Here is a 71,578-nt window from a genome sequence, read left to right on the forward strand (position 1 = left end):
ATAAAATGAGTCCGTTTCTAAGTACATTAGGAGGTTTAGCGACACAAAAAACCGATGTTTCAATGTTTCGTTCTCCGATAGAGATTTAGCTGAGTTAGCTTTTGCCGGTTTGGATGCACATATCAAAGAGAGGTTAGAGGGGCAAGAATTTTCAGATGTGAATCAAGTTTTGCAGCAGGCTCTAGCTCAAAAAAGCCGTGCCAAAGAACATCGAAAGGTTCAAAGGTTTAGCGAAAAACAAAAGGTGGATCGTCTGGGTGTTAATGTAGTTGAATATGAGGACGATTCGTCACATGATGATAGCATAGACGTGTGTGTAGCCAAATGGACATGGAAGACCAAATCTAAGCCATTCGTTCGCTCCGCATTGAAGTCGACTCCACAAAAGAATTGACAAGAAGAGATGAAATTCACATTCGATGTCACTAAATGTGATAAGATATTTGATCTCTTGTTACAAGAAAAGCAAATTAGTTTGTCTCCTAATCATGTTATTCCATCACTTGAGGAGATTAAGAAACGTGCATATTGTAAATGGCATAATTCATATTCTCACGCTACTAATGATTGCAATATTTTCCGTCGACAGATTCAATAGGCCATTAATAAAGGACGATTGAAGTTTTCTGAAAATTCTAAGATGAAGCTAGATAATGATCCATTCCCTGTCAACATGATGAACTTTGAAGGGAAGAAGGTCTTGGTTCAGCCGTCTCAAGTCAAATCGACTAAAGGCAAGAGTGTGATCATTAGTGATAATAATGTAAGACCAAAGATGATCAAACCTAAAAGTCCAGAAATTAGCCGTTGAAAAGTGAATGAAGATAAGAACAAAGCTATTAAGAAGCATGAGAAGATAAAACTTACATTTGATACACTTTTAGCTAAGTATGAGTGTGGCAAGGCCAGCCAAAAAAGGGGCAGCCGACCCGATGCTATTAAACGTCAAAGATCACCTCCGAAGCGTGAGTTTGAAGGGAGGAGGAGGCAATGAGAGGATAATATTGCAGCAGCTCCGTTCCCTCCTTTTGGGCTGCCAATGCCTATGAAGTGGGGGTCTCCTCCGATGGTTTGTCCTCCATGTCCATCGTGGGGTTGGTGTGCACCTTGGGCACCACCTTCTATGCCCTGCACTATTTCACCTAGGGTGGACAGCACCACAACCTTCGGTGTTTGGCAGACTATCTCATCCTAGACAAGACCGATTTGATCCCAAAAATCAGTAAAATGATAGGAGGGATCGGAGACATGTTAAGAAGGTCTATCGTGTGAAGAACACGAGTGTTTCTAATGAGAAACCAGATTTGGAACCGAAAGAAAACAGATGGTTATTGATGAAAGCAAAGTGCAAAAGCAATCGACTAATAACATGTCAAGTGGCAGCAACAAACGGGAAGTTGTAGGAGTGGTTGGTACTGATCTTGAGCTTAAGGAGGTGCCACCTACAGCAGTACAACAGCCCATGGCGCCAAATGTTCAAGAAGCCACTTCTAGTTCAAAGCCGATCGCTAGTTCGGACGATTGGAAGGTTGAAAAGGAGAAGTCTTTGCTGCCCGGGACTAAGCCGCAGCCACCGTGATGTCCTAGGGGTCTCTCACATTCCCAAAATAGGAGGCTACAAAGGTTACGAAAGCAAGAGTTGGGAGAAGCACAAGCTGAAAATGTGAGAGATCAAGTATTCAATGAAATCAAACCGATGGTGCCTATTCGGCAAGAATGGAGAGTAAAGCAAGTCATAGAGCCTATTGTGATATCTAGTGATGATGAAGATGATATGCTAGGAGAGTCTCCAATTCATAGAGATGGCATTCCACCGCATGATAATATGGATATCAATATAGTTTTTGTTTTACCTTCGGAGTTTTGGGCTGTGGATGAAGAGGTTGCTTAACTAAATCTTGGTCAGAAGGAAGCTATATTTGAAAATCCCAAAGAATCGAGTCAACATTTGAGACCATTGTATGTCAAGGGGCATATTGATGGAAAGGCCGATTTCGAGAATGCTAGTGGATGGTGGAGCCACCGTGACTCTAATGCCATATTCAGTTTTCAAGAAAGCTAGGAAAAGAAGACAAAGAGCTCGTAAAGACAAACTTGATGTTTAATGGCTTCACCGGCGAGCCTACGGAGGCAAAAGACGTAATTTCCATGGAGCTCACCATTGGGAGCAAGACAGTCCATACGACCTTCTTCGTCGCTGACGTGCAAGGTAATTACAACGTTTTATTAGGTCGTGATTGGATTCATGCAAATCGTTGTGTACCTTCTAGTTTGCACCAAATAAGAACACAAGGGATTATCCCGGAGTTCGGCCACCTCACAAAGAAGTGCCTACATCTCCGTTGAGGAGCTCACAAAGAGCCGAGTCTTTTCCAACCCTATCCTCTTCTAGCGACCACAAAGATCAAGCCAAAATTCGCTTACTCAATTTGAAGTCGATTACAAACTTTCCGTGGCACTCCACAAAGATTGGGTGCTCTACGGGCGACGCCTTGCCGTCTAGAAGCACAAAGCTTCAAGAGTAAAGATCACAGCGAATGCTCGAGGAAGAACTCAATGCTCAAGTGGCTTAATCTCACTCCAAACCCAAACTCACTAAATTTTACAAAACTTAGCACTAGAGATGGTTAGAGGGATTTTAAATGCTCTTAGAATGCTCAAGGAGTCTAGAGTTCACCAGCAACAGCAGTATTTAATGCCAAAGGGTGTGGGAGTATAAATAGCCCTGCCTCAAAAACTAGCCGTTACTGTTCTGTCAGGCCTGACCGGAGTCTCCGGTGAACACCGGAGTATCCGGTCCCAAATCCAAAAACAGCGTCAGAACGGTCACAGAACGTGTCAGAACTAGCCATTACAATTCTGTTAAGTTACCGGAGTCTCCAGTGAACACCGGAGTCTCCGGTCCTGACAGGGCTATCAATTAGACTAAGTCCGGAGACTTGCCGGACCCTCCGGCTTCTCCAGGTACCGGAGTATTCGGTGAACACCGGAGACTCTGGTCCTTTTATCAAAAAGAATAAATGTTAACCGAGACACCCCTGCCGGAGTCTCCCTTGGAGACTCCGGTTAAAATATTTTCTCCTACCGGAGTATCCGGTGAACACCGGAGACTCTGATCTTTTTTTAATAAAAATAAAGGCCTAACCGATCGACCTCTGGCAGAGTCTCCCTTGGATACTCCGGCCTTAAAACTCACTAACTACCGGAGTATCCGGTGAACACCGGAGACTCCAGACTCAGTAAACTTTGCTAAACAACCTGGTGTCCGCGGGTGAGTGTTTCTCTCAACTTATTGGTTCTAAAGGATATCTTGAGCATTGAGACACTAATCAAGCAATCAAATGCAACCCTCTTAATAGAGCGGCTATCCTAGACTCAATTTCAAAAATAAAAGAATTTAAATCCTATTGAGTACTCCTAGTTGCTTTTCCTTTCTTTTCGAAGGACGTCAAACGTCATATGTCTTCTTAATTTAGACTTAGACCTGTTCATGACTTAGATAAACATATTAGATCCTTAATCGTTTTTTCATCAATAAGCCAAAACCCACTTAAGGGGCCTAGATGCACTTTCAAAGTGGGCCTATGCTTTGATTGAATATGATTCAGTTTATGAACCGTTAAGATCTACAAAAAGCCAAATCGTTGCTGATTTTATTGTTGATCATCGTATTGATAGTGATGCATTGATTAGTTTGATTAGTGTGTCCATGGAAATTATACTTTGATGGCTTGGCTTGTAGAGAAGGTCAAGGTGTTGGCATTGTTTTAATTTCTCCTAGAGGTGTTATTTTTGAAACATCGGTTCACTTAGAATACTTTTGTACTAACAATCAAGCCTAGTACGAAGCTCTTTTGTTAGGTTTGTAAATTTTAAAGTCCATAGGCGTGACACATGAAGAAGTGTTTGGTGATTCATTATTAGTGGTGCAGCAAGTTTATAGAGTTTATCAATATTTTGATGGGTCACTAAATAGCTATTTAGATAGATGCTTAGTTATCATAGCAAATTTTGATGATTTCACTATCGTTCACATATCTAGAGAAGAGAATATGAGGGCAAATGATTTAGCACAACAAGCATCTGGTTATCGAGTGAATAGAGGGATGTTCTTTGTGTTAGAAAAACCGTTGTTACTTGTGCTAGTGTTCTTTTGGCCGAAGAACAGGAAGAAGGTTTGGTTTTGCTCAAAAAACCAGATTTACATATGTCTAGTGATGGGAGAAAGCCGATGATCGAATATTTAGAAAATTCTAATTCATCGGTAGATAGAAAAGCTAAGCAACAAGCTTTAAAATATGTGATGTTGGATGGTGAATTATATCACCGAATCATAGATGTGTTGCTTCTAAAATGTCTAGGTTCGGAGCAAAGTAAAATTACTATGTGTAAAGTACATGAAGTATTCGTGATAATCCTATGTAAAAATATTTTTCGGTGCACAAGCTTTACCAAAAAAATAGGGGGGCATGTGTTGATAGCAAAAAAATAGCACAGCCAGATTTTTTTATATACCGGATAATCCGGTAATTAATGTTATGTCATCGCCGGACTATCCGGTGCTTCTAGTTTGATTTCGGCCAGAAGACATACTTTCTAAAAAAAATAGACCTGTGAGGGGCTCATTGAACGCCGGACTATCCGGAAAATAGGATGAAAATTTGGTACAACGAATTATGCTCTCTGTATAAAATAGTCCGGCGAATGATCCAGTGAAAACGCTTTACTATCCGATGTGTATAAGGTCAATTTGCGTCAAAAACTTGCTCTCTGGAAGAAATGGTCCGGTGGAGATTCTGGAGTATCACTGGACTATCCGGTGTATAGAAGGTCAATTTGCGTCGAAAACTTGCTCTCTAGAAGAAATGGTCCGGTGGAGATTCTGGGGTATCATCGGACTATCTGGTGAGAAGAAGAAGGTTTTTAGCCCAAAAAATGTTCTCTGGTGAAAATTGTCCGATGAGGTCTTTGATGATCGTCGGACCATCCAGTGCGTTAAAAAAAAAACTTTGCAAAAATGTTGCTCTCTGCAAATATTGGTCCGGTGAGTATAAATGTGACGTCAGAATATCTAGTGTGCCTAAGACCGAGTCTTAGAGTTTCGGCCGAGTGAACTTGCCGGATGGTTCGATATTCTGGAGTTTGTTCTCACCAGACCATTCGATGTTCAATCCGAAACCGAGTCGAAGTGGATTCGTGGATTTGTTTGGATCTCTTTCACGATTTTGGCCGAACAGAGCGTGTTTAGGGTTGGAATAGAGTCCTACTTTGATTCCCTAGGGTCAAAATCATACATCCCTTATAAATAGTCGAGGGATGGAGACCGATTGCATATCTATCAGTCAATCACATCTATTGCATCTACTTTTCGTTTTGCCTTTACTTTCCTGTAATTTAGGGTTAGTTCTTCGCTACTACTTCGAATCCCTGTGATTCGGGTGGTAGTTCTTTATCGATTTGCTCGTAAATCGTCCGGACGACGATCTCTAAGGTTGCTAGTCGAACCTTTGCTTATAAATAAGTCGCGTGTCGCTGCGAAAAGCGACAAGTATACTTGACAAACCCGTGTTAACGAGATATTACCCAATTCCACGCCAACACCGTGTTTGAATAGTAAATATTTTAATCACATGGTCGAAATCATGCAGTCATAGAAAACAGCTTAATTCCTGCCGAAATCTTTAGATTTTTTTTGAAAAATTATTCTTTTAGAATTCCCGCATTCCAGATGGAGGCGCGCAGGGTGCAGAACACTGAAACCAACAAAGAAAAAGAGGAATCCGAATCAAGTCCTTTCACCATCCTAACCACGATCCCCACAACTGCAGTGTAGGCAGAGGAAGATTCTTTCTGTTCTCGCTTCCTCCCAGACCCACAAGCACACACCTTGCCAGTTGCCCGGCGACCAAGCAAGCACAACATCTCACCTATAGGAAAGGGAAAAATGTAAAAAAAAACCCAAAAGTTACTTAGATTTTGATTTTTCCCCCAAAAGTTGTTTTTAGAAAAAAAACTCCTAAAAGTTTGACTTTATTGCAAAAACCTTCAAAATTTTAAAAATTAAAACAAATCACAAAAAAATCTAAAAAAACTAGAGACAATTCTAAGACCTTATGTGAATTTGTTTTTTCAAAATTAATATCCTTTGCATCATATTTCATGGAGAGGACGTTTGAAAAAAAAAAAAAAATATGCAGCTCATTTATTAAATCATGTTATTTTAACTTTGTCATGTATACCATTATTTTTCCTACACAAATAATTGTTTAAGTAAACTAATAAAAGTGGTTTCACTAATTTTAGGAGTGTTATGGATTAGTTATGAATTAATCTATCTGCAACACATTTACTAAATCCTGCACGTTATAATAACTATTTCAAAATTTCATGTATTTTTAGAAGATAGAGGATCATGTAAGAAGACTAAAAAAATTGGTTTCATGATTTTTTGATTAGTAAATAATTAACTATGCATTTAACTCGAATTAATAAATGAGCTGCACGTTTTTCTTTTCTTTTCAAACTTCCTCTCCATGAAATATGATGCAAAGGATATTATTTTTGAAAATAAATTTCACAAAAGGTCTAATAATTGTCTCTAGTTTTTTTAGAATGTTTTGTGATTTTTTTAATTTTTTTTGAATTTTTGGGGATGTTTTTCAATAAAATCAAATTTTTGGGATTTTTTTTCAATAAAATAACTTTTGGGAGGAAAGTCAAAATCCAAATGACTTTTGAGTAAGTATTTTAATCACATGGTCACAATCATGCAGTCATAGAAAACAGCTTAATTCCTGCCGAATTCTTTAGATTTCTTTTGAAAAATTATTCTTTTAGAATTCCCGCATTCCAGATGGAGGCACGCAGGGTGCAGAACACTGAAACCAACAAAGAAAAAGAGGAATCCAAATCAGGTCCTTTCACCATCCTAACCACAATCCCCACAACTGCAGTATAGGCAGAGGAAGATTCTTTCTGTTCTCCCTTCCTCCCAGACCCACAAGCACACACCTTGTCAGTTGCCCGGCGACCAAGCAAGCACAACAGCTCACCTATCGGGAAAGCCAACCCTCTATCACACGCATGGTTTATCTAGTTTCTTTATCACTTCTATTTAATATTTCATCTATTTACTATAATTTTTTTCACTAATATTTTCAACATAAATCTCACTGTAAATAAATAGTCTTATAGCCTGCATGTCGGCAAAAAGCAACTGGAATTTTCTTCCCTTCCCTCACCTGTCCACCCATCCATTCATCTCCCTCATGCATTCTCGTTTTGTCTGCCTGATCACGACATGGACATGCCAATATGCCGTGCGGTGCCGCCGTCGCTCCTCGACCTCATGAGCCTCTCTCCTTCCCGTGGTGCGGCCTCGACAACACCGCCGTCACCGGCGGAAGAAGGCCGCCGTGCCACGGTGCAGATGGTGCCGAGGGACGTGTCCGACGAGCTCCTCGGCAAGTTCCAGGACACCGGCGAGTTCGGGTTCGAGTACGGCAGGAGCGGCCTCTGGTCGCCTCTGGTGCTGCGGCCCGAGGTCCTTGCCAGCGCTCAGGCTGCCTCAAGCAGAGGCCGAGGGAGGCACGGCCGGAGCTGGAGGAGGAAGGTTGGTACGGTATACTCTGTCTCTGAAGTCTGAAGCATTATGGCACAGATTGCAGACGTTGCTCATCCTGACTCCTGACTTCTGTCCTTGTTTTCCGATGCAGCAGTTGTTCTGCTGCTGGTGAAATGCATTCACGCATCATGGGTGTGTTGAGAAGGTAATGGGGCTCGTGATTTCTTACTGCAGTTTAGGGGGAGTCTGTTCATGTAATTATGGGAGTTTTCTACGTTACTTTAAAAAAAAGGAATGTACTTCGTAATTTTTGCTGAGAAAATAGTAATTTGTACTGTGAAAATGTAAAGATGCCGGTAGGATACTCATGGGCATGTATGTAGTGGTGCGTTCACTGATTTGTAGTTTGCTCAGAGTCCTGATAAGTATGCAAAATACATCAATGTTGCATGCAATGCTGTAGCTATTACTTCTTGAAAGATCCAGCGTTGTCGGCTTCGGCATATATACCTCCTTTCTTTTGGGGGCTCGTTTCAATATACTCTGTTTTCACGTTACTATTTTTCTCTCTGCTGGGCAAATTCAGCTTGTTATTTCTCAGTTGCAACTTGCACAATGGGAGATCATGCTGGCATGCCATCATCTGTGAGAATATTACAGGAAAAAGAGGAACCGCGCAAGCCTCTCTTTTCCAGGACTTGATGATTTATTCGATTTTACTAAATGGTCTATCTAGGTACATTACCTACACTACCGAATCCAGTCAAAAGAAAAGCAATATATATATATATATATAAGTTTTACGGTGCTTGCCTCTCTTTCTAAAATAGGGTACTGACCCACAACTTAATCTTTTAATTGGTACCGATCCACCATTTTATGGTACCGGCCCACAACTTTAGTACCTTTCAATAGGTACGTTTTATATACAGGCATCTGATCTTTTCTATAATAAAACCGTAGCCTAGATATGCATCCAGATGTCATCTTGCAGTTCCATCTGACTTTATTTCTCTCCATGTAATGTACATAAGAGAAAACATAATGCAAACTGCAGAGGACATACATAGTCCCTCTTGGCTAATTTCACATTACATATTGAAAGCGTTTCTTTCGATTTCCAGAAAGGATCTAACCTGCAAAGAAGGCAACAGCAGGATTATATCACAAATCATCAGACACTACAGCTATTGACACTATAAATCATTAGACACTACAGCTATTGCAAGTTTCAGTTTAACTTTGAGATGCTCTGCTAGTTGTTGGGATCGGTCTGAGCTTGGCTTGTGAAACTAAGCATTATAATGTCATATATCTTCCTAGTGGTTATGTTAAGACTTAAGAGTGGAGAATTACCATGTCAGGATATATATGCCAAAGCAGATTGTATTCTTCACTCAACATATTCTTCAGACTTGAGCAGGCGTTGTTTCTAATGCCTCTTTACCCGTGATGCCTTCTTTGAGGTCTTTGAAATACACTTCGTAGTCCTTTTCAGGAGGGGGATTTGAAGGATCAATTACATACGGTTCACTAAATGGAACAGTGCTCTTGACCTGATCACAGGAATTACATCCATTAGCTTTCTCCCGAACATAAATGACATTAAGTTCTGTTCTGCCCTAATAGTCCTGCAAACAAGTTACAGGGTTTTAACCTCAAAAGTCTTCCCCACTGCATTTGGGCTTGCGAGAGCTGCTACACAAATGCGGGCAACTTCTTCCCTTGATATCTTTCCCTGAAATGTAACAGAAATGTATTTTGATCATGGGAAAAAAGTGCTCATTGGGATCTAATGATGACGATGCTTCCTATACATACTGTGATATTGTCCCCCTGGTCGAATATGAGATCGGCTCCAGCTGGTTCCTCAGTTAAGGCACATGGACGCACAATGGTGTAAGGAATACCACTTTCCCGAATCAAATCTTCTCCCTGAAAGGCCAACACAGACGTTATAAAGGGTTTCATGGTAACCAACATGATAGACGTCCTTTCCAACATGTGCAGCATTGTTGCTCGGTCTACATCTTAAGTAGTCACATGCATATGCATATGCAGGGTTTAATAGCAGCTACAAAAACTATGTAGAATTGTGATGTGTCAGGGAAATAAAAAGGCCTTCAACTTTTATAATTAGGATTTTAAGACAGTGAGCATGCCTTCAACTTATAAGTTAAAATGGAGCCAAGCTCTTTGTTCAGGCGGACAGCAGGCGGCTGTTTGCTTAAATCTAGACCTGGTCTTTCAGGTCTTGTAACTCCTGCAGAACTCACATGAACGAACCTGTGTATAAAAAGCTCAAATAGTCCTGATGAGTTCCAAAAAAGAAACTGAAAAATGAAGTGGTTATATTTATTCTGTTGTACTGATGTCATCTAATGGAACTAGTAGATAGACAAACCTTGGAGTGATTGGCTCATGTATGTATGCTCTAATACTTGAAAAAGGAAGCTCGAATGGACCTTCAGTAAATGTTGGGTTGAGTTTTCCGTCATATTCAAACTTGCTAAACATAAGCTACAAAATTATCACATCAATTTTAGATCAATGTTTAGTAAGTCCTCAAATTTTACAAAAAGACAACAGAAAAAGATACCTGTAGTGAAGTGATGTTGCCTGCATCGAAGGGTGGAGCATCAGTCATAGTACGAGCACGGAATACAGGTCTCAGAGAAGAGAAAGGTATTTTAACCTGATCCAGAAATAAGAACATAGCTATAAGTCACTGAAATGAACAATGAAGATATTGACAACATGGTATGACATACACTTTGCCATTCCCTCTTCGTGGTGTCAAAGCTTGCCGTATAGCCAACAGTATCCCATTCAAAGCTAGTCCTTATAATGAGTTTATACCGCCGCCCATCACCTTTAAGTCGTAATTCAATACCGTCATATGCTGACAGGTCCTCTGGCACAGTAAAATTCTGCAATCCGAATAAAATATTATACTGCTGACAATCAAACAGCACTATAAATAGGATTCACTGACAAATAAAGAACCCTGAACGGAGTTATTTCACATAACATAGCACGCAAATAATATTTCTATGTATAGCAGTAGTTTTCTATTCTCAGAATATATGAAAGTAATTACCTTTGTCCTTACACTAGTAAACCCACCATTATTTGAAGTAGAAACAGTACCTAGATGAAGGTGACGCATAGGATAGCTTAGACTGGAGACATTTCAAGCAAATCCAACATCTCATATACAAGGTTTAAAGAAAGAAAATAAAAATACCTTTGAACAATCCAGTTGGTCCACCAGTTTCACTTCCTGTTGGTAGGATTTGGAATGCACTTTCACTAACACCACCCATTACAACGTCATCAAGTGCTCCCCACACAATATTTCCAGATACGTTGCCTACATAATATGAGCATGTTGCACTAAGGAAAGTAAACTCATAAAGAAAAGTAAACAACCACATTGATTTAAGGTATAACCATATCATAGTTACAAAAAAAAAGTGGATTTCCTTCAGCTTTTATACTAAAAGGATTGGCTAGTATTATGTTATGCAATAATAGCTGAATGATCAATTACGCATACGTACATATGGAAATAGGATTACGTGGTCCCAGGCTCATATGTTAGTGACACACTTGGTGGTATCTTTTGTACTAACTGTGACTTTTGTGGCACTATGGAGCCATGGAGGCCCTTGGCGAACATAGTAGTGCCAGACTACATATATGAAAGGGACTATTTTTTATTTGCCACTGCAAATGTCTCTAATCCAGGATATGCCATCGCAAATCAGCAAATGAGTTGAATGGAGATTTTTAATTTGCTCAAGCAATGTAAGGTGTACCTTTGAACCCAAATAGCAGTTTCCCTTCACTCAGTCCAACACTATTCTTTATGGCATTAATCAAGTTTTGCATTCCGATGTACTCAACCATTTCAGGCGAAGGTCCCTTGATCTGATTGGAAAAACATGTAATGTAGTGAACTTGGAGGTTACATAAAGCAAAAGTTACCTTTTTTAGGAGAACCAAGTGCTACTTATTATACATGAGAAGACATTTCGATACGCTACCTCAGGTTCAAAAAATTTTATGCCCTGCATGAATACGAGACTGAAGTGTCACGCCGTTGTAGCCAGATCATAGAATGCATAAAAGTTTCACATCTCATAGAGTATTGGGCATATGACATACTTGTTTGTACTTCTGCCTGTCTGGTGTATCACCTTCCTTTGGCCCTACTATGACAGAAACTGCATTGACTACTTTCTTGATCCCTTTGAAAAGCTTAGGATCGAGTGTATCTTCCTTCGTAACATCTCCTATGATCTGATACCAGTAGTAAGCCAGTAACTCTAAAGATGTAATTTTGGATGACATGATTCTTTGCAGGTGAGTATTTATCGTGATATCAATGACAACATGAACCATAGGCTATGAGATCAGAATATACATTTTATGTCAGCAGATCAATGCATAGTCCTTTATATTCACCTTTAGATAAATGTTAGAAAAAAAGCACTCAAGTTTCTGTTGTCATATCAGACTATACAATTCCATAGTTTCCCTTTATGCCAACTAAGAGGTTTCAAAACATGTAACAGTGCGGTCTATGCCAGGCAATGAAACTGCTGAACAGTATCAAGTAATGCCATTGAGTTGCTAATCCACAGTAGCTGTGACAATTCAAGATTTTGCTTCGTTGCTTTGAGGTAGGAGCAGAAGTGCAGTTAATTAAAATTAAATCCCACAGCACAGCATGAACAAAAAATTCAATTAAAATAAGTGGCCTACCAAGTCTACGTCCGGTCCCAGCATGCTCCTTGCCTTCTCTTCATTTCTAGCCTGAACTCAAAAAAATGGGATAAATGTGTCATAAGGACTAGAGCAGCTGCTCATGTAACAAATGGAAAATGCCAAAACAATATGGTCGATAGAAGAATACCAACACTCGAACAGGTAGCCCCTTCTTCCGAAAGATATCGACCACCCGTCGCCCAACACCACCAGTGGCTCCAGTGACCAGTACCACATTAGATGTTTCCATTTTCTTTGGCACTTCACTAGAAGCAGGGCTAGTGAAACTGCTAATGATAGACTCTACAATCTACAAATCAAAGCAAAAACATCAACACGTCATATCCCAAACTGAAGATAAGTAAAAAACAAACAGAAAATTCAAAAGATAGTGACAAAACCTTGAGAGGATTCGGAGGCCCGTTGAAGAAGAACAAAGTCTTGACAAATCTGCTGACGTCCCAAGGTTGCTGTCCAGCAAAAGCTATTACAGCTCTCTGCGACAACCGTGAGGACGCACGGTTTGATGGGCTGTATGTGATCCGTGGAAACTGTTTTGAACCGAGGAAAAGCACCTTCCGGTTTGTTCTTGCCGAGCATCTAGCAGTGAATCCTCCCTGATGACAAAGAAAAAATGAAATCAAATGATTCACGTTATAAGGATTTCATCACACAGAAATTACCGATTTCAATGTACCAATGCTGGGCACTACCTATTTTCAGTAAATCAGAAGAGGAAAAAATAAATTAAAATATAGGTCCCACCGAGATTTGAACTCGGGTTACTGGATTCAGAGTCCAATGTCCTAACCGCTAGACCATGGGACCATTTTTGCTCCTCTGGCCCCAATCAAATAATAAAAACACAGAAATAATTCTGGAACACTGGTTAGTTCGTAGTCCACCATTCCCTACTCGCTAGACGCTAAACCTATAACGATTTCTCGATCCAACACCTGACAAATTGGTTTCGATATCTTTCGCGAATGGGACTTCGGTTTACACATCACATCGAAGATTCCGCTCGAACTCGACGCAGCTCTCGTGCCGACAGCCGAATCCGTTGCCCTCCGGCTAGCGCAGGAGGGAAAAAAAACTCGACGCTTTCCGCGAGGCGAGAGGGAGGGAGGGCATGAGCGCGCTCACCCGCGGGTTGGAGAGCACCACCGGAGAGGAAGACACGACGCCGCAGCAGCAGGAAGAGGAGGAGGATGAGGAGCTCATCTTCTTGCTTCCCTTTCCCCGGACGCGACGACTCCAGAAGCCGGGCCCCACCCGCTCACCACGCCATCGGCGCCCGGAACCGACGCTGCTTATCGCTCCGCGCGACGACGATGACTGGCGATGCCACTGGAGTGGTGGAAGTGACGGAGAGGGAGGGAGGCGCGGGCCACACAAATTCCTGTGGTCTGGTGCGCGCACGGCACGCCCACGGCTCTCACTACCGGCCTCGTCCAATGGCAACCGTCCAGTGGAGCCTCAAGATTCGTGTTCCGTAGATGTAGTGCCTGTTTGGGTGGGCCTATACCCGGTCCATCCATGTGGTTCGGCCCACCAGAACAGGCCGAAAGTGTTTCGTTGCCAAAAGTTAGGCACAGTCAAAGGCAATGTGAGTAAAATTTGGGATTTTTTTTTTTGGGCAGACCTGGTAGTCCGGCTCTTATTGAAGCTATGTCAAACAACAGTTTATAGTTTTTACTTCTAAAGTGATTCTACTTATCCTTTAAAATGAACTAGATGTTGTAGCTAAAAAATCAACTTCATCTGATTCATTTCATCAGAATCACTTCCTTTCTAAAATCTATTTTAAATAATTATTTTCAGCTATATAATCATTTTTCTCATAGAATCACTTCCCTAGAGAGTGAATTTATATCAGAGAGCTCTAACCGTTCATCATCTGTTGGCAATTCCTGCCACAATGCTTGCAAAAATTAGAAGCGTCCAAATCTATCCCTGCTGCCCGAAGAATTGGACCACTTTTTAAGCCAATTCAAAAAAGTGTGCTTCAAATTTGTGAAATGTGTAATATAATAAGAGATTTTTTTTGCCCATCTACTATGATGTTTTTATATGCTAAATTGTGCTAGGTAAACCTACATATTTCCTTTTTTTTATAAACCTATCATAATGTTCTTATGATAAATGCCAAAAACTTTTATGAATTTAGACTACCATTTTTTTAAGGATGATGTGTATTTAGGATAGGACGGCATCCGTGCTGCTTGGCAGTTCGTACAAGCTGCCCGTCGGTCAAACCGACTAGGTTGCCGACGCTATGTGTCATGTTTTAAGGGTTAACAAGCATCAAACGATTATATTTTCTAAACTATGCATCCCATTTGTGATCCGTTTAAACCATTGTCTTTCTTGTGTTTAATCTACAAAACAAGATACATGTTACCTATATTTTAAAAAATAAAAAATAATAACATACGTGACCCACGTATCATATTCACGGTTTTAGCACTATTTTGATTTTAGCTTGATTACAAACCAAACATCATTTTGTACGCTCAATTTTGTCATTGCCTTGGAATTGGCTATGGCCAATATTTGGTCCGTCTTTATTGGACTATAAATCAAACAGTATCAAGCTAAAAACTGGTAATGCCTATAAAATTTGGCTACTATTTGATTCTAAGTCAATATGTGGTAGGCATAAAAAAAATTTTGGCATGCCCAGTTGGTTCCTTCACGAAGTGCCAGCAAGATTTGGGCGCCGGATTTGCTCGCCCGAGCTGCCCTGGCCAGCCAAATCCATGCAAGGACACGTGGCACATTAATGGTTGGAGCATAACATTCAAACGACCGTATCTCTCAAACTGTGATTCTAATTTATAGTCTGGTTGAATTATCGTATTCCTCGCAATTTAATCAACAAAACATGACCTATATTAGCTATGCTCTGGTGATAAAAAAAATAGTATCATGTATGATCCACGTGCTATAGTCACTACTTAGAGTTATTTAGCAACATTTTTAGGTATTTAGCTTGGTTGCAATCTAAAAAACTATGTTGACCAAAATTTTAACTATGTCTTAATTTTAGTCGTGACTAAATTTTAACTTACCACTCTAGTGACACAAATCAAACATGCCCTTGCAATTAGGACTTGAGATGGGTCGCTCCATGACCGGACACTACCGGGCCTTCTTGGCCGACGACGGCGTGGTACCCTCTCCGCACACGTTTCCCATGACATTTTCCGAGTCGTGTAGCGACTTCGTCTTGGTAAAGACCGTAAGAGTTGGCCTGGATGCACGCACGGGCGCTGGCATTGCCATGGCATGTGACCAAGAGCAGCTTGGTTGCTTACTTTTTTTCGATCAAGCCATACTTGTTGATTGGTTTCCTTGCAAGTTTCAGGTGTTTCAGGTGGTCTGTAGGGAATTACATTGGACATTGGTGGAGTTACCTTGTTTTTCTTTCAAGTTATCTGCTTACGGATTCATCACCATGAAGGGGTCACTATTACATAATCTATTTAGCGAGATAACACTGTATAAACAAATCTACGACACTATCTATATAAAGAGTATTATAGACAGCTCTAAGCTAGAACCGTTTAAGAAAGTGACAACAAATAGTTCTAACAAAGTGAACGCTATAGTATAGACGGTTTCAAACTGCAACCGTCTATATTAGTAGTACATACAGTTTTAGTCTTTTGTATGGACTATTCTAGTTTAGAACGGTTTTAGTTTAGCTTAGGAAACTTAGTGGAGACCGTTATAATGTGGAACTGTCTGTACTAAATATTTGTACAGATGGTTTAAAATCATCTGTATAAATCTGATTTATATATACTCTTTAGTACAAAAGGTTCGAAAAAATATCTCACACGGGATTTTTAATCGTTTATGTAAATTATTTCTCTAGTAGTGAGTAATAATGATATGCTGGTAAATTGGAATGCGATGCTAGGAGATTATCTTTTTCCTGCTAGGCACAAAGATCAACTTAATTAGTAGTAGAATTTCATGGACAAATGGTATGCTTCTAGATGCTTCAACCATTTTTTTTTTACCGTGATGGGATGTTTTGGGACATCCCATTATCATCACAGAGTTATTGTGGTATATCTACTTGGTTGGTTAGGCGTGCTATGATATATTCTTCATTCTTTTTCTGACAAATAGAGACCCATTAGCCTAGTGAATTGTTGTCTTTTGTTTAGCTGCTATAGAATTTCGCCTGACAGCTCAAGTCAATAAGAAAATCCTCCAATCTAATGATGGCAAACATTTTTGGAAGTGAATTCTGTTTGTGGCAATTATTGAGTTGCAGTTGGTATCCGTACAGCTGTTCATTTGGGCTTATTTGGCGTAAATTGTAGAGAAAAAGAAATATTGTATCAACATCAAATAGGAGAAATATAGGAGGGCTATGACAGAGCATACAGGATTCCGTAGATGACCAAATACCTTATGTGAATTATAGAGAATACGTTAAACTGAAACTACCTCTTCTTCTCTTGCTATGCTTTTGGGAAATTGTGAATTAATAAAACTTCATATTGCATTCACACATTAAATATGTTAAGAAACAAATTTACAAAAAAGCACTGCACACAAAATTTGCAAATAAATTGGAAGGAGTCTTGCTTTCCTACTTTCCCTATAACATATCATCTTGCAGACACTGGCACTGGGGATAGAGGGGATGAAGCATAAAAAATATCAATTTTGCTAGTTGCATCATAGCCTGCAGTGTTTTCTGTGTCCATTGCACCTTCCAAGACCTTCACAACCCGCAGGATGGCTGGTCGTTTACTGCAGTCACGCTGCAGGCACCAGACAGCAAGCTTGATTACTCCTATCATTTCTGATCCATGTAATTGGATATCTTCATCCTGATTGCCCACTATATCCAGAACTTGCCCAATCTTGAATTTCCCTTGCAGTGTATTAATTAGATTATTGCTCCCTTCAGGCTGATTGTTGTCCAGATTTTCCCTTCCGCTCACTATTTCCAGCACAACTACACCGAAGCTGTAAATATCAGCCTTCTCAGTAATTGTTGATGACAACCATTCCGGTGCTAGGTAACCTCTTGTTCCTCTGATTTTGGTCATCACATGGCTTTGATCCCTATCAATCAGCTTTGCTAAACCGAAGTCAGAGATCTTTGCGCTGAACTTGTCATCAAGGAGGATATTTCCAGGCTTGATATCAAGGTGAGCGATCTTCTGTCGGCATTCTTCATGAAGATAGGCCAAGCCCTTTGCAATGTCTAGAATAATCTTATATCGAGTTACCCAACTGAGTGAACCACTTTTGATTTTTCTGAAGATCCATTTATCTAGAGACCCATTGCTCATATGCTCATAAACAAGGAGCCTGTGGAATTTGTCAGAGCAGTACCCAATCAATCTGACAAGATTAATATGACGGATGCTACCAATGGTGATGACTTCGGACATGAATTCTTCCTTTCCGTGGCCAATACCAGGCAAGCATTTGACGGCAATTTTAACATTTCCGAGTTTTCCCTCGTACACCGGCCCGAATCCTCCTTGTCCCAGCTTTAAGCTGAAGTGGATCATCCTCTTCCATCCTCTTTGCTATTGTAGGAGAACCGAGTAGGCATCCCATCCCGGCCACTCCTTGAAGTGGATCATCCTCTTCCATCTCTTTGCTATTGTTCTTCTGATAATGAGAATGAGTAGGCAGACGGCTGCAGCCAGAACAGGAACACCGACATGGTAAGCAGTTACAATTATTTTCTTACTTGATGGCGATGGTAACATCTGCACCTTGACATACGCAGATAAATTATATCCAACCATTTCTGGCTGGTAATTCGTGAGCGAGAAAATCTTTAGCAAGAACCATTAGGAACACTTCGATACCGGAAAAAGACCGCCTTGCACGAACAGGTCTTCAAGCATGCCTCCTTGCAACTTTCTTCATTGGTAGTCCGATTGTATGCAAAATTGAAGTATGTGACATTTGGGAGTAGCAGAAGCTTATGATATTGGATCAAGTCACAAGACAGAGGAGTTGTTAGTGAGCAGCCAAGGTTAGGTTGCCGGTCATCCAACTGATGGAAAAGCTCATCACCGGAGTTTCACTTGGACAACTGCATTGTCCCCCTGAACAGATTCCGTACTCTCCACATACTGTAGGGTATGCACATTCATCAGGATACACATGCAAAACATCAGCCAGATCTTTCCATGAAATACCATCCCATCCATAAACTCTTAGGTGCCCATCATTCTCGAGGCTCATGAATTGTGCTGAAGATGGCAGAGGCAGGGAGATATCGAATAACTTGATATCTGTGTTGTTGGAGCTAAGAAAAGCTGAGAAGCTCCCTTGTAAGAAGGAAATGTAAGTCGTGCAATTCTTAGCTTGCTCAGAGGATATGTTCTTCTTTGATTGAACTATTGCATCAGTAATATTAAACCTTTTTCTGATAATAGAATTGTGGATGATCTGCGTCGATGAAAGCATACAGGCCATTATATATCAAGCACAGTGAGATAGAACTGATCTTGAGTACTGTTTGTTACCAAGGAAGTGGAAGTAAGCCTCTTCCCTCGCCACAGTAACTGCCCAATAAGGAGTGTGTCAGTTGGCTGCCCAAATGATTCCCACACGTCGAAGAGAATCAGATTCCCAGTCTCAGCAAGATTCATGCCAACAACAGGGCTGCCTGATGCGTTTGTGGACCAGACCCAGCGAGTCATTGAAGTCTCGGAGTATGAGATTGCCGTCCTTGGTGAACTGCACTGATGCATTCTCCTTCACTGGATGCAACCTGTTGGCTGTCCACACAACCCTTGGCCTGGTGGCATTGAAAGCGGGGTTGCTTGGATCATCAATGGATATAAACAAGACTGCAAAGAGGAAGACATTGCATGGAGCAGTGCAGATGAAGACACAGGCGAAGGATGGACCAAACCCGACAGGGTTCTGCCTGATAAGTATGGCTCTCTGATCATGGAACCGTCGTTGTAGGTTGCACTTTAAGGGATAGTAGCATTGTTGTTGGTCCAAAGAGAAGTAAGGTTGGCAATGGGGCTGGGGTAATCAATGGATCAAGCTTGGGAGAAGGGAATTGATAGCATGGAGAGGAGGAGCAAGCTTTCAACCCCAGGCATGGCTGGTTTGTGAGTTCTTGGACTGGACAAGGAGATCTCTGCAGTTTGTGTGATCTTTTGGTCTGGACAATGCAAGGATGGAAAGGTGACCTCAGAAGGGGGAGAGATACAAGGAGTTTAGAGCTCATCTGGAGGAAAAATTTGGCAAAAACAGGTGCCTGTGTCAGGATAACGAATTGGACTAGTGGAGGAGTGGAGACTTAGTGGTATTCAATTCATGTTGAAGCAAACATAAAGTACACTGGAAACAAATTTCTGATGGCTGCTGGCGTCCGCATTCTGATGATGTAGTTCTTGGAAATGTGCCAATGCCAACACCCCTAGTCCTTGTTGTGCATCCAATAACTGAAGTTTTAGCGGTCAATCATGAAATTTGATATCTGCAAACCAAACTGTCCTGGTTAGATAGTTTAGATTTATCCTGGTTATTGGAAGTTGTCATGTAGAGCACAACCTCCTCCGCTTCCGATTTCTGACCCATCAACCTAATTCACAGCATAGGCAATCTGATTTCCAAAGCTTTGTCCCTCCGGCTAGCTCCACGGCTCAGCTCTCTCATTTCCTGCAACCAAAGTGCATTCGTCGCTAGACGCTGCATCCACGACAGCTTCATGCTCATCCACTCGACTGCGAGACTGCTCAAGAAGATGAAGCAGCCAACGGTTATACTTAAGCTCGACGTCTCTAAGGCATTTGATTCAGTAAACTGGGCCTTCCTATTAGAGATCCTAAGAGCTAAGGGGTTTGGCCCTCGATGGTGTGGATGGTCGAGGCCACACTCAGTTCTTCGTCAACTCGGATTCTTCTAAATTCCATTCCTGGGTCTACCATATTCCACACTAGGGGGCTTCGGTAGGGGGATTCCCTCTCCCCCTTCCTTTTCATCATGGTCATGGACGTTCTTCCACGACTGTTGTCTCTGGCCAGTGAAGCGGCTATCATTGGGCCTGTGGGGAATAGTCCTATCCTTCACCGGTGCTCGCTTTACGTGGATGAAGTTGTCCTATTCTTATCGCCAACACAGCGGGACATTCGAGCACACCTTGCCATCCTTGACTTCTTTGGGGCGGTGTTGGGCCTTAATATGAATTTGGCTAAGTGTGCTACTCTCCCCATTTGCTGCAGCGAAAATGAGATCAACACTATCAGGGAGGAGCTCCCTTGCATATTGGTCTCCTTTCCCACTCAGTATCTAGGAATTCCTCTAACAACAGGACGCCTCCAAAACACAGTTATAGCCGTTGGTGGATAAGATTGCAGCTAAACTGCCTACATGGCAGGCTAGGCTCATCTCCAAACCTGGGAGAGCCACTCTGGTTCGGTCTGTTCTTTCATCGACCCCGCTTCATACGCTGATATCCATTGTAGTGCCTTCCTGGATTATCAAGGAAGTGGACAAGATTAGAAAGAGTTTCTTGTGGTCGACTGGCAATGTAAGGTCGAGTGGCAAATGTGCTCTCTCTTGGCCCCGTGTTTACCAGCCATTATGCTACGGAGGCCTTCGCATCCAAGATCTCAAATTGGCTGGCATCGCCCTTCGCCTTCGTTGGCTTTGGTGGCAGTGAAATGATGCATCTAAACTATGGTCCGTCCTTCCTTTGCATCATGACAATCTGTTCTTGGCCTTGTTCCAATCTTTAACCTATTTCATGGTAGGCAACGATGCTTCCACCTGCTTCTGGTCAGATTTTTGGATCAACGGTCAGTCTATCAAGAACTTGGTGCCTAAGTTGTTCAGTTGTATTGCTCCTTTAACAGCCAAGAAGAGGACGGTCAGAGACGCTTTTGAAAGTGCATCTAGGTCCCCTATGTGGGTTTTGGATAATTGATGACAAATGATTAAGGGACTAATATGTTTATTGAAGTTATGAACATGTTTCAATCTTATTGGAGAAGTTAAACGACATTGGTGTCCCTCAAAAAGAAAAGAGAAGCGACATGTAGTTACTCATTAGGTTTAAATTATTTTTATTCTCGAACTTGAGTTTAGGAATGTTGTACTATCAAGAGGGATGCGTTTAGGCTTATTTGAAGATATCTCAGTGCTCAAACGACTCTTTTAGACCAAATATGAGAGACACAATCACTCCACGAACACCAGGAAGGTCTTAGTGTTTGTTTGCACCCGGAGTGTCCGGGCTAACCTGAACTCTCCGGGTTGCCAGAACCTCCGGGTAAGGCTCTGGCCAGGGGTGCTCGGGTAGAACCTAAGTACTGACTCCAGAGTCTCTGGGTTGTCCCGGATAATCTGAATTCTTGTCAGTGGCCTAGAGTCTACAAGTTAGACTCCGAGTTGAGCTCTCTGTTTGGGCTTGAGTACCTAACCCGGAGTCTCTGGGTTGACCTGGATACTCCAAGATATGGTGAAGGTTCGAACCATCTGGATATGGCTCCAGACAGAGGTCTTTATGGTTCTTTCGAAGGCTAACCCGGATACTCTGGATCAGTACAAAAAGTATTGTAATGACTAGTTTTTTGGGGTTGGATTTAAATACCCCCTTCCCCCCTTCAACCAGTGCTGTTGAACCAACTCGAGACAAAAGACTTCATAGCCTCTTTAGATCCCTCCCACTCCTCTAGTGCATTAATTCTAGCAAGGATTTGTGAGTTTAGGTTGGAAAGTGAGTTTGAGTGCTAGTGAACTTAAATCCATCTTTTTGAGCACTTTAGTTCATCGTCAAGCCGTCGACTCGCATTCGTTACTCATGGAGCTCTGAGCTCCTAAATGGTTAGGCGTTACCCAGAGAGCACCCAAGCTTATAGAGTACCCCAGAAAGTTTGTGAAGGTCATCCTCGCCTCCGCAAATGAAGAGGAAGGTTGAGTAAGCCCCGAGCTCGATCTTTGTTATCGCTCGGTGAGGATAAGGGTTGAGAGACACCCAGCTCTTTGTGAGCACCTCAACGGAGACGTAGAATCGTTGGATCCAAACTTCAGGAAACAAATACTTGTCTTCTTCACTTTCTTGCATACTTTTTTTGTTCTAGTTGATCTTTTAGGTGGTTTGCCCCAATCTACCTGTTTGTGAGTTTATGACCGCAAGTGATTGTTTAAAAGAAGTTCATACATCAATTAGAACTTGTGGTAACTCATATACTCAACTAGATTTGCTTAAAAATTCATAGTTTTTAATTTCCTGTTATTTCCAGACAATCCGGGTTCACCCGGAGTATTCGGGTCCTATACAACCTGGAGTCTCCGAATTGACCTGGAGTATCCGGACTCTATAATCCGCTGTGAAGTTTTAAATTTCAGGAAACGCCTATTCACACCCCCTCTAGGTGACATCACGTACATTCAATTGGTATCAGAGTCTAACCTCCTACAAGGCTTCACCACTTGGAGGATTTGAAGATGTCAGCGCCTGGAGAGAAGAGTCCGAAGAGCCCAATGACTCCAAAGGGTGATCTTTCGACATCGAGTAATGCTAAAGGCAAGGGAGTCACAATCGAGCTCAATTATGATAAATTGAAAGCTTTCAATTCTTATATTTCCATGCCATCCGGGCGTGCGCCATATTTTGATGGCACGCACTATGACACTTGGAGGCACAAAATGAAATTCCATTTAATATCCCTTCCTCTAAGTATTTGGAAGATTATTTGCACAGGTTTTACGTTACTAGATGAAGCCAAAAAGCTCACTCCCAATCAAGAGAAAAATCTACATCACAATGCATAAGCCACAAGTGTGTTGCTTGGTTCTTTGAGCCTCGAGAAGTTTAATAAGGTGGATGGCCTTGAAGAAGCCAAAATGATATGGGACACACTTCACGTCACACAAGAAGGCACCACAAGCGTGAGGGAATCCAAGATAGTGTTGCTTGAAGGCAAATTAGGAAGATTTGTTATGGAGGATGATGAAACCCCCCAGGCCATGTATGACCGTATGATGGTGCTAGTAAACAATATAAGAGGGCTTGGAAGTGAAGAGCTAGATAACTACAAGGTGTTGCGAAGATTGCTAAAATCTTTTGCATCAAGAAACCCCACCTTGGTCACTCTCATTCGAGAAAGAAAAGATTACAAGAGGCTCACACCAAGTGATGTGCTTAGTAGAATACTTGCTCATGAGCTCATGGAGGAGGAAGCAAATGAAGTCAAGAATCTTGCCAAGCATTTTGTAAGAAATTTCAAGAAATTCATGAAGAAGGGTGGCTATAGCAAGTACAAGAGAGATATTCCCAAGAGAGGAACATCCAAGAAAGCATACTATGAGTGCAATGAAGTTGGACACTTCATCGCCGAGTGTCCTAACAAGAAAATTAAGGACAAGGAAAAAAAGAAGATCAAGCCTTTCAAGAAGGACAAATACAAGACCCACAAGAAGAAATATTCGGGTCAAGCCCATATTTGCAAGGAGTGGGACTCCGACTCCGATAATGAAACGGTCGCCACCATCGCCATCCACTCCTCTACACCGACAAAGTCACTCTTTGGCGAGATGAGAGATGACGACGACACTCCTAAGTGTCCATGGAAAAAGGGCTCAAGGTAAAATCACAACTCAAGCTCCTAGATAGTTATAGCGATAGTGGTTATGAAAGTATGCTTAAAGGTCTTAGTAAAAATATCATGTCTAAGATAAAAGAGCTAATAAAAATAATAGAGAGTCAAAAAGAGATTCTCGAGAAGCAAGAGGACTTGCTCATCCTAGAAAAGAAGAGAAACCTTGAACTCGAGAAGTTCCTTGCTAAAGAGAAAGAGAAAGTTGAGAAATTGACCAAAGATATTGATTTGGCCGATATCTCAATTGCTAGACTTGATGATAGAAATGTCACACTTCAAGAGAATTTCAAATGTTTAAATGAATCTCATAAAGCTCTTGAAGTGCAATTTAATATCCTCAAGAATAGCACTCCCACATCTAATGATACAACCTCACTCTCCATTGCTTCTACTAGTAATGGTTGTACTCGTTACTACAGTGTTGATATAAATGCTTATGCTACTAATGTTTAATCTTTGCAAGCATTACAAAAGAAAAATGGGAGGCTAAATACCTTGGTTAAGTATGGATACATCAAGATATACGAATCCAAAGATGCACTATACAAGACCATTGAGGCTAAGGACAATAGGCAAAAGAGAGGGCTTGGATTTGATATGCATACGAGCAAGCCAAGTGAGCATGTGGTGATTAATGGCAAGGAGTGCCTCAAGTTCATCAAGGGAGGCAAGCAAAATGGTCTCACCACACAAGCCAAACGACCCCAATGCCAAATACCTCAATCTACTTTTTATGCATCTTATGTTTTGAAGAGGAACCACCATGGTAAAGTGGTTACTCTATATGTTGGCAGCCGCATAAAGGATTGAGTTGTCAAAAGGAGTGTGTGGGTGCCAAAAGTGATTGTGACTAACATGAAAGGATCCAAGAAAATTTGGGTACCTAAAATAAAAGCTTAATTTGTTTTGTAGGCATACTCCTCCGGTGGATCAAATTGGGTTATTGATAGCAGATGCACAAATCATATGACCGAAGAAAAGAGTATGCTCTCATTATTTGAAGAAAATAAAGGATCTGATGAGAATATTGTTTGTGGTGATGACGGGAAAGAAAATGTAGTTGGTTTAGGTAAAATTGTCATCTCTAATGATCATTCTATCTCAAATATTTTATTGGTCAAATCTCTTAGTTATAATCTGTTGTCCGTATCACAACTTTGTGAGATGGGCTACAATTATCTTTTTACTAATGAGGGTGTGACTGTCTTTAAAAGGGAAGACTCCTTAATAGTTTTCACCGGTCGGTTGAAGGGCAAGCTTTATCTTGTTGATTTTTCAACGGATGAAGTGAGGTCTAAGACTTGCTCGATTGCTAAGTCTAGCATGGGTTGGCTATGGCACCGCCAATTAGCCTATGTTGGCATGAGTAATTTATCTAACCTTGTAAAAGGGAACACATCCTAAGACTAACAAAAGTTTCTTTTGAGAAAGATAAGATTTGTAGTGCATGTCAAGCGCGTAAGTAAGTTGGAGCTCCTCATCCCGCCAAGAATGTGATGACAATCACAAGGCCTTTGGAGCCCTTTCACATAGATTTATTTGGATCAATCGCCTACATAAGCATTAACGGTAACAAATATGGTTTGGTTATTGTTGATAACTATTCTCGTTTTACTTGGGTATTCTTTTTGCATGATAAGAGTGAAACACAAGTCATATTCAAGAAATTTGTTAGAAGAGCTCAAACTTAATTTGATGTGAAGATTAAAAGGGTGAGAAGCGACAATGGAAGCGAATTCAAGAATACTTAAGTTGAAGAGTTTCTTGATGAAGAAGGGATCAAGTACGAGTTCTCGGCACCCTACTCCCCTCAACAAAATAGGATTATCGAGAGGAAGAATATGACTCTCTTAGAGTCGACAAGGACCATGCTTGATGAGTATAAGATTTCAGATCAATTTTGGGCGGAGGCCATTAATACCGCATGCCATGCCATCAACCGGTTGTATCTCCACAAGATCTTAAAGAATACCGCTTATGAGCTTCTAACCGGTAACAAGCCTAATGTTTCATACTTTAAAATTTTTGGTAGCAAATGCTTTATTCTAAATAAGAAGGTAAAAAGTTCTAAGTTTGCTCCTAAAGTAGATAAAGGTTTCTTGCTTGGTTATGGATCAAATGTCTACGCCTACCGTGTTTTCAACAAAACCATCGGTTGTGTTGACATCACGCGGGACGTGACATTTGATGAATCTAATGGCTCCCAAGTAGAGAAAGTTGATCCTAATATTTTAGGTGATGAAGAAATTCCAACTGAGGCAGTCAAGAAGATGACAATAGGTGAAATCAAGCCTCAAGAGCCCCAAGAACAACAAGTGGTAAATAACGATCAAGTTCATCCATCTTCATCAACTCAAGTTGAGCTACCTACATCAAGTCAAGATCAAGACCAAGCTCATGATGACTTCAACAAATTGTTTGATGATGATGAAGTGGATGGCATTTAACCCCAATCCCAAGTGCCACATCCAAGAGTCCATCAAAGTACAAAGAGATCACCCGGTTGACAACATCCTCATTGTTATACAAAAGAGGGTAACCACTCGCTCTAGAACTGCAAATTTTTATGAATATTACTCTTTTGTTTCCTCCTTGGAACCGTTGAAGGTGAAAGATGCACTTGGTGATCCGGATTCGGTAATGGCCATGCAAAAAGAGCTCAACAACTTCAAGAGAAATGAAGTTTGGTCATTGGTGGAAAGGCCAAATCAAAACGTGATTGGCATCAAATGGGTCTTCAGGAACAAACAAGATGAGAACGGGATCGTTACGAGAAACAAGGCAAGGTTGGTTACTCAAGGCTTCATGCAAATAGAAGGTTTGGATTTTGGTGAGACTTATGCTCCCGTAGCTAGTCTTGAACCAATTCATATATTACTTGCCTATGATACTCACCGTTATTTCAAGTTGTATCAAATGAACGTGAAGAGCGCTTTTCTCAATGGACCAATCTCCGTATTGGTATTTGTGGAGCAATCACCGGATTTGAAGATCCCAAGTTTCCCAACCATGTATACAAACTCTATAAGGTGCTCTATGGGTATGAATGTCTTAGAGATTTTTTTATCAAGAAAGGTTTTTAAATAAGCAAAGCTGATTCTACTCTTTTTACTAAAAATATTGATAATGATTTATTTGTTTGTAAAATATATGTCGATGATATTATATTTGGTTCTACTAATAAAATGTTTTGTTAAGAGTTTAGGATGATCATAACAAAGAGATTTGAAATGTCAACGATGGACGAATTAAAAAAATTTCTAGGATTTCAAATCAAGCAACTCAAAAAAGGAACATTCATATATCAAACTAAGTATATCAAAGACATCCTCAAGAAGTTTGATATAGAGAATGCAAAGCCAATCAAGACTCCAATGCAAGCTAATGGACACCTCGACCTAAATGAAGATGACAAGGCCGTGGATCAAAAGGTATATCGCTCCATGATTGATTCTTTGCTTTACTTTTGTGCATCTAGGCCCGATATTATGCTTAGTATGTGAATATGTGCAAGATTTCAAGCCGCTCCAAAAGAGTACCATTTAGTGGCCGTTAAGAGGATTCTTAGATATTTGGTTCATACTTCATACCTTTGCTTATGGTATCCTAAAGGTTCATCCTTTGAACTTATCGGCTATTCGGATTCCGATTATACCGGTTGCAAAGTGGATGGGAAGAGTACGTCTGGGACTTACCAATTATTGGGTAAGTCCTTGGTGTCTTGGTTCTCAAAGAAACAAAATTATGTAGCTCTATCCACCTCCGAAATCGAGTATGTTGCTGCGGGCGCTTGTTGCGCACAACTACTTTGGATGAGGCAAACCTTGAGAGACTATGGCTGCAACATGATCAAAGTCCCACTTTTGTGTGACAATGAGAGTGCCGTTAAAATAGCCAACAATCTCGTACAACACTCAAGAACCAAACATATAGACATCCGTCACCATTTCTTGAGAGACCACTCATCCAGAGGGGATATCGATATTCACCATGTGAGAACCGAAAAATAACTAGCCGATATCCTCACCAAGCCACTAGACGAGCAAATGATTTGCGAGTTGAGAAGTGAGCTAAATATCCTAGATTCTCACAATGTGGCTTGATATATTGCATGCAATTGATTTTTTTAGCTTTGTAGCTTTGATAAGGTTAGCAAAATTTTCTTTTGAGTGCTATTTTTAAAATATTTAATTCTTTGATCTTATGATTATAATTTGCTACTTGTGATCATAGCTATGTATTGTTATTTGTTGGCTGCTCACAAGTGGTTAAAATATCTTATATGTCCAACAATACATCTCCCAAATATCTTCATTGAACCTCATCTCCAAAATCTGTTTCAGTCTTTCTCCAGAACCCAGAGAGTCCGGCCTAGCCCGGAATATCCGGATTATGGAGGCCCTCAGCCTCTGCTGGTTCTGTCGAGTTGACAGAACCTGGAGTCTTCGGGTCCACCTAGATACTTCGAATTCTATCACTGAACCCGGAGTGTCTGAGTTCCCCTCTGGGAGAGCTTCTCATTTTGGATTTCAAATCCAACCCAGAGTCTCTAGGTCCACCCGGAGTCTTCGGATTACCAGTCTATAACCTCCACCTGAGAGGATACCTATTCATTCCATCTTTCAAACTCCTCTCTCTTCCTTCCACCATGGTGATCCTCCCCTCCGACGATCTCAAGCTTCAACCTTGGGATTCCCAAGTTCTTCACCTAGAGACTTCCTCCGGTGGTCGGATTCTCCGGCTTACCCTTCGAATCATCTTTGAGCGTCTCGTTTAACCTAAAGGTACATCTCAAGTTTGATCCACCCGATCTCTCAATGCCATGCCTTAGAGTCAAATCCCTTTGGTAAAGATGCTCTATTTCCTTCCTAGATTCCCATATCTTAAGAGCTTGCAGATGCATTAGACGCATCCTTCATACCCTTTGTTTTTGCCCCAGGGTCGGGCAACCCGGAGTCTCCGTGTTGTCCAGAAGCTGCCTATCCAGTTTTTGTTCTTCAATTCAAATTCTTGAGCAAATCTTCTCATATCTCAAGCATATATTTCATGTGTATCTTAGGACTTCTTGAGATGGGGGGAGATCGTTTTGTTGGTCAAGCATTTCATCGAACAACAAAAGTCAGGCATGATTCACTTGCACAAAGTGATGCTTCTCCGCAGCAAACTGAGGGTAGTGATAGTAGCAACGACAGTGGCAGTAGTGGTGGACATGTTCACATTCGCAAGGCTGTTCGGAAGGTGTTGGTCTCATTAGGAGGTATTCACATTGATGAGCTAGCACCAATCACATATGTGCCTCGTGGTAGAACAAAGATGTAAGCAATGAGAGGGACAGGAAAAGGAAAGGTTGTGGCCTTCGGTTCAAGGGCTCAAAGGCAAGATGATATTAAAGAGGAACAAGAGGAAAATCCTGTTTTGGCACCTTTGAAGCTTCATAGGCCCTACAAGACACATATAGCAAACTAGATGCCTAGAGCGGTAGTTAATTACATGAAGAAATCAGGCAAGTGCAAGATAGATAGATATGGAGATCCTTTCATACATGAGAAGAATATGTCAGATCATCGTTTTTGGAATGATTTCCAAACTGATTTTTATGAGATGGTGATCCTCAAAAAGAAGAAGTCGGTCACCCCAATGCAGTGGATAGATTGGGATTACATGACAAATAAGGATGATCCTACTTTCAATGAAGTAACTTCAGCTTGTGAGGACAAGAGGGTCAAAAACATCATGAGTCTAAAGTGTGATTGGAGTGTTGAAGTCATAGCGTAGTTCTATGCCACTCTTTACTATGACCATGATGAAAACCAAACCATGTTTTGGATGATCGAAGGAGAGAAATACAAGATCTCATATCGGACTTTTGCTCGCTTGTTTGGATTTGATGTCCGTGACACGAGCAAGACAAAGATTCATGTTGAAGAACAACACTCCGCCGAAGATATGGATTTTATTATGAAAATCATGGTGAAGTGACATATGGCTCAACTAAAGGCATGAGGCCTTTTTACAAGTGTCTCAATTCCTTGTTCCGTCTCACTTTAAATCCTAAAAGTGCAATGCCACTACGGTTCAAGGTATATCAAGAAATTTACTTGCTAGGATGTCCAATGAAGGTGATCTGTTTAGTGTGGTGGACCTTTTTTTAGAGGAAATCCACATTACATCCTACACACCTAGCAAGAGTTGTGCCTATGCGCCATACATCATATACATGATTGAAAAGGTCACAAAGAAAAACTTCTCCAAAGAAGTGGAGCATGAGCCATATAGGATGAGGCTAGTGAGCTCCAAGTCAACTTCATCCATTCCACCGTCACCTCCTTTGGCTCCTCCAAGGTCAGCTCCTAGTGAAGCACAAAGAGCGGCACCAAGACGAACATCTTCCTCACGTGGCTCTCCATCTTTTATCAAGAATGCACTCAAGGCCATAATCAATGCCTGCACCCATAATGTCATGAAGATAAAGGAGCACAAAGACAAGACTAATATAAGGTTGAGGAAGATTGAGGAGAGGCAAAAGACTATTTATGATAATTTGAGGATTGAGCCTCCTTGCTCTCCAATCGCCTCCGAAGAAGAAGTAAGTGAACTCAAAGCCTTTGAAAACCTGTGGGCTTGGTATGATGAGGCCCAGGCCGCTGCAGGAGGTGCTGAAACTTCACATGCTCAAGGAGAAGCAGAAGAGACTGAAAAAGAGGAAGAAGACTAGGAAGGTGCTAAGGAAAGCTCTCCTAAAGATGATGATGGTAGCGGTAATGGAGATGGAGATGGAGATGGAGATGGAGACTATGAAGAAGGCAATGAGTAGATCTTCGTCTTTGCTTCTCTTTCTTTTTGGTGCTTGATGCCAAAGGGGAAGATAAATCCTTGAGTTAGCTCAACTGTCTGTTCTGCTCCAACTCGGAGTGTTCGGGTTGACCTAGAGTGTCCGGGTTCTGAGCATGTTTTGTCTTCAGTTCAAAACTCTTAATCTTTATCAGTTCTGTTGGACATGTAAGACTTTTGTAATAATGTGTGACGAACTATGTGTGTGCTTGTCGTTGAACTTTAAATTTGTAAGACTCTATTTATGTTAGTGTGATGCTTATGACTTTCTATGGTGGAATGTTTATTTCTCTCTTTCCTTATGTGATATATCATGTCATACGCATCACGTATTGTCATATTCACTCACACTTATAGCACCTCACGGATGCTAACATATAGGAGGAGCTCTTGCAAAATTAATTTAAATATGTGCATTTGATCTCAAAATTCAAAATCTAATCAATGCACATATTTAGGGGGAGCTCACATATATCTTAGAATTCAAACATATTTAATTCAATTATCCTTTGTAAGCTTTAATCGTGTTGTCATCAATCACCAAAAAGGGGGGGATTGAAAGTGCATCTAGACCCCCTATGTGGGTTTTGGATAACTGATAACAAATGATTAAGTGACTAATGTGTTTATTGAAGTTATGAACATGTTTCAGTCACATTGGAGAAGTTAAGCGATGTTGGCGTCCCTCAAAAAGAAAAGAGAAGCGGCATGTATTTACTCATTAGGTTTAAATTGTTTCTATTCTCAAACTTGAGTTTAGGAATGTCGTATTATTAAGAGGGATGCGTTTAGGTTGACTTGAAGATTTCTCAGTGCTCAAATGACTCTTTTAGATCAAATATGGGAGACACAATTAGCACACGGACACCGAGAAGGTCTTAGTGTTTGATTGCACCCGGAGTGTCCAAGCTGACCCGGAGTCTCCGGGTTGCCAGAACCTCCAGGTAAGGCTCCGGCCAGGGGTGCTCGCATAGAACCTAAGTACTGACTCCGGAGTCTCCAGGTTGTCTCGGATACTCCGGATTCTAGTCAGTGGCATGGAGTCACCAGGTTAGACTCCGAGTCAAGCTCTCTGTTTAGGCTTGAGTGCCTAACCCGGAGTTCCAGGTTGACACAGATACTCCGGGATATGGTGAAGGTCCAAACCCTCCGGATAGGGCTCTGGACAGAGAGGTCTCAGTGACATTTTCGAAGGCCAACCCGGATACTCCCAGTAAACACGATACTCTGGGTCAGTAAAAAGTACTGTAACGGCTAGTTTTGTGGGGCTGGATTTAAATACCCCCTTCCCCCCTTCATCCACTGCTGCTAAACCAACTCGAGACAAAAGACTTCATAACCTCTTTAGATCCCTCCCACTCCTTTAGTGCATTAATTCTAGCAAAGATTTGAGAGTTTAGGTTACAAAGTGAGATTGAGTGATAGTGAGCTTAAATCCATCTTTTGAGCACTTGAGTTCATTGTCAAGCCGTCGACTCGCATTCGTTACTCTTAGAGCTCCGAGCTCCTGCACGGTTAGGCGTCACCCGGAGAGCACCCAAACTTGTGGAGTGCCTCGAGAAGTTTGTGAAGGTCATCCTCACCTCCGCAAAGGAAGAGGAAGGTTGAGTAAGCCCCGAGCTCAATCGTTATGGTCGCTCAGTGAGGATGAGGGTTGAGAGAGACCTAGCTCTTTGTGAGCACATCAACGGAGATGTAGGATCACTGGATTCAAACTTCGGGAAACAAATACTTGTCTTCTTCACTTTCTTGCATACTTCCTTATTCTAGTTGATCTTTTAGGTGGTTTGCCCCAATTTACTTGTTTGTGAGTTTTTGACCGCATATGTTTGTTGAAAAGAAGCTCATACACCAATTGAAACATGTGGTAGCTCATAGATTCAACTGGATTTGCTTAAAAATTTATAGTTTTTGATTTCCTGTTATTTTCAGACTATCCGGGTTCACCCGGAGTATCCGGATCCTGTACAACCCGAAGTCTCCGGATTGACCCAGAGTATGCAGACGCTGTAATCCGCTTTGAAGTTTTAAATTTCAGGAAACTACCCCCCCCCCTCAAGGCGACATCACGTACATTCAGCTTTGCACAATAGGCGATGGGTTAGAGATATCACTAGGCCATTGTCCCCTTCTGCACTGGTTCAATACCTGCTACTTTGGAGCCGGCTTGAATCTGTCAACCTGACCAACAACAAGGACCAAATCCTATGGAGATGGGCTTCCTCTGGAAGGTACTCTTAGAAGTCGGCATATCTTGCCATGTTACAACGTTCCATTCCTTTTGCAGGTGCTAACCTTGTGTGAAAGACGTGGGGACCGTACAAAATCAAGTTCTTTGGATGGCTATGTCTGCATGACCGGCTTTGGACGGCCGCTCGTAGGCTGCGCCATGGACTCCAATCCGAAGATTCCTGCGCACTCTACTCACAGCTCCCAGAAACTACATAACACCTATTTATCCATTGCACCTTGGCTTGGGAAGCTTGGAGCCGGATTCTGGGAGTTCAACCCCTAGCGGTGCTGACCTCGCTAGAAGAATGGTGGCTGCAAGTGCGAGACCGTGTGGGTTCTGAGTTACGCAAAAGGCTTGACTTGCTGATCCTTATATATGTTGGAGAATTTGGCTTTCACGTAACGACATCATTTTCTACAATTATTGTGTCCCTTCCAACACCGTGCTTGCGCTCATCAGGGATGACATGATTCGTTGGAGTCAAGTCAGGGCAAAGAACCTATAAGTTACGATAGAGTGTCTGCATAGCTACGGTTCGATCGTCTGATTGTGTCAATCGTGCGTTGTCTGATTGCTTACAGTCTATGTAATCGTCTCTTATTTTCTCTAGACAGGTTTTGGCCGCTTCTGTGGTCCTTCAAGAGTGTTGTATTTGAACCTTATTTTGCTATCTTCTTAATAGAAAATATATAGTTCTCCGGCGTATTTGAGGAAAAAACACCCTCTCAATGAACTGAAGAAGTAATGTCGAGCACTCATTCAAGTTCGACTTCCTCACCGACATAAGTAGCCGCATCAATTTTGACCCATGCTTGTCATCAGTGTTGGCGTATTTTATAATCTGGTATATTAACCTAGTATCTGTATATTTTGACAAGAAACTGGGGCAGCAAATATCAACCAACGCAATGTTGTTTGGTGATTTCGTCATTGTACCCCTGGTTATCTATACCCAATCTGGGTGTTTCCTTAATTGAGACTTAATCGATTTTTTTGTGACAAACTTGGTGGAGCATTCGATTACTTCTGATGGAAAAAGGAAGTCCTTTCAGCGAACTTTGACCTGAAAATTCATATTGCCGGAGTCATGACTGGATTGCTTAGATCATTGGAAAGAAGCATAAAAACTAGTTCAACCTAGGAGGAACTAGTTGGCTTTAAAAATAGATGCCCAAATTCGAGTTGAAGAGTGCCAGATATTAGGTGGTGAGGGTGTTACAACCACACCTGATTAGAAAGAAATATAATTGTCTTTATATATTCATGAGAACAAGTGAAAAATGCAACCCAATTACCTTCTTATGTTCATGAGAGCAAGTGAAAAGTGAAACCCAATTACCTTTTTATATTCATGAGAACAGTGAAAATGCAACCCTCTCAACTATAATCTTTGTTTTTGCACTGTGGCTGAATGTTTTCTAGATCACACTGCCAAGAAAGTTGTGGCACCGAGGAAGACAAAGACAAAGACCAGACCAGCTTTCTGGTATGAACATAATTGTAAACATGTATGACCAAATAGTTTTCAAGAGAACACCAGCTTTTCAGTGTGAATTGAGTATTGAGTTATCTCGGTGGTACGTAAAGCCGTTCAAGTGCTTGTGCCCTGATATCTAAGTATTTAAACATGTATATTGCATGAAAAATACCAGTCTTTTTCCTACCAGGAGCTAAATTCTGCTCCATATTAACCATGGACGGGTGTCTTATTTCGGTGTCTCAGGTCTCAACCTCGGAATTTTTTTTAATATTACATTTTTTACGGATATTATAGAAATAATATCAAAAATGAGAAAATTGTAAAAATAATACCTATTCGTCCAACGGTTTGGCGAAAACATGTTTTCGTCCTACCGTACGGCGAAAATACTATTTTCGCCAGATTGTATGGCGAAAATAGATGACGTAGCACCGGCGGCAGGTTAGGCGTGCCCGGCTGCAGCATCGAAGCAATTTTTGCCAAACCGTTTGGAGAAAATTAATTGTCGCCAAACCGTAGGGCGAAAAATAAATTTTGCCAAACCGTTGAACGAAAAAACCGTGTGAGGTTAGTGGGCTATATCTCCTGGCTCAGGAGCTCAGTGTGAACCATATCTCCTGTGTCCGAATGGCCGAAATTGTTTCTTCCATCGAAAAAAATATATCATATTTTTATTTTGCAATTGAACTTATTTCTGATATAGAATGGAAAGATGTAAAATAAATCGTAGAATCGCATGTCTGACAATGAGACGTAGCATAGAATTAGCATGGGAGGCTACAATAGTAGTTGAAAGCATAAGTAGCATAGAACCCAGTACAGAGATTACATACGCTGGTGAACATTACATGTGATATGGGGTTTTTCATCGTAGCGCCGATAGACCCTAACCATAAAGAGCTATCGATAACAAACATTGGCATATACGGTATGCCTAAAGAGCAACCTAATAGCGTGTCGCTGCTAAACCAAACATGTCTTAGGAAATAGAAATAGGTTGGGGTACAATATATGCTCTCTACTGAGTGTACCTAGAATATTTTCCCTTTCTTAGGACATCAGGCCCCCTGCCTTAGCGCGACGGGCCATCTTCCGCTTCCTTTCTTTCTCTGCTTCGCGTGCTTGAGCCACGACGCTCCTTCGCGGCATTCCTGATGCGCTCCTCCTCTTGCCGCTTCATCCATAGTTCCTTCTGATGTCGCTCCATGTCCATCCACCACTTCTGGTCCTCATTTTGCTCCATGTCGAGCCATTGCCTGAAGTCACAGATAGGTGGAGGAGACTGGACAAAAGAAACAAGAGGAGATATTAGTAAGAGAGTGCATGAAATCGTATGGAAAGGCCCACATGAGTAATCTATGTCACTATACCGGTGGCTCAGTCCCATGCATTACTTGTCCTCCATGTGAACATCTCCCACGTCGACTACCGGTGGATGGTCCCGCTCCAGCATCATCGTGGTTAGAGTGTGGGCAATCCTTTGCCTTGTGATCATACTCATCACACTCACTGCACCTCCTCACAGGGCCGCCAACTTCAGCTTCATCCATATCGTTACGAATACGCCTAGTATGCGGCCAACCACCTTTTTCATGGGGATGTCTAAGCAACATCATAGGGGGCAGACATATCGGCATATCTCTATCGTAAATTGTAAAGTCACCATACATACTGAATCCACGGAACTCTCCAGTCCAAGTCAGCACCACATTTTCTTTCAAGTAAAATTGTGACACATATACTGAGCTTCCCACACCCACTTGTGATGTGCGCTTGCCCGATCTTCCGAAAGTAATATGATAAGTCGATTGATGGAGTTTTGACATTGATGATCCTAAGGCTCGGACCAGAATAGATTGAGAACCCTCGCAACCACTACACCACTACTCCGTGGTTATCAACCGTGCCAAGACGTTGTTAACTTCACCAAGAAGGATTTTCTTGCAAGCGAATCGAGAACACAAGCAAGAACAGGTAGATGCAATATGAATATTGCTAATTACCAATAAAGTACTCAAGTTATGATTCAACAAACTGATAAACGGCGAAACTATCTAAAATAGAATAATCTAAGCTAAACCCGAGCCAAAACTATGACGGCTACTGTATATTTATAGGGGGACGTGAGGTCGACCTAGGGTTGTGCAGCTGTGGAAAGAGGCGTACACAACCTGGACTCTGACCCCAACACGATTACAAGACCCAACTAGGTCCAAAATGGTGGTGCAGCATTTTATTTCTTTGATTTTGACTAAACTATAAGGAATATTTGGCGAGCTCATATCCATTGGAAAGTGCTCATTGTAGGCTTTCCAAAATGTCTAAGATCGCATAAAACGGACTTCGTATGAGAGAATTATGCCTATTTTACTGACGTACTGTCATGAGACTCGATCACGACTTTGACCACGACCACAACTAGAGCTTAGCCTCAAGTCCGAGTAGACGTGGCCTTCGAGGGGTGACGTCTGGGTAAGGTTGTGGTGCTTCTCCCATGTTCCTAAGCAATAAAATATCACAATAATTTAGTAGTAATCCATCCAAGGAAGCATGAACAACGAGAAACGAGTTCACCTAGTGATCTAATTGTTGTGCACATGCTCTTGTAATTGGACCTTGTATGATTTGAGGAATATTAATAATATTGATCATATCTGAAGGAGTCATGGGCTTATCATCCTCCCCCTCATGAATTGGAGTCGTCCTCGACTCAAGCTCTTCTTCTTCTCCTAATTAGGGCTTCAAATCTGAAATGTTAAATGTGGGACTAACCCCTAAGATCTACAGATAGGTCTGATTGGTACGCATTGTCATTGTTTTTCTCAATTATCTTAAATGGTCCATCAGCTCTAGACATCAACGTTGATTTTCTTATTCTGGAAAACTATCCTTCCTCAAATGCAACCAAACTAAATCACCCGGATCAAATTTTATTTCCTTCCTACCTTTACCTCCAGCAATCATATATTTTTCAGTCATGCTCTCTATATTCTTTTTAGTTGTTTCATGCAACTTAAGAATAAATTCAACATGTTTCTTAACATCTAAATTAAGTCTTTCAAAAGTAGGCAAAGGTAGTAAATAAATAGGAGCATGGGGAATAAATCCATACACTACCTAGAAAAGACTTACCTTGGTGGTGCAGTGTACCGACCTATTGTAAGCAAATTCAATATGCAGTAAATACTCTTCTCACATCCTCAAATTTTTCTATAGAACAGCCCGTAACATGGTCGATAATATATGGTTGACAACCTCTGTTTGACTGTCGGTCTGGGTATGACACGTAGTAGAAAATAATAGTTTCGTCCCCAGTTTATTCCAAAGTGATCTCCAAAAGTGACTCAAAAACTTTGTGTCACGATCCGAGACGGTAGTATTAGGCACTCTATGTAGTTGAACGATTTCCCTGAAAAACAAATCAGCTATGTTTGTAGCATCATCGCTCTTATGATAAAATATAAAATGTGCCATTTTAGAAAATATATCCACAACTATAAATATACTATCCCTCTCCCTAATTATCCTAGGTAGTCCTAAAATAAAATCCATAGAAATATCCTCCCATGGTGCACTAGGAACAGGAAGAGATATATAAAGACCATGTGGATTTAAGCGAGACTTAGCTTTGTTGCAAGTGGTACAACGTAAAACGTAGCGTTCGACGTCACGTCTCATCTTTGGTCAAAAGAAGTGGGCGACCAGCACATCTTCAGTCTTTTTTGCTCAAAAATGTGCCATCAATCCTCCTCCATTCGCCTCCTGTATCAACAAAAGATGAACAGAGCTAGCTAAAATACATAGCTTGTTAGCACGATAGAGCTATCCTTCATTCAGCATATATTTATTTCATACTTTTTCTTCTTTACAATGTTCAAGCACTTCTTTAAAGTCTAAATCAGCAACATATAAGTCCTTAATAGTCTCTAAACCAAAATTCTTATGATCAAGTTGAGATAACATAGTATAACACCTAGAAAACACATTAGCAATCACATTGTCATTTCCTTTCTTATGCTTTATGACATCTAGAAAAGACTCAATAAATTCGACCCACTTAGCATGTCGTATTCAATTTAGCTTGACTCTTAATATGTTTCTGCGATTTATGATCAGAATGTATAACAAATTCTTTGGGCCATAGATAATATTGCTAAGTTTCAAGAACATGAACTAAAGCATACAATTCTTTATCATAGATAGAATAATTCAGACTTGGCCCACTTGATTTCTCGCTAAAATATGCAACAGATTTACCTTCTTGAATTAACACACCTCCAATTTCAATCCCGCTAGCATCACACTCTAGCTCAAAGGTCTTACCAAAATCAAGGAGTTGGAGTAAAGTAGCATAGGTAAGTTTCTCTTTCAACAACTTGAATTATTTTTCTTGTGCAGGTCCACATTTGAAAACCACTCCTTCGTTCGTCAATTCATTCAATGGTGCAGCAATAGTGCTGAAATCCCGCACAAAGTGTCGATAGAAACCCGCAAGACCATGAAAGCTTTTCACTTCAGTAACAATCTCAGGGGTTGGCCAGCTCTTTATAGCTTCAATTTTTGCTTCATCCACTTCTATTCCCTGTGGAGTAACAACATAGTCAAGAAAAGAGACTCGATCCGTGCAAAAGATGCACTTTTTGAAGTTACCGAACAAACGTGCATCTCTCAAAGCATTAAAAACAGCACGTAGATGATCAAAGTGTGACTCATATGAATTGCTATAAATCAAGATATCATCAAATTATACCACCACAAACCTTCCAATGAAAACATGTAAAACTTCGTTCATCAATCGTATGAAAGTACTAGGTACATTAGTTAACCCAAAAGGTATTACTAAGAACTCATACAAGCCAAACTTAGTTTTAAAAGCAGTTTTCCATTCATCTCTAAGTTTCATCCTAATTTGGTGGTATCCACTTCGCAAGTCAAATTTAGTGAAAATTATAGAACCATTCAACTCATGAAGCATATCATCTAACCTAGGGATAGGGTGACGATATATTATAGTAATAATATTGATTGCTCTACAATCAACACACATACGCCAACTACCGTCTTTCTTAGAAACCAAAATAACAGGAACAACATAAGAACTAAAGCTTTCTCATACATACCCATGATCTAATAGATCTTGGACTTGTCGTTGAATTTCCTTAATCTCTTGCGGATTGGTCCTATATGCAGCACGGTTTGGCAAAATTGCTCCCAGAATCAAATCAATTTGATGCTCAATCCTTCGAATAGGTGATAATCCCGGAGTACCTCAGCTAGAAATACATCCACAAACTCCTGCGAAAGGCTAGCAACAGCATGAGGCAAAGAGCTAGATATATTCTCTAGTGAAACTAAGGCCGCTTTGCATATCAAAGTATAGCATGGCAGCTCATTAGCATAAATTTCAGCAATGTTAGATTTAGTAGCAAGCATAACACACCCTTTCAGTCTAATTCCATCGGACTTAGAAACTGTTGTTTGTTTCTCCTTTTTGGTGGAAAAACTTTTTCCGCTACTTGCTGATTTTCAGATTCATTCTCAAATTCTTTTCTCTTATTTTCAGCTACTCTTGTTCACATTTCACAATTTTAGCATGGGTTAAAGGTAGAAAAGTTATTTTCTTTTCTTTATGCATAAGGGTGTACTTATTACTTCTATCATGATGTGTTGTATCAGTATCAAGCTCCCATAGTCATCCTAGCAAAAAGAGAGTATGCTTGCATGGGAACTACATCGAAATCAGCATAATCATGGTATGAACCAATAGAAATATGCACCCTAGCTATTTGCATTACCTTCACCTTACCACTGTTGTTGAACCATTGAATATGATAAGGGTGAGGATGATTCTTATCGACAAGGAAAGCTTCTTGATCATATCTGAACTTACCAAGTTATTCCAGCTTCCTCCATCAATAATAACTCGAACACGATAATCCTTGACTATGAAGAACATCTGAAACAAATTGTGTCGTTGTAGCTGTTCCACTTACTCCATTTGAGTGCATAACACTCGCTGCATAATGAGGATCCAATAATCCTCCGTGGCAGTGGCATCGAACACTTCCTCATGGTCGATATCCGTCTCACGTCCATCCTTGCACCTGCATGGTTAGCTGCAAGAGTATATTCATCCTCAACATCACTAGCACTTACATATCTACCGTCTTCTGTTACAATGTACGCTCTCTGACTTGGGCAATCCTTCATAACGTGGCTCATACCCTTGCATCAGTGGCATACAATCCCGGTTGATCGGCATGTAGAAGCAACCGAAGAAGAGTTCTTGGCTGGACCCTACACACTTACGGATTTGCTTACCTTGGGAGCATGTGATGGTGTCGAAGGTACTGCTGAGCGTGCCCTACTCGAGAAGGGGGCAGCAGACCATGTAGCTTAACGTGGGGCTATTTTGACTTGTTCCGGTGTTGATTTCGAAGTAGTCGTGCTTCCAAAATTGGTCCTTGGCCTTTGTTGTCATCCCTGCAATTCTTTTTCTGCCAAACACGCAAGTTGGAATAATCTAGGAACACTATTGTCGTATTCTTTGTAATCAACTATGTCCTGAATTTCACACCTTAACACTCCATAAAAGTGTGACATTACAGCCTCTTTATCCTCAATAATATCACAACGCAACATATTAATTTGTAGCTCCTGATAATATTCTTCTACAGATCTATCACCTTGGTTTAAACGCTGCAATTTCTTATGCAAATCACATTTAAAAGAGGGTGGAACAAATATGTTACGCATAGTAACCTTTAAAGCATTTCATGTAGTAGGCGCTAACCCATCGATGCAAACTCTATTCCATCAGATGATTGTAAAATCTTTAAATTCACTAGTGGCTTGCCTAACTCTATGCACTTCAGGAACCAAATGAGCATCGAACTTCTGTTCGATCATCATCTCCCAATCTAAATACTTTTCAATATCATAAGCACCCACAAAAGATGGTATAGTAAATATAACCTTAGCAAATGGATCATCATTAACATGTGGGTTATGTTGCTGAAAATTATTACCTCCCATACCTTGACGGTTGAAGTTCAATCGATTCCGTTATCGTGCATCAAAAGCATCTTATTCTTGCCTTAAAATTTCATCATCTGCGATAGACTCCTCTTGCTCATGGACTGCGCCGTAAGGATCCACACGCCCATGGCTTGGTGGCTGATTAACCACTCGATTAAAGCGTGTATTGAGCAAGAAAATAGTATTATTAAGTCATTGCAATGTAGTGTTTGTCTCTGCAAGCTTCTTATCGATGTCGCCATTAATAGCTTGTCGATGATTATTCAACACCATTGTGAGTTCTTCCCTCAAAACACACTCCTGTGCATCTGATGTTTCTCCTGCCATGGTTAGTAGAAGATAGAAAACAATGAAAGATAAATTATCCCTATCGACTACTAGATGGTAGAGGTGAAGTCATACACTCTCAAGCATCTTACCACGCTCTTGCAAGTGTTCTTACCAATCACCGTATTTAGCACAACTGGTGGCTGGTTCGTGATACCTTATCGGATGCGAGTGAGATAGTTGTAAGAGAAGATACTGTTCTAACCGAGAGAAGGTGTAGCTTGGACATGCAATATTTAGTAGCAAGGAATAGCAATTAATGAAATCAGATTAGCAAAGTTGAATAAAAGTCCACATTACTCATCACAGTTGCTGGTCCGAACACGTTCCTAGAGCTAGCTCAAGCAAGCCGAAAACTATATCAGACACAAGCACAATGAACAAAATTCGCAATGCAAATTGATTCTCTCTCTTTCCTTCTCTGATTTTTTTACTCCTCTTTTTTTTTGCACTCTTTGCTTCTTGCTTGCTTTTCTTTTCTCTCTTTTTCTTTTTTTTTACGAATATGATAGAAACTCAAAACTCTTCTACTACCTTTTCTAAGAACAGTGAGGTACGTGGGTCACAAACTTTTTTTGAGAGCATGGGTATAAAGGTAATAAAAAGAAGGTGGGCGCCTCCGACTAAGTGGTCGTGGTGACTAGATGGTCGGACCCCGAGTGGGTGGTTGGAGTGACTGGTCGGAACCCGAATGGGTGGTCGGATTGACTGGTCGGACCCCAAGTGGGTGGTCGGAGTGACTGGTCGGAACCCTAGTGGGTGGTCAGATCCCGAGCGGGGACACAAACTCGGCTTTAGCAGACTAGAGCAAGCCGAGTTACTCGATGAATAAATTAGCAAAGACTCGACACTAGAAACTAGAACACAATGACTCGACCAACAACAAAGACACCAATAATAGACTCAAACTCAACAACACGAAAACTGAAAACAAAATTGCAAAAGGCTCAAAGTGGTTTGGACAGAAGAAGAACTAAAATATAAACCTTTTTGTGGGGTAATTTTCTGGACTCTAGGTAATGGAACTCGTCGAAATAAAAAGGGGTAGTTAAGATTACCTAACAGGTAACCGAGGTCTTGATACCACTTGATGTGCGCTTGTCCGATCTTCTGAAAGTAATATGATAAGTCAATTGATGGAGTTTCGACGTTGATGATCCTAAGGCTCCGACCAGAACAGATCAAAAACCCTTGCAACCACTACACCACTACTCTGTGGTTATCAACTGTGCCAAGATATGGTTGACCTCTCTAAGAAGGCTTTTCTTTCAAGCGAATCGAGGACACAAGCAAGAACAGGTAGATGCAATCTGAATATTGTTAATTACCAATGAAGTACTCGAGTTGGGGTTCAACAAACCGATAAATGATAAAACTATCTAAAACAGAATAATCTAAGTTAAACCTGAGCCTAAACTATGACGGCTACTGTATATTTATAGGGGGGCGTGAGGAGGTCGACCTAGGGTTGTGCAGCCGTGGAAAGAGTTATACACAACCTGGACTCCGACCCCGACATGATTACAAGACCCAACTAGGTCAAAATGGTGGTGCAACATCTTATTTCTTTGACTTTGACTAAATTATAAGGAATATTTGGTCAAGCTCATATCCATTTGAAAGGGCTCGTCGTAGGCTTTCCAGAATGTCCAAGATCGTCTAAAACGGACTTCATATGAGAGAATTATGCCCGTTTTACTGACGTATTGTCCTGAGACTCGACCACGACCACGACCACGACTAGAGCTCAGCCTCGAGTCCGAGTAGACTTGGCCTTCAACGGTTGACGTTTGGGTAAGGTTGTGGTGTTTCTCCCACGTTCCTAAGCAATAAAATATCACAAGAATTTAGTAGTAATCCATCCAAGGAAGCATAAACAGCGAGAAACGAGTTCACCTCGTGGTCTAATTGTCATACACGTACTCTTATAATTGGACATTGTATGATTTAAGAAATATTAATAGTATTGATCGTATATGAATGAGCTATGGGCTCATCAACTTGTGATAATGCAGCTAGCAAATGAGAACATAGGACATGTAAAAGCTTCGGTTTATTGCATGAGCATTCGCACCATCCATTGAAAATTTACCCTACGTTCACCTCATGAGTGACAATTCTGGTATCGCTCCCCGCTCCTCCTTCTGATCTCATGGTTATCTCGAAGCGGTGCTCATTGACGCCCATGCTACGAACCATACGTTGTATTTCCTTCGTGTTCTTCTTTTGCAGGTACTCCATCATCCGTTGAGCATACGGTGTACACATTGTTGTACAATGTATCACAGCAGCAGCATGCCTCTTCTGGTAGTAACCAATAATGTCATACAACATTCCCTGAACAATTGCAACAATAGGGAGTCCACGTAGCATGCCGATCATGTATGATGCAAACGTTAGGTCGATCATGGACAACCCCAACCTTAAGATGCCTAAAAAATCAAAGCCAGCACAACCTGCTCTCACCCTCCACAAATACAAATGCCAAAGGAAGTATCTAGTTATTTGCATCAACACCAATTGCAATGAGAATCTGGCATTTGTACTTTCCAGTCAAGAATGTACCATCCACGCAAAGCAAAGGACGACAATGCTAGAAGGACTGAATTCACTGACCTAAAGAAAAAAAAGCACGCTTGAAAATCCTAGGCTAGTTTTCATCAAGTTCAGTCTCCTTGAAAGCAGTGTATGTGCTAGGGTTCCTGACCTTCAGAATTTTAAGCACACGGGCTAGGTTGCAATAAGAAGCCTATATGTACCCCATCGCTTCTCCAAGGCTTTCTGCTTTGTACGCTAAGCTTTTTGATAAGTAATCTCATATTTGAACTGTCATAATATCGATCATTGGATGAACAAGCATTCCATGTCCCACTTCTGAATAATCTCAATGAACAATTCATTTGCAATTAGTGTAGCAGTGAGGTTGCAGTACTTTCGACCAATATTTTTCAGCATATAATTGTGATGAACCACTCTTGAGGCTACCCAGTAGGTCGAATACTTTGGGTTGTATACATGAACATAAAAGCTGCATCCAGGAGTTCTACACTTGACACTGTACTTTCCTGGGCTTAAGACAACAAAAAATACCTCTCTGTGTGATGTCACTGCCCAACGTGCCACTGCAGCCTTCATTTTAGACCGATTGGAGAACACCGATTTAGGTGAACCATACTAGAACTATATTTCCAAGGGGAGTCATGGTTCTCCATAACTTGCATCCTCACTTTGTTAGGAAAGTTTCACTCTTCTGGGATGACAATATTAGAGCATCCATCGTCTGCATCATCCTCATCATCACCATCATCTTTATCTACATTTACAGATTCCAATAAAGCTTATTCCTCATAAATTGCGTTACGGTCTATATTCTCAAGCTCAACGATGATTTCTTCAATTTCATCCCCTGTATCAGCCTGACCCTCCTCAACCTCTATCGCCCGCCTATGCACAACAGCATTTGCATCGGTCGTCTGCCTTTGTTCAACTTCCCCCATTGACACTGCATGCTCGCGTGTATCCTCTTCTTCTACTAGTGTTACTGCACTGCTACTATCATCCACTTCTCTTGGACATGGTTGCCCCAGGATATTGAACTCAGGCCTACACCGCCTGCACCACTCTAACCATTTCAACCACTTATCTGTCCGATACACTGGCTTTAACGCCCAACAAAATGGATTTAACGTACGAGTCTACATGCATTGCATCGTAACAGAATAAATCTGAGGGTCAAGCTGAAAGTATTGGGTGAACCATATTTTCATCTCCTTCATCCCTGTACCCTCAGGGTTTGGATGCTCAAGATGGAAAATGGAAAATTGCTCAAATCAATACCTGATGGACCGTTACGAATTTGACTATTTCCATAGAATAATCTAAGATTATAGAATTTGATATAACTATCATCTAAAAAATATATCAATTAGAAATGAAATTAAATTACATTCATACAATCCGACTAACTTAAAATTGACTAATGTAATGGCCATGCCGACCCACCGTTTCTTATCCTACAATTAAAAGTATTATAGTCTTTGTTGCCTAAAATCTAATCGATATTACTGTCCTAAATCTACATCGGGGATATCATTATTAAATAAACATATTACTAGCACCAACAAATTGAATATATTTAATTCTCAAGAACTTATTAATTAATACCATTTGATATTAAAATTTTAATATAAATACTTCGGTGTTGCATTGCTTGTTGGATCCTCTCTTTGTTTTATTGTTTTCTGTTGCAAACCACTAGTCCTAAGTTCAAAATAACTATAGTACCAAGATCTAATATTTACACGCACATATATTTTATTTTCTTCATATAATACTAAAAATAATCTAATACAAAGATTTATAACTAAAATCAACATTTACAAAGGAAAAACTATTTTTCTAATCCCTAATTTAATCTAAATACATGAAGTGATAAGCATCCATCTAAAACACAAATATAAAGAAAAAATATTTACCTTAATGTTATTCTTCCTCCTCCCTTTCCCCTTCCTCTTCCTCCTCCCCTTCCTCTTCCTCCTCTTTTTCCTCCTTCTCCTTCCTCCTACTTCTTCTCCTTCCTCCCTTCTTCCTCCTCCATTTCTCTTTTCTCTTCTCTCTTCTCCTCTCTTCTGCTCGTGCTCCCTCTCTGCTCATGACTTGAGGCAGCGAAATACGATGGACGTAGCCGTGCGAGCGTAGAGGTGAGGGGATAGGGGATCCGGATTTTTTGGCGACAATTTTCGTCAAACTGTTTGGCGAAAATTGCCTCGAAATTGCCACCGGGCACCCCAAACCTTCCACCGGTGCCACGTCACCAGTTTTCGTCATACGGTTTAGCGAAAATAATGTTTTCGCCAAATCATTGGACGGACAGGTATTAATTTTGGAATCCCCTCATTTTTGGTATTATTTGCGCAATATCCATAAAAAATAATATTAAAAACTTCTCTCAACCTCAGTTGCCGCCCTGGGCGATTACGACACATTGAAAGGTATTTATGGGCCCACATGTCAGTGACCTGAACTCATGGGAACCACAAAATCAATGCTGGAACAATTCTGATTCTCCTCTGATACGTATCTTGTAGTTACCTGATCAAGCTGCTCCAGCACATCACATCAGCTTCATAAGGATATCACACACCCAATTTCTTCAGTCGAACGCAAGTCCAGCTGACAACTCAACAAAAACGATCACCTGGAAACCGTGGTCGCATGGCATCGGCATCCAGATGTGGACAAGTCGGACGAGCTTCCAGACTTAGCCTGGCTGAATTCTGACGCATCGAGGAATCGTGTGGTGTGAAAGCGAGCTGCGGCGGTGGAGAATGGACGGCCGTTCTCAATTTTCAGGCGGAAAGTTGCAGAGGATACACGTTTTCGTTTATAGATGAAAACGAACTAGTTGGCATTGACAAAACGTGAGCATCATGTAAAGGCCTACATGAATCTTCTTAGGTAAAAGTAAAATTAAAACAAGAGAATAGTTGCAACACTTTTTTTTTCTGATTAAAAAGATTCGCTTGTGATTCACCCATCCCTGAATCCTGGAAAGATTCTCTGAACTTGCTAAATAGTTTTTAGTTTTCTAAAATCATACTGTCCAGCTTTCTCTGAACTCAGGTTGGCATTTGCGTCCAAAATATCTCGAATCATAAGGTACGCAACTTAACCTAGAAATGCCATGCTGAAAAAAAAATACTTGCTTCGAAACCCCAGTTCATTCTTTTTAACGTTTCCAAGTGAAAAACATCAAGAATCTTTTTGTAGGGACTAGAACAAAGTACTCAAGGAGATGATAGATGATTCGGGCTAATCAGGATGTTTTCTCCAAAATAAGTCTGCAATCTTTGCGTTATGATTCGATTCACCTGTCCGGTTGTTGCAACATGCAAACAGACAAGTGTCTCAGATGGATGTAGGCAAAGCTCCATCAGGGAGCACAATATTCCACACGGTTTCTGATGAAGAACACTCACAGCTGCAGAATGGAAGACTGTGGGCCATGTGAAATAAACAGTCCTGATGCCAATCGTAATATGTGATTTGCAAGAATTACAACCATCAGATGCCTTCTTCTCATTTTGCTTACCTGCAGCAGTAGTTTTGTTGTTGGAGGTGCCTCACTTCTGTAGGTCCTGGCAAGCACTCTCCGTCGAGACTGTTTTTGTTACTCCCTCAGATAGATATCTTTACAAGTAGCATTACAGGGAAGGCTCATTTCCAAGTTTGGCTGATGGCAGCAAATGGAATCGTCAGATCTTCAAGGGATAAAATCACCTGTATTGATGCTCAGCTCCTCTTCAATAGATCAACTCTTTTTCGAGCTCAAGTCTTCTCCGCAGTTTAGTAGAGATTGTCTTGCACACATATTTACAGCACTTTTGCAGAATATTCAGATATTACCTTTCTGGAGGAGATTCTGATTCTGGTCAGAGCTCGATTCTTTAGCAGAAAGGTTGTCTTCAGTCGAAAAAATATCTTCAAGGATCAAGACATTCTGCCTTTTAGGGGATGTTCTTCAAACTGGCACTTATTCAGTTATTCCCTCTCCTATGCTAGAAATAGCACCAATTCTTTTTTTATTTATCAAAAGCAAGACAAGTAGATGTTCAAGTTGCATTCGCAATAATTCAGCCTCTGTGTTCTATTACAATCCATTGGTGCAATGATATATCATTCCCTGGCAATGATGCCTCAGAGTAAACTACTAATTATGGTTTACAGCAAGTAGCATACATATTTGGAGTTTTTGAAATTGAAACAAAATAAATAGATAATTTCCAAGGTTGTCAAGGAAACATCAAGCTGGAAGTCTACTAGTAAATCTATATATCTTCACAGTTATTCACAATCACATACACACAGGTACATCTGACATATTGAAAGTATTGATTCCTTTGGATTAAATTTGTATACCTCCATTTGAGCATGAAATGAAAGAATCTGAGGACAAAACTCACCAAATGTAACAATTATGTGGGATCCGAAATGGAAACCTTTTCCACCTAGGGCACAGGCACTGAAATTGACATGGGGTTTGACAACTCCCCACTGCTGAAGCTCGCAGCACGCCTCAATGTGTTGTTCCCTACCAATGAATGATCAACCACTGCCAAGGAACTCCCTAGTACCATTGCTGATGGAATTTGGCTCCTCTGACACATCTTGACAATCAAGCTCGCTTTCTTCCTGGCGCGCTTTGTTCCAGTGAGCGTGATGTTCTGTATTACCGTGTTCAACCCCGGTATTCTTGCCACTCTCTGTACCAACATTGACCCACCTCGACGGCATATCTCATACAAAGCTGACACTGCGTTCTCCTTGCCCTTTGGAGTTCCCCGCCTCATCAATCCAACAAGGCTAGTGATCACAGTTTCAGAGCTTCCAACAAGATGCACGATGGAAGGCTGCTTCATCAGCAGAGCCAGAGCTCCAGCAGCTTCCTCGGACACAGTGTCGTTCCTCAGTGACTCGATTAAACCTAAAATTGCAGATGACTCGAGCATCCGACCTGAGCTTTCTGGATGTGTTGAGAGGTTGAAAAGCGCCATCACTGCATCTTTCCTCCCCCTTGGCGTCCCTTTGGTCAGCATACAAGCCAGCTCCTCCACAGCCCCTGGCTCATTCATGATCATCTTCTTGTAATCATGGACCACAGATAAACTGAAGAGTGTTGCTGCAGCATTCTCCTTGGCCTCTGTTGTCCATCCATTCTTCAACACACTGACAATAAGCCATAAGCAACCCTCTTGTTCCATAATCCGTGTCTTGTTTGGCTCATAGATCGATAGATTGAGCAGCGCTGTCACAGCATTCTCCTGTGCCATCCAATCCGATGACAACAGCAACCTGCAGAGCAATGGGATAGCACCCAATTCAGCGATGAATGCCCGGTTTTGCTTCCCAGTCTTCGCCAGCAACCGAATTTCCCTAGCAGCAACCGCCTTTGTGTTATCCGACCCCTCCGCCAGCATCCTGACCAAAATCCTTGCTGTTGCCTTGTTCGCCTCAATTGCTGCCTTGCTGCTGCATGACATGGCGACACAATCCATCATCCCCTCGTTGCTCTCCTGCGAATCAAATTGGAAGCCATGCACCGCACACCACAGTGAAATCAAGCTGCAGAGCGCACGATTTGGCACAAGCCGGTTGTCAGCAAGGGCCTGCCCGGAGTTGGGGCAGGTTGAATGCCCCTCCTCGATCCACTGTATGATCGACGGCCGGTCATACGTCTGCCCGGTGGACACCACGACGGGGTCGCGCATCAAATCTAATGAAATCGGGCACGAGAACTCCTTGGGCACCGAGAAGGAGCTGTCGTCGCTGCTGCTCCACGAGAGCAGCCGCTGCCTGTTGCCCGCTGACTGCCAAACACGCGGCGCCTTTGTGTTGCCGGGGTCGAACAGGGAGAAGAGGCAGTACCGGAGTAAGGCGACGACGCCACCGATGAGGGGAAGGTCGGTGTCCTCTTCTTGGCTCAAGATTTGCTCCTCCAGATACTCGATTTCGGCGCGGCAAGAAGCAGCGTCGGAGATGCCGATGTGGGCGAGGAGGGATTGGAGATTGGAGGGGTCAGGCGGCTGGCCGAGCTCGAACTGGCGGGGGGCAGCGAGGAGGCGGTCGCGGAGAGCGGCCTCGGCGGGGTCGTGGTACTGGCCTGGCGCGCGACGGCGGCAGCGGGCGCGGAGGAGGTCGAGGTGCTCGGCCGCGTCCCGCGAGAGTAGGAGCGAGGCGGCGGGGAGCACGTCGAGGACGACGGCGAGCTCAGCGTCGAGGTCGTGGAAGGAAGACGCGAGGTGGGCCCCCCGGAGCAGCGCCCACGCGCGGCCAGCGGAGGCAACGTAGGACACGAGCAGGTCAGCGCGGAAGAGCACGACGTAGAGCTCGCGGAAGCAGAGGTTGGCGGCGTCGGAAAAGCCGCCCCCCGGTGCGTCGGCGAGGAGCGAGTCGAGGAGGGAGGAGAGCAGCGCGAGCCTCCGCATGAGCGCGTCGAGGTTCCGGCGCTGCGACGGCGGGCGCGGGGCGCCCAGTAGGGACGACGCGAGCGACGCGAGCGCCCCGAGCAGGGGCGCGCCGGCGAGCCCCGTGGGGGCGAAGAACGCGCCGGCCAGCGGCGGCCTCCGCCGCCGCGGTGGCGGGCGTCGGAGCAGGAACTCGACCGGCGACGAGGCCGACGCCGGCGCGGCCATGGCCAAGGACCAAGAACCGCACAGCCCCCTCCTCCCTGGCTCGGGAAAATCCCTCCTTTTACCTTTGACCGACCGCGCCTACCGGCTAACGAGGCGAGGCGATCAAACGGGCGATTAGGTTGGGGCGTTAGGTTAGGTGGAGACGGCGACGACGCGGAAATGGTCGCGCTCGCGCAGAAGCAGGCGCAACCGCGCGCCCGCCGGCTGGGGCTGGGCTTGACGTGGGAGGAAGCCGCCGCGAGAGGGGCGGAGAAGAAGAGGAGGGGAGGAAGGGGAAGGAGGCAGGCGGAGGCGGAGGAGGTGCCGAGGTGGTGGAGGTGGCCGACCACGGCCTCGTCTTCTAGAGAGGGAGGTGGGGCCCATCGCTTCGGCGTTCATTGGGATCCACGGTTTTTTTATTAATTTTACTTTATTTATTTATTTTTTTATTTTGGTTGCTGCCTGTTCCGCCTGCCTCCGGTTGTGGGCGTGACGCCACGCCTACTCGCGTGGGGTCGAGTGTTTCCGAAGGCTGATCAACTGACGGGATGGGCCCACAGTGCAGTAGCGTGGGATCACCGGTGTAACGTGTAACGTGTAACGGGTTGCCTTTGGTTGGGGATAAGATTTGATTGGATATAATTATCTATATTTTATTAGATGAATTGATTTAATTTTTTATTTGATAAAATTGATAGAATTGTTTAATATTTTATTTAGGTGGATGTATATAACTTTGATGAGTTAACCAAGCTTTTGTACGACAAGTTTGTTATATATGTTATTTTTATTAAATATAATTATCTGAGATCTTATTTTATTAATTTAATTATAATAAATATAATGGTATAATAGAATTACAAATCAGATAAACGTTTTATGAGATAATATCATTCAAATATGTTGTTGGATCATCATTAAAGATCCCAACGCTCCTGATCCCGTCAGTCCACACTTGCAGACAAACGGGTCCTCAGATGCTTTGCGGATCATCAAGCTCTGGAATCCTCTGGAGCTCTAGCCTTCCAGAGCCCCAGTCTCTGGAGCCCCTACCCTTCGGAGTCTGGGCAAGCTTTCCAAAGCCACGGGGATGAGCGGTCGGACCTTAAAGAAAGATCAACTAGGGAGGGTCTATTAATTATCCTCCACCTGCAAGAAAGTGAACTACATTTAATACGACGCAAGTGGAGGCCATCCTAACATCTCCGACGCAAGTAGATGTCGTCCTAATATCTTGACAATGTGACACCGCAATAGGCGACCAGCTGTGCATCACACCTCAGCCACTTGCTTCACTGTGTTGTCGTAATAAAGAATATCTTTCGATTAAGAGTAAGTACATCTCACCTAGATCCATACTATGTGATTCGATCGGGTCTGGACCCATACGACATGGCGATATTTGTATCACCATCTTTGTAGAGGCATACTTCTACATTTCATATCCTTTTGGTACTATAAATATAGATATGGTGTTTCTCACTTTCCACTTCTTCTACAAGCTTGAGCATCTTCTATGAGTGAGCTCTCGCCACACTTATTCGTGTAAGATATCTTCTTATGTTAACATATGCTAACATAAAAAGTATATTTACTCTAATCAACCATAATAGCCCACATCAGCTGAGATAAAATTCATCCAAAATATGGATAGCTCCGTCCATCAATTTTTTTTTACAGAAAGACTCATTCAGCATCTCAGAGAAATATTCTCTCAAACTAGTTATCTTATACATATTACCCTCCAACTAAAGATCCTCAAAAATTAGATGGTTAGAGATATCCCACGAACTAAATACACCCTTAGTTTTTTATTTATTTAGATTTTTAAGGAAAATTAAAAAACTCACCTGTATGTCGGGATTTTTTCATAGACTCACGTGCAAATCATTTGTTACATTCTCGCACCCCTAACTGTGTTGAGTGTCTACGTGGTGGTTGCATAGATCTCTTACGTGGTGACTGGCTCGACCATGTCTTCTCACAGACTGTAATAAAACAACTTGCAGGTAGGTTTATGAAAGCCCTTACTTGCAGGTGATTTTGCAAATTTTCGTATGTTTTACCATATTTTCTTTTAGGATGCTATCTCATCCGATTGTTTTAGAAGCTCCAACATTTTGTATCCACCGGATTTCTTGGTGATTCGTACTCAAGGTGATGTAGATTGTAAGAATAATTCATGTACTTCAGACCATTCAAAATCTGAATTTTCGTTTATACTTACAGGTTATAATTTGTATTGGAGTTACGGTCATTTTTATGTAATTTTCAAGTACTGCTGTGGTAAAAGAAATATCGGATGTTGGAGCCCTAAGAAAACCCGAATTTTGACTACTAACAAGTCAGATAAAACTTGATTGGTCGGTGTAAATTTCGTGGTTAGAAAATTGGGGTGTTGTGTTGCCTCGCCCTAAAACTCTTTTTCTTGCAGGTGTAGTAGTATTCCACTTGAACAGGGGTGAATGCGTGAAATCACATGTGCTTTCAAAATTCAGAGTTAGGACCTCGGTAGCCTAGGTGTAGGCATTCAAAAAGATTGGAATCATAGGGAGGCGTGCCTTGATTTGGGACTTGCAAAATTCGTACCGCAGGCCACAGTAAACCAAAGTCAACGCCTCAGTCTGCCACGCAGGGCAGAGCAGCAGGCCTAAAACGACCTGCGATGCGAGGTGTTCTACCTCACCAAACTTATGTTGTTCTACAGTACTTAGAGCATTTGTAACATACTCTTCGAATTATAAATATAGATCTTTTAAATTTATACATAAGGATTAAAAAAGTAGATTGAATGATCTTATTATCCTTTATTTATTCTGCATTGAAAAAGATAACTCATTCATTTGTGAGAGTGATAGGATTTATTAAACAAGAGTAAGAAAGGGAACAAAAGAAAAAAAGTGCATAGGAGTTTGAGAATGATTTATATTTAGAGAATAGTTGAGGAGGCTAAAATGACTTACATTTGCAATCAGAGAGAGTATAAGACAAATTTTACTCTCTTTATCTCCATTTAACTATAAAAAAAAATTCTTCCCTCTATTTATTTATGTACACTTCAATAAATTATAAAATCTCACTCTCTCTATCACATTTCATTATCGGGACCCACATATCAGCCTCTCTCCTCTCTTTCTTTTCCTTCCCTGCGTATATGGATTTCTCCCTCTCCTATTTCATTGCATCCCTAACCGATGAGGTGTCAGAGTGCGGCAGGAGATAAGAAGCAGGAGACAGCAACAAGAGTCAGGCCAGCGACAGCAAGGCTCCACAGCTCCTCTATCCCAATGAGCAACATGGTGAGCCTCCCTAGATCCTTCAGATGCTTATGTGCATTGTTGCTCCCTTTCTCTCTGTCATCGCCTAAGTTTGCCGGTCTGCTAGATCATGGTCCTCCCGTTCAACTATGAGGGTGAGAACTTTGGACGCGAGCGCACATGGAAGTAGATAGTTAGGGGATAACATGACAAGAGAGACATGCTAGATTTGACGTGCGAGAGGCTAGGGATGGACACGTTAAAATGAAGGGCAACTATGGAAGAGTTGTTGGAGATAAATTTTTGGTATTTTGGCGTTCGGGTGGGCTAGCGAGTGTGATGAAGGAGTTATTCGAGATGCTCTTAATGACGCAAGTTTTATTTTGTTTTTCATTAGGCCAGCCTTTTTTAATAAAAATAAGCTAAAGATTTAGTTTCATCTAATTAAATACAAAATAAACTAAATAATAACCTACAACAATCTATCAAGAAGCACTAGTACAATTTCCGCTGAAGTGAGAACATTGCGAAGATGAGGAGGTAAGTTCTTTTTTTTTTCTATCTCGGTTAAAGTTCCAAAGGTTATTTTCTATGAGACCGCGTTTATAGTCCCACCTTAAACAAATAAGGAGAGAAAAAAGTAACCCGTGTTGAGTTTTGGTCTCCCCGCCCTCATTTGTACCCTCTCCTTGATTCTTTCTCTTCTTAATCTAGACGTTAAACTCACCGGCATCAGCAGCTAATCTCGTAGTTGTTTCGTTGTACACTTTGTTAGCCTTACACATAAAACTCCACATATAACACTCTAATACAACTTGTTAAGTCTTGGCATGGGTGTTAGTTGATATGATTGTAAGTACTATTTATCTAGCATCAAAACTCATATTTGTTCATTATGCATCTTACTAAAATGAATTTTTTTTAATGATAGAAGATGTATCTATCGATAACGAGACACTTATGTTAATTTTACCAATCTCTAATACTCGTATCTTCGATTTTTAATAGATGTTAAATATAAGCATGTTGTACAGATTTAAAAAACGGTGCGTGCTACGATTTTCCACCGGCCTATGTACTTTTGATTGGAGCCTCGTGGACGCCAGACTTTCGTTTGCGTGAATTTATCACCGTTGACCGTGTTTGGATTCGATTTGGTTCCTTGCTGCTCCTGATTTGTTCTGCACTTCATTGCTTGCCATCTTTGGCCACCGAAACCTGAGTTCTGCCCACATGTACAAGTGGCTCAAGGTTGCTCAAACTTGAATTTTAAAGTGATGGAAGCCTGGAAGGTTAGGCATACACGACAAACGCATAAAACTGAGATGCTGAGAGCAAAATCCAAACACGGGGCAAGAGAGAGAAGAAAAAAACAGAAAAGTGCAAATGAAAACTCACCAACAAAATGTTGCACAGATGCATTGGATTCGAGGCAAACCGCTGCTGTCCGGTTCCAAGTGGGTGCCAATTGCCACAGCTCTGTTCTGAAAATCTGAACTGCTTTCCCCAAAAGAAACAGGCAGGGAGCAATCAGCAAAAGAGGTAGGGTTTGGATTCCATCCCAGGCATCGCACCCGGATTCAGACCGCGGCTCTGCGTTATCTAGCTGTGGCACAACAGTTTGTCCCCCGGGTCGGGACGCACCATCGGATGCCGAGCGGTGGTTCGGTCGGCCACATCACCGTCTCCGGCTCAAATAAGAATTCCAAAAACGCGTGGCACCAGTTGATTCTGGTGACATCTCTTCCCCCTATTATCTTTCTATATAATAAAAACTTTAAAATTTAAATTATTTATTTACTTTGCTACCTACCATAATCTTTGAATCTCCTCTCGTTATCGCTACAGATATATAATTCGTTTCACTAATCAAAATAAATTAATTAATTAAGAAAAATATTAACGAATAATCTTCATATTTTTTCAGATCTTATCTGAATCAAACTACGATATTACTTTTGATATATTCGTTCAGCGACACTCTTATACTTTAAATTTATGTTTGATATTGTCATGTTCAATACTGACACTCAGCTACTTTGTGATGAAAAAGAAGAAGTATTTTTTTTTTCTCCCGATCCTGTTGCAATCGAGTTTCCTATGAGAATTCAATTCATACGTTCCAGACGTGTTCTAAGTTTCTACGTAAAATCCGTCAGCGAGCCACGGATCAAAAGCCTCTAGAGCAGGCTCGGCCGGGAAGCGGTTCGCATCTGAGCCGTCGTTTTCTCTGACGGGTCATCGGATTACGTTATTGTGGTGTGTAACAGCTCTGTTACGTGGCTTGATTAATCGCGATTACATGACTGATAAGGTGCAGGTACGCCCGGGGATCGTTGTAAGCTACTTGTTCATGTCAGGAACTATTCAAAGCTCAGACGTCAAGTAGAAAGTAGCTCGTTAACGCGACGCGCGCGGAGGAGCGGAGGGGTATTCGGCGGCGGCGAGCAGCGGTAGCTTCGTTTAAATGCTTGAGGGGATTTTAGAAAGAAAAAAAGTTAGATGCTGGATGAGAGGATCTTAAATTTTTTAGAACACAGCTATTTCATTTGAGACGTGAGAATTAAGGTGAGCTCCAGGTTTTAAAATGCAATCCTTTCATCCCTTCTATTAAATAAATATTTAAAATAATTTAATCTTAAATACATAAATAGTATTATTCTATCCGAACTCGTTCTCCAACTAGTCGTCGTTGCCCTTCCAAAGGCTTCTGAAATACTCGAGGGAGGAGGATGTACGGTCCGATCTCGATCCATCACACATAGACGTCGTCGTCTTAGGTTTATTTAGCAGAGTTTTCAGAGTAGCTTTCTGACTAGAATTAGTAGGAGCTCTGTCAAATAGCTATTTTCAGCTTTTAGTTTTCTGAGTGTAATCCGTGGGAGTAATTATCTAAAACGAATTAGAAGCTAGGGAGATGAGCTTCCTCTGATTTATTTTCCGTATATAATCATTTTTCTATATAATTTATTCTAAAAAATCACTAGAGAATTACTTTCGGTCACAGAATTACTTTAAAAAATTATTATCTATAAAAAATTTAAATCAGAGAGAGTTTTACCAAACAAAACCTTACTCAGCTGAGCTCTGCCACCGCCCGATCGTGATCCTGTAGTCGTCGATTTCTGGGTGACGTGGACACCCTTGTAGCAGCCGAACACGCCCGCGTTTAATATAGTAAGATTGCTTTACTTCTTTTACGGAGTGATAGATTAGTACCTAACTTTGATTTCTTGAAGGAATTTAGTATGACACGTACTGCTCAAAACTTTGTGTTGCATATGTATGCGCGTGGTTTTAATTTTTTAAAGCTAAGCCACGCAAGATGTGAGTCGATGCCTCGACGTGACGTGCCATTGAGCTGTTCCATACATGGTCCATTATGCAGCGGCACATGAGAAGATTGGTTCCCAGGGTCTGACTCTGACGGCGACGAACATCGATCGTATCAGACGTCTGCCCGAGTGTACTCTGAAATTCAACATTTTCTTAATTACGGGCAGAAAATCCACATGAAATTTATAAGAATTTTGTTAACGATCAGTTCAAATGCCTGCAAGAACAGAAAAATATGGGAGCGGCTACTTCACAGGGAAAGAAAATTTTATGAGATTTGATCTCATAGAAAAACCTCTTATGTATATCATATATTTCCTCTTTACTCTTAGTTACACGTATCAGCCGTTAGATCAGAAAATAACGGTATAGATCAGAGTCTCGTAGAGATTTTTCGGTGAAGGTTCTTATAAAATTTCCTTTCCTTCAGCTGTTAGATCAGAAAAGGACAGTATAAATCAGTCTTTCTGGTAAAGATTCTTATAAAATTTTCTTTTCTTAAGAGACGCCTGAACAAAATATAATCAATCAATCTAGGCCGAATAAGATGTGCTATTTCATAAAAAAAAAGAGATGGTGCTACACTTTGCTCGTTTCTTTAGCGTATCATCACCGCCTCTTCTCCTCGGTCTCCGACGCTCCCGCCACCAACATGACCTTCCTCTAAGCCGAGCGCCACACAACCTCCAAACCCTAACATCTCGTCGACGGCGGCCATATGAACTCTTTCACGATTTCAATCGACTGATGCTGAGACATTCTGAAAAATATTATCGTACTCCAAACAAAGCCTTAAATCTCATCTTGAACTCAGTAATTTCAAAAAGAAGAGTAGCAAATTAGCAATCCACGGACAGACACCGTGTGCACGTAAGCATGCATGCATGTCTTGCTCCTCCGGACGCCGGAGCAGAATCGATGGATGCATGAGATCTGGAAGAGGGAGGTCGTTCCTCACGAAATCTTTTTTCCTCAAGCTGCTTGCGTGCCATCAGATTCTTCCATTCGGCCGGACGGTTCCTGCTTTCTACCATATCTCGTACAGGGTCCGTGCCCTCGGCCCCTCGCTGAATTCAGAGGTTTCCTGATGCGCCAGCATGATGACGTTCGATGAGCAAGATGATGAATGAATATATATAATCTCAATATGGTGACGATCGTACGTGTAAGCTAGACTCTACTTGAGTGGATGTTCACTCTACCAACCTCCCGAGCATCTCCGCATAATTTCCATCTAGATTAGAACGATTTTGGTCAAACTTTCCAGCTGAAATGAAATGTAGGTCGTGGGAGACCGATTGGAGTTTAGAACATCGGATTTTCGTATGGGTCAAGCAAACCTCCAATTTTGAAGTTACGACTAAATTTCGAGCAGAATCTTTCGATAATACCAGAAATTCCAGCTTTCAATTCAAAAGCGAGTGAATATTTAATTAAGACCCTAATAGACTTTTATCGAAATCGTAGGTTTCAATGTCCAAGTAGCCTAACATCGTCACATCGGGGCGACAATCCGAGGTGATTGGCAATTAGTGGTGGTCGTCCTCAGAGAACTTTCAACGTTTAAAGTTGGAATTTCCAGCTGGCCAATAGATTTTCAAAATTCAAAACTTTGAGCTTGATTTGTGGATACTTTCAATTGGTTTTCTTTAATACCAATCAGATTTGTAAATAAAGATCAGAACCTCCAACTTCTTAATGAGCTGATTACGGAATTTCGGTGTAATGCGTGAACAGAAAAGTCGGCTGCTAAGCACATGGTACCCGCTCGGTCAAGATCCAGCCGGTATCCACAAAATAGCCAAAAGCTAAATTGCGATTATTTTATCATCCAACTTCGCAATCAAGCCCACCTAGATTGACAGAGAATTAGTACAAAGTGCACACGAATTCAAGAACGGCAAACCAAGCGACCGGACGCCAAGGACCAACCAAAGTGAGCACAACCTACTAACGACCCATAAAAGTCAGTATTACTGGACATCCTGTCAATTTCTTTTTTGCCAAATCAGACATCTTGAATCTGAGTCAGATTTTGACATCCGTATTAGATTTTGGGTTATATTTCGTGTGTTCAAATTTTCTTTATCGAATCAGATATCTCGAAACGAGTCAGATTTCAATACCCATGTCGGATTCTAAATTGTATTTCGTATGTTTAAATTTTCTTTGCTAAATCGGTCACTTGAATCTGAATCGTCTAATGCTGACCAAAATTCGTCCAAAAAGGCAGAAATCCATGAGTTGTAACCTGTAATAAACGACCAAGCCAAAGTAGTAGTCGTTCAGTCAGTCGTCACTACCACACCACATTCCTGCATCCTGCTTTCCGGCTCCTTCCAGTTTCCTACGCGCACGAAGAACGGCGCTGCCCATTCTTCCAGTTTCCTACGCGCCATGTGTGGTGTGAAATGTGCAGCCGCCGCCCAGGCCAACATCTCGGCCTGGGCTGGCACATGCTGCTGAGATGCACGCCACTGCCACCGACCTGCTTGACTTCAGCTCAAGTGAAAGAGATCAGCGAGGCTCCATTTGCTAGTCGTACGTCCAAACGGCAGCGCGTGGATCTTGGTTTTCCATCCGACTGACAGCACGCAGAATATGAGCTGTGAGGGTCTATTTTCAATCCGGCTTTCTAATTGCCTACGAGTAAAGGTTAATATGATTAGCACTTTTGAAGGTTAAGCCCTAGACCTTCTCTTAATGAAATACGTGCATTACACGTTGTTGAAAAAAAAAAAGTTAAGCCGCAGATTCACAGTAACAGTCCTCGCAAAAAAAAAAAGATGCATAGTAACAGGTGACAATCGATTCACCAGTCTTTCGGGAACACACCACTGTTCATCATCTTATTCTTCAGTGAACACCAGAGGTCCAAACCACATCTTGAGAAAAGGAAGGAAAGGAAAAATCAGCAATCCTATCAATGTCTGCGACGCCTTTGCAGCTTGCTATAGTGACAGCTCCTCCGGCACTTAAGAAAAAAAAAAGTGGGCGCCGGCGACCACAAGACGTGCATGCCGAACATTTGGATGAGCTCTATCCATCCCGTTCCATGCCGCTCCAGTTCATGCCATGCCCAGGACCACCGATTTGGGAAGTTTCCAATCCAAACCCCATGAGCGGCGTCCAGCTACATGAGGGCATCTCCTATAGTATATCTAACTGCTATCTATAAGAAGCCTGTATGTCATCTATAGATACCAACCTCTCCAATAAATTAATTATAGCATTATCTCCAAAAGTAATATAGGCCAACATGTCAGAGTTTGGTAGAGTGCATGCATGCATGAATCAGACTGGCTACTAGTTAGTAGTTAATTTTTTCTATCTCTGTTGATTACCACATAAGCAAAAGCTACAGTAGCTACTAGCTGATTTGGTACTATTGAAGACACTCTGGTTGCTACCAATTGCCATAGATTAGTCTACGAAACAGCCTACACGGCTACACATAGGCCATGTCGCGACCAGCTCATCAAGCTCTTTTGGACCCCAACCCTTGAGGCCTTGACTGCTATAGTGACATCGGAATTCTCTAAAAGGAGCTAGATCACTTTGTCACGCGGAGACCGGCGCCTAGTATTCCATGGAAGAATGTACTTGAATAGAGACCAGACACGATCTTTAACCTCTCTTCCGGCGTCAGATCTTGGAGCCACATGGTTCCAGCTTTCGCAGAACCGGACCAGACCAAGATCAATGAGACTTCACTTTCAGGGACAGCAAGGGCACAGCAAGAAGTAGACGTGCAGCACCTGTGACTTGACATGGGTTCATCTGTCACGAGCCATGACTTCCTACCAGGGCCTGACACGCCCTGCGAGTCTCGCGCTCAAGCTACCCAAAGGCATGCATGGATGGATACATCTAACAGCTGATCAAAATTCAGAACTACTAGGCTACAATTCATGTTGCTTTCTGCGAAAATTACATCTGCCTTCCTCAAACCGGATGCCAATCGACATAGGTTCCCCCCATCCAACTAGAATGGTCTATTTCGTACTTACAAATTACATCTAGTGTTTCCACTCAAATCTACATGAATATGGTAGAATTAGAGGAAAAATTAAGAAAATATGGACAAGTTTACCTCAACAATCCGATTCCGATGAGAAATCACGGTTAAAACCAACAAAAATACGGATTTGAGAGGGAGGGAGAGGAGAAGCTGTCCTGTGAGTAGCTCGGTTGGAAAAAGACTGGAGAATAGAGGAGGACGGACCCGTACAGGGTTTTATGTGTCAGTGGGTTCGCGCTAGCGCTCGTGGCGCGGGATACAAAAGATCCACGCTGGAGTTCTTGATGCGAAGCATGAGGCACGTTGGATCCCCGTCAGCATCGCTTCTCGCAGCATAGGACGCTGGCACTAATATCCGCACCATTCCTATTGGCGCGGATATGGCTAACATCCACGCTAGAGGCTCTGGCGCGAAGCCAGGGGATCAAAACTGAAAATAGTTTTACTACGGGTACATTTTCCAAAATAGTTTGCAAAAAGGGTCAAAACGGGCAAGAAGTTGGCGTGCAGGATCTGTGATTTGACATGGGTTCATCTGTCACGAGCCATGACTTCCTAACAGGGCCTGACACGCCCTGCGAGTCTCGAGTTCAAGCAACCCAAAGGCATGCATGGATGGATACATCTAACAGCTGATCAAAATTCAAAACTACTAGGCTACAATTCATGTTGCTTTCTGCGAAAATTACACCTGGCTTCCTCAAACCGGATGCCAATCGACATAGGTTCTCCCTATCCAACTAGGATGACTACTTGCCACATCTTATGGAGCCACCATAAGATTTGCACTTGGAGGTTGATGTTACAACATCGGGGGTAGAAAGATATCAGTACCTGTAGCCGCCATCAGCGGCGCTTTTGCTTCTGGCGTAGTGATCGTACTTCGGATCACTGTAATCCACGGGCTTCGCCTCAGCAGACTTCAGCTCGGGGTGACCGGTCCCGTAGGCAACCTCCCCGCTCTTCTCCCGGTGGCGGTGGCGGAGCCGATCCTTTGGGGCCTTGGCGCTAACCGGAGCGGATTCGGACGTGCCATAGAACTCCGCGTACTCCTGCCGCTTGGAGGACCTGTGCTTGCTCGACAGGGTCGAGTCCCTAAATTTCGATGACTTGATGCTCTTCTGGGCCTTTGGCGCCGTCTCGTTTACAGTGTTAGGAGCGTGGAGTGTCTCGGGCCTCATCGGGGTGCTGCTGAGCTTCCGGGCTATCGGGGCCTCCTCTCTGTCCTCAGGCATCACGAGCCTGTCTCTGTGCGGAGTGAGGTCCGTTTTCCTCTTCCCATGTCGCAGGCGTTGTGGGACAACGTTGAGAAGTAGCTTCCCCACTCCTTCGATGGCAAGTTTCAAGAGATCAGCAACAAGTGTCCCAAAGGATGGCCATCCAGCTCCGGGTTCCTCTTTCAGGCTCTCCACAACCAAAGGTGGCTTTCCAACAGTGCTGCTCTCCTGTTGCTCATCTTCAGGTGCCTCGATCTGGATTGGCATCAACAGACATTATTACTACGTAAGCAGCAATTCAATTTCAGATTTGAGAGATCAAAGATTAGAGACATTCTGTTTCAGTCCATCATAATTGGACAAGAACATGGATGCTATCTAATAGTGTCTCGGAATACTTTTGAAGCGAAACTTCAATGAGATTACAACTACGCATCTCAAGTGGAAAGATCTCTGTAAAGGGACAACTTAAAGCCAACATACACAAACAACTACCTTTTCGGAACTTGAAGATCCAAACCCGTGTTGCAACACAGAGAAGAGATATCCGGCCACAACAGCACCAATGACCAATATGATATCTGTGAAAATAAAAAAAACAATATCAATGATCAAGTACAGAACTACATTTTGCAAACAGCAGATCAAGTACATCAGCAAGTGAACTACTAGCCATCAATATTGGCAAGTTTGCCACATATAATATCTTCAAACTAATCACGAATCCAACAATTCTGATAATCACAGTTACAATAAGGGAGTGGTGCAAAAGGTCAATTATTCAACCAGTCACATATATGGTACTCACCGATAAAAAAAAAACCTTGACCCAAAGGGAGAGATATCCCAAAGGCATTATATTAAGGTCGAGAAAAGGCCTCGAAAGCCAGCTACAACTCGCACGCTATCGCTGAGTGATCGCGCCATGACTACGGGGAACACACAACGATGGGCCTTTTTTTTTACGAGAATCAGGATTTGAGCCCTGGTTGGTAGCCTCACACCTGGAGGTCTTACCACCATACTATTCACACATTCTATTAGGGACACAGATCTATTAGGGACTGACTCAGTCTCAGAACATGTAAGAGACGGGATATGTTAGATTCAAAGTTGCAGTTCCCTAATAATTTTACTATCAAAATCACAGCACAGCATGAACACCTACGACCACTTTGATACTTTTTAAAACAGATGCGGATGGAAAAAATGGTTTCACATGTTCTTCTAAAAGAGTGATAAGTAATCATCTCATCATCTCGTCTATGCTGTTCTAGAAGGGTGAGAAAGTGATAATTTCACGCATGCTATTCTAAAAGGCTGAGAAAGTGATAATCTCATCCATGTTCTTCTTAAAGGGTGACAAAGTGACCATCAGTTTGGCATTGGAAAGACAGCTTTATCCATGTTCTTCTTAAAGGGTGACAAAGTGACCATCAGTTCATCCATGTTCATCCAGGCAGGCATTGGAAAGATAGTTTTATTCTTCATCATATTTTCAAGAAAAAGACATAAAAAGCAAAATGGGACCAATACAACAGTAGTACCATTCTTCTCCCACACACACTATGACACATGGGCCACCAGAAATTTCATTTTACCTTCTTGTTTTCAAGAATATATCACGAGGGGCAAAATGATCTTTTATGTCCCACTTGAAGGCCGACAAAATGGTGGCGACAGCATACAAGGAATAGTGAGTTTTGATAGGGGGGGGGGGGGGAATCAAAGATTGGAGTTATTTGGCAGAATATAAAGAGGTTTCTCTGGCTTGGCGAGTTATTATCTGATTATACATATGACATTCAGCAGATTTACTTAGATGTCATCGTAGAATCATCTAGCATCTCTTCAACCTTCTGATTTAGCTCCCGTCTTGCACCCTTTTCTATAAACAAAAATCATAGTCTTTTGTGGTGCTCACATATGGAGGTCTGAATGTCTGACCAATCTATTGGTGCCAAGAAAGGATAAACAAGGGTCCTTCAAAAAAATTTGGTCCTAAAAGGTAAACATCTGAATTTAGAGTACCAGAGGGTTTCAGTATTCTGCTGTGTTAGCCCATATATATGATAGTATCATGGATACATGTCTTTTAACACAGCACCACCAAACAGTGTACACACAACACTAACATATTTTAACTTCTACTCTTATCCAGCTAACCATCTCAGCATGAACCTTTCTTATAGGACCTCAATAACATGACAAGTCAGATAATTACCTTTTCTTATCAGAAACATCTATATATAGTGAGATGACAAATAGAAACAAGTGACAAAGAGAATGAACCTGAAGATAGAAGTGTAGAATCCGGGTACGTGCAATCTTCTTGTGGAAGGGAAATTTTCCTAAGGGCAGCATTTCCACGGTCAATAACCAGAAGAGAGCACATTTTCTTCACATACACCACATCGAAATCAGTAGAGAACTTTGCATCTTCACTGGGGCCATCCCTATACCCTGGGATATTTGATTTTCCACCCGCAATGGTGGTCACTCCTGCACAGAAATTTCATTCACCAATTGTTAACACAACTAACACATGAATCACATAAATATTTAATTATTGATCACCTGATTCCCCTATCCTTCGAATTGCCAAGTTTGCTGTATCAGCAACATAGACATTTCCCATATCATCCACAGCAATGCCTGTGGGGCGCTTGAATCGGGCATCACTTGGTTTACCATCTATATGACCGGAATGCCCCTGGAAAGAACCAGCAACAAGTCTTCCCCTGCTATCTGCAGAGCCCCTATTATTAGTCCACACTACTGGACTTAAGTTTACAACATGTAGATGATATATCTTTAAGTACAGATGCATGTTTCAGCTCTATTTGTTTTCTTTTTCTCTCCCCATGGCATTTCTTCACAAATGCATACTCTTAGTTGACTGGAGACCTGAACTGCACTTATTACTGTACAAATAGATTAGAAATTTAGAATCCAATTGCTCCATGAGGTGCATTGAGTCTTACAAAAAGAGTGATGGTACATTAGTACCAAAGGCTGCTTCACGATGCTACTTAGGAAGAAAGATCACAATATATTTGCATACATGGGTATTACTACTGGTCTAACAAATCTGCATGAAAAGATGTGTTTGCTAGTTTGTTTTAAACTGCCTTATTGGCCACTATCAGTGGCAACATATCACACAACTCCAACAAAAAGGTGCAGTTTAGTACCCAGGAAAATAGAAAGAACCAAGCAAGCACCAAAGTAAGGTTAGCAGGAAGAGAACATACACTCAGACAGCGGTGGAGTTATTCGCACAATGTTGCTATGTGCCGAGTCTACTGCTAGGAGCTCTCCGCCTTCAGCAGGTGACACCCTGATGGTGTGCGGTGTAACACCAAGCTTGTCACCCTCAACAAGCGTCTCCACAAAGTATCCACTCTCAAATTGCAGCGCTACACCCACATGCCCATCTGCCAAAACAGTTAAACACCATGACCAAGAAATAAAACAAGAATATATATGCCACCAATTTCTGTAACGTGCACTCACTAAATTGGGCTGCAAATGAGCAAAAACACAAATCAGTTCGACTCTGCTGGACCTGGACTAGGTTAAGATCATTACAGAAACGAGAGAACTAAGATTCAAGAACTGGAACAGGTCCGGAAAGTAATTTTGTGTTTAGCAATTAGTTCACACATATTGAAACAGCTGAACTCAAGCCAAATAAAACTCAATTGTAAACAGTCAGAAATATTTATTATATCAGGTGTTTTATTACTTTGTGAATGTAAACCTACCGTTGAGCCCATGTGTTTTATTTTTATATCAGGTGTTTTACTATTTCAACTTAATTGGTTCCTGTTTAAGCTGCGCCTCAGCTGTGCCAGACACAAAATTCACGAGTGTTGCGTCACTGTTGAGCTTGAGGTATGTTGCTCATTTTCACCAGCAGCTTAAGCTTTCGAGTGAACGGGTTGGTGCATGAAAGTGAAATATCACACCCTTAAATGCGCCTAAATAGAAAAAGGCCTGTTCAGTCTAAGCAAAGAAAATCCATTAGTGCAAGAGACGATTTACTTTTTCTCCAGTCTCTTCCATCCCTTCCGCTTCATATTTGTTCCCCATTCATCGTTTGTTCTCCGGGACACTATCTTACTGCTACGCGCCGTACAACGGGAGCCGCAGCAAGCAATCAATCGGATCGCAGCATTGCTATCCTCGTGCAAAATCTCACTAATCTCCAGTAAACAAACCCCATAAGGATAGCAGCCTGGCGGCAACTAAACGAGGGAGCGCTGACTCACCGCCGTACTGGGAGTGCGGGGACTGCTTGGGCGCGTGCGGCGATGCGCCCCGGGGCCATTTGACCACCGACGACAGCTGCTTCACGATGCTACCTGCAACCACCCAAGCCCAACACGAGGTGACAACCCTGTAACAAGAATAGGAAGAGCGAGATCGAGCCCTGCCGCGTCCCAGGAAGCGGGAAGGCCACCTGTGCTGGGCGAGGCGAACGCGGCCGCCTCGGATTGGAAGGCGCCGGCGGCGAGGAGGAGGAGGAGGAGGAGGAGCGGGGATCTCAGTCCCATGGGGTGAAATGCTGGCGTCTGGTGGCCGGCCTCGATTCGGCTCTTGGTGCGTAGTGGAGTGATAGGAAGGCGCGGCGCGTGCGACGGGGAGTGGGGACGCCGGGCTTGCCTCCGTGTGCTGCGGGACGAAAGGAAACAGTGGGTTAATGCAGTGGTTGCATATTTTTACTAGCGGTGCATTCCTCCTCTAGTTAAAGTGCGTCCGCCTGACACTTTTCCAACAGAGGAACTGTTGCACGGTGCGGTGGTACTGACACAACCACGCTCGCACGTCGTGGATGTAGATGAACTACGCGAGTGGCTGGGCATTGTCTCCTACAGAATCAATGCTTGGGACATGTTATATGGTTTTGCTCGTGCAGAAAACCCTTGGCGCATCGGGTCTCCGACTGTAATGTTCGTTCAGGATTTCATGCCATGGTTCTGTTTTGAAAGTTCGTAGAAGCTGATACCCTGTGTAATTCAATTGTACAGTGTTTTTGGTTAATTATTCCAAAGTACACATACTCAAAATGTGAGCAATATTGAGTTGTACAAGCAATGGATGTCTGACATATGGACCCTGGGTCGAGGAATGCTACCGGCGCATTTTTCACTTTGGCTTCCTAATACATGTATTTATTGAAAAGAAAATAGTCTGGTATGATATTTATTTTCCCTTAGATTTAATAGACTAAGTTTGTACAAAATTATAATGCTCAACACCTCATAAGTTAAATATCGAGACGCTCAAGGTAGTATAGCCTGTGTAGGTTGGCAAAATTGATGGAAACATAACCAGGATCATGAAGAAAATGCTTATGTCAGTAATGGCTTGAGGAAACATAAAAGGGACCATAGCTGGTTTTATCCATGTCCCACTGGTGCAAGTTCTGGTATGCAAGTGTTATCCCATTTAACATTTACAACAAGCATAATGGGGAGCCTCCCTCATAGGTGTGTGGTATTGTAAGATGGCTATAGTCTTGTTGCTCTTTTATACGGCCGATAGTTCCGACGACAGTTGGACTCAAGTTTTCACCACTTTGTGGCTTCATGGCGATAGATCATTATCTTCTTTAGGCCGCAATAAGGACCTCTTCTATCAACATAGTTTCTAGCACTTCTCTGGAGAGATTATGTATTAGTGACAGGTGAGATTCGTCACTGATGAGATTATTAGTGATAGGTTATAACTGTGATCTGTCAGTATAGTTTAGTTATTAGCGACGGGTCGGTTACAACCTGTCACTATTGACTGAACATTAGTGACAGATTGTAATTTCACTCGTCACTAATGATTGATGAATATTTTTCCTATTTTTTAGACACGAAAAAAGTTTAAAAAATATTTTTTTCACCCGAACTATCTAAATGCAGGCACATCTCATATGCTTCACAAGCCACGCTTTTTCACATTATTTTCAAGTTTGCGTTCTATAGGAATCGAACCCGAGATCTCCTCCTCACGTGTGTAACCACCTTACCACCTTTGCTATCACGTAGTTGCGATAGAAACCAGATATTTTATCATTTTAACCTTGTTTGCTGAAGGTCATTAGTGACACGTCATAACCATGACCCGTCACTAATGACTAATTTTTTCAAATTTTGTTGATGGTTATAATTTGATAGGTGACTCGGTAAAACGGGCATAACTTTTACATACATACTCTGATTTCGACCTTTTTTGACTCTACGGATATCTAAAAAAAATTACATCCGTTTCTCTCCCACTTTATCAGGTTCAGAGAATTTTTCGAGACAAAAAATAACTTATAAGATTGAGTGGATCATTACTGACAGGTCAAGTTGTAACCCGTCACTAATGACTGGCCGATGATGACCCGTTACTGATGACCTTATCATTAGTGACGGATCACAACTTGACCCGTCACTAATTACTAATCTAGAACGACCCGTCACTGATGACCTAGCCTTTAGTGACGGGTCACAACTTGACCCGTCACCATTATCATCATTGACGGATCATATTACAACCTGTCACTAATGACTACTCATTACTGACGGGTCTATATCTGGTCCTGATCAAAAGGGACATTAGTGACGCATCATTATTGGACCCGTCACTAATAGGACATTAGTGACGCGTGTTGAGCAGCCGTCACTAATGTGGTGTCTCCTTTGCTAGTTTCTTACGTAGTGGTTAGCTATTGTCCTGCATCTGCTATGCAGTCCCCCACGCTAGATACTTGATGGCCAAGTAATGGTACATGACGTACTTCCGTGGAGGGGACTACGATATCGGATTTGTTGGCCGTGGAGTAGATTGCGGTATAGGAATTTATGGCCATGGAACTATTATGAAGTACATATCACAAGTTGCGTCCGATTGAAACTAAATACATGTCAATTTATTCAAATTTAAAAACTACGCTAATCATCAAATTTATTTAAGAGTTGTTACTACACTCTACTTTATGGTTTTTTTCTTCTGCGCATTAGTCATTTCAAACCCTAGAGGCTAAACCAGTTGTAGTTACATGTTACATATACCCGAGTGTACCCTACAAACCGGATTGTTCAAAGAACAACGATGTCGTCTAGAGATGGTGAATAGGTATTTTTACAAAAAAAATCACCCTCTTTTACCGTCGTTCTAAACTTGCAGCGGAAAATAAACCAACGTATTTTTCACAAGTGAAAATTCTAAATATGCTAGGCTCAACTAGAGCACAATCACCCTAAATAAGTGTAAAAGTTACAACCCTAGGGTGACAAAGATTATTCAAAACTAACAAAAGATACACAAGAAAACTCTAGTTGAAAATCCTGAAAATACTATTCATCAGATACTCCGGGTTGACCCAGATACTCCGGGTTTAGATATGATTATACAGAATCCGGACCTTCCGGGTTAAATCTGGAACTTCCGGGTTCAGTAGAGAATGAACTCAAAACTGAAATTAAAGTATGCCTAAAGAGTTCTAGCTCAAACCAAATGAAGTCGTGTGTAACAAGTGGTGATTTCAAGTAGATCTATGGAGAACTTACAACCAATTTTACATGAGCAAGTAGATCGAGCAATATACATAAATATTGAGTAAGAACTCAAGAACAAGGATGTAAGAGAGGAGACACAAGATTTGTTTTCCGAAGTTCGGACATCTCCTCTAGAGGTTCGGTTACACTTGAGTCGGGTCTCTCTCAACCCTTTTTCTCTCCAAGTTTGGTCACGCTTGAGCTTGGGTTTTCACTCTTGGTTTCTTTTCTTTCGGAGGCAAAATCGAAGCCTTCACAAACTTTCCGCGACACACCACAACCTTAGGTGCCTAGCCGCCTAGGAGCTCAAAGCTCCAAGAGTAACAAATGCAACGATGAACTTATTGCCGATGAACCCGAGTGCTCAAGATGGGAGATACGCTCACTTGCACTCAAACTTGCAATCTCTCAACTCAGCTCACTTTTCTTCTCAAACCACACACTAGATTGGAGTGAGAGGGAGTTCTTTTGGCTCTATAAGGTTTTTCTTTCGTGCCCAAGCAGCATCAAAAAAGGGTGGGGGTGAGGGGTTATTTATACCCTTCCCCCCAAAACTACCTGTTACACATCTTTTTTACTGACCTGGAGTATCCGAGTTGGCTCTTGAACGCGTAACTGAGAGCCCTGGCTAGAGTACAACTCGGAGGGTTTGAACAACTACCGAAACCCGGAGTCTCTAGGTTAATCTAGAGTATCCAGGTAAAAACACTTAGGCCCTAACAGACCATCTAACTCGGAGCTAAACCCGAAGACTCCAGCCAACCCGGAGTATTCGGGTTAGTCCGGAGTGTCCGAGTTCAGTACAGCTGACCCTTTGAAAACGGTGATAACTTTTGATCCTGAAGTCCGATTTCGACGATTTTGGACTCTACGGAAAGCTATTCAAAGGGATACACATTTCAACTGAATTCATGATCCCAAACATATAGGATCAAACTAGAAACACTCCGAAACCTAATTTGAACACTTTCACACTTTTCGCACCGGATTCCTAAAATGAACTCTCACTTTGGGTTGATTAGAAACTCCTGAGCACTGAGACATGACAAATAGCTCACGTTGCATCCATCTTAATAGTGTGGTATATATATACTCAAATTCAAATGTAAAACTCGTTTGAACCAATTTGAACCTTTGAATACCTTCAAGTACCGCTTATTTCTTTCAAATCT

General features: G+C 41.9%; 4 protein-coding genes, 1 non-coding gene and 1 pseudogene across 10 annotated transcripts; 1 reads left to right on the forward strand and 5 right to left on the reverse strand.

Annotated features, from left to right (window-relative positions):
- Window positions 1–6,951: 6,951 nt before the first annotated feature.
- Window positions 6,952–8,121, forward strand: LOC133922361 (uncharacterized). 5 transcript variants are annotated; one of them, XM_062367661.1, is made up of 2 exons: window positions 6,952–7,621; window positions 7,716–8,121. In XM_062367661.1, exons 1-2 carry the CDS (start codon window positions 7,301–7,303, stop codon window positions 7,734–7,736), a joined length of 342 nt encoding a protein of 113 aa, XP_062223645.1. In that variant the 5' UTR covers window positions 6,952–7,300; the 3' UTR covers window positions 7,737–8,121. The 5 variants fall into 5 exon arrangements, with proteins under 5 accessions (XP_062223645.1, XP_062223646.1, XP_062223644.1 ...); XM_062367662.1 differs by having other exon boundaries at window positions 7,719–8,121; XM_062367660.1 differs by having other exon boundaries at window positions 6,952–7,616; window positions 7,719–8,121.
- A 426-nt stretch (window positions 8,122–8,547) lies between these two features.
- Window positions 8,548–13,795, reverse strand: LOC133922360 (protein HIGH CHLOROPHYLL FLUORESCENCE PHENOTYPE 173, chloroplastic-like). 2 transcript variants are annotated; one of them, XM_062367658.1, is made up of 17 exons: window positions 13,484–13,795; window positions 12,739–12,954; window positions 12,486–12,647; window positions 12,335–12,385; window positions 11,735–11,869; window positions 11,614–11,637; window positions 11,386–11,497; window positions 10,812–10,937; window positions 10,665–10,714; window positions 10,336–10,494; window positions 10,164–10,259; window positions 9,969–10,084; window positions 9,727–9,850; window positions 9,386–9,499; window positions 9,222–9,302; window positions 8,921–9,120; window positions 8,548–8,695 (listed from the first exon to the last, which is right to left on the reverse strand). In XM_062367658.1, the coding sequence occupies exons 1-16, from the start codon at window positions 13,559–13,561 to the stop codon at window positions 8,974–8,976; spliced, it is 1,791 nt and encodes a 596-aa protein (XP_062223642.1). In that variant the 5' UTR covers window positions 13,562–13,795; the 3' UTR covers window positions 8,548–8,695; window positions 8,921–8,973. The 2 variants fall into 2 exon arrangements, with proteins under 2 accessions (XP_062223642.1, XP_062223641.1); XM_062367657.1 differs by having other exon boundaries at window positions 8,548–8,700.
- On the reverse strand, window positions 13,094–13,165 carry TRNAQ-CUG (transfer RNA glutamine (anticodon CUG)). Its single transcript has one exon. It is a non-coding gene; the product is annotated as a tRNA-Gln (tRNA).
- A 3,173-nt stretch (window positions 13,796–16,968) lies between the features above and the next one.
- LOC133920635 (G-type lectin S-receptor-like serine/threonine-protein kinase SD2-5) lies at window positions 16,969–19,485 on the reverse strand (annotated as a pseudogene).
- A 28,932-nt stretch (window positions 19,486–48,417) lies between these two features.
- On the reverse strand, window positions 48,418–51,417 carry LOC133922363 (U-box domain-containing protein 4-like). Its single transcript, XM_062367665.1, has one exon. The coding sequence runs from the start codon at window positions 51,053–51,055 to the stop codon at window positions 48,872–48,874; it is 2,184 nt and encodes a 727-aa protein (XP_062223649.1). The 5' UTR covers window positions 51,056–51,417; the 3' UTR covers window positions 48,418–48,871.
- A 10,839-nt stretch (window positions 51,418–62,256) lies between these two features.
- Window positions 62,257–67,570, reverse strand: LOC133922364 (uncharacterized). The gene is made up of 7 exons (XM_062367666.1): window positions 67,331–67,570; window positions 67,140–67,232; window positions 66,120–66,302; window positions 65,443–65,613; window positions 65,158–65,367; window positions 63,361–63,446; window positions 62,257–63,120 (listed from the first exon to the last, which is right to left on the reverse strand). The coding sequence occupies exons 1-7, from the start codon at window positions 67,422–67,424 to the stop codon at window positions 62,476–62,478; spliced, it is 1,482 nt and encodes a 493-aa protein (XP_062223650.1). The 5' UTR covers window positions 67,425–67,570; the 3' UTR covers window positions 62,257–62,475.
- Between the last annotated feature and the right edge of the window lie 4,008 nt (window positions 67,571–71,578).

This window comes from Phragmites australis, chromosome 6, assembly GCF_958298935.1.
Source record: "Phragmites australis chromosome 6, lpPhrAust1.1, whole genome shotgun sequence".
Lineage (NCBI taxonomy): Eukaryota > Viridiplantae > Streptophyta > Magnoliopsida > Poales > Poaceae > Phragmites > Phragmites australis.

Coding starts and splice junctions, on each gene's coding strand:
- LOC133922361 (XM_062367660.1), top strand. CDS start 7,301: ATGGACATGCCAATATGCCGTGCGGTGCCGCCGTCGCTCCTCGACCTC. Junction 7,617..7,718: donor GAGCTGGAGGAGGAAGGTTG/GTACGGTATACT, acceptor CCGATGCAGCAG/TTGTTCTGCTGCTGGTGAAA.
- LOC133922360 (XM_062367658.1), bottom strand. CDS start 13,561: ATGAGCTCCTCATCCTCCTCCTCTTCCTGCTGCTGCGGCGTCGTGTCT. Junction 11,870..12,334: donor TGGGACCGGACGTAGACTTG/GTAGGCCACTTA, acceptor TACTGGTATCAG/ATCATAGGAGATGTTACGAA. Junction 9,303..9,385: donor ACCAGGGGGACAATATCACA/GTATGTATAGGA, acceptor GTTACATTTCAG/GGAAAGATATCAAGGGAAGA.
- LOC133922363 (XM_062367665.1), bottom strand. CDS start 51,055: ATGGCCGCGCCGGCGTCGGCCTCGTCGCCGGTCGAGTTCCTGCTCCGA.
- LOC133922364 (XM_062367666.1), bottom strand. CDS start 67,424: ATGGGACTGAGATCCCCGCTCCTCCTCCTCCTCCTCCTCCTCGCCGCC. Junction 66,303..67,139: donor CCCGCACTCCCAGTACGGCG/GTGAGTCAGCGC, acceptor CTGTTTTGGCAG/ATGGGCATGTGGGTGTAGCG. Junction 63,121..63,360: donor GATCTTCAAGTTCCGAAAAG/GTAGTTGTTTGT, acceptor ATGCCAATCCAG/ATCGAGGCACCTGAAGATGA.